General features: G+C 37.3%; 2 protein-coding genes across 8 annotated transcripts; both read right to left on the bottom strand.

Annotated features, from left to right (window-relative positions):
• Positions 1-29,117: 29,117 nt before the first annotated feature.
• cylda (cylindromatosis (turban tumor syndrome), a) lies at positions 29,118-52,917 on the bottom strand. 4 transcript variants are annotated; one of them, XM_051114492.1, is made up of 17 exons: positions 52,583-52,917; positions 48,021-48,651; positions 47,421-47,726; positions 44,317-44,422; positions 43,262-43,354; positions 40,884-41,000; positions 38,536-38,927; positions 38,093-38,258; positions 35,740-35,881; positions 35,409-35,531; positions 35,160-35,251; positions 33,792-33,858; positions 33,540-33,672; positions 32,897-33,005; positions 32,612-32,730; positions 30,938-31,154; positions 29,118-30,839 (listed from the first exon to the last, which is right to left on the bottom strand). In XM_051114492.1, exons 2-17 carry the CDS (start codon positions 48,510-48,512, stop codon positions 30,655-30,657), a joined length of 2,859 nt encoding a protein of 952 aa, XP_050970449.1. In that variant the 5' UTR covers positions 48,513-48,651; positions 52,583-52,917; the 3' UTR covers positions 29,118-30,654. The 4 variants fall into 4 exon arrangements, with proteins under 4 accessions (XP_050970449.1, XP_050970450.1, XP_050970451.1 ...); XM_051114493.1 differs by having other exon boundaries at positions 48,021-48,633; XM_051114494.1 differs by having other exon boundaries at positions 48,021-48,588.
• Positions 52,918-52,997: 80 nt separating this feature from the next.
• On the bottom strand, positions 52,998-62,912 carry nod2 (nucleotide-binding oligomerization domain containing 2). 4 transcript variants are annotated; one of them, XM_051114491.1, is made up of 12 exons: positions 62,403-62,912; positions 62,198-62,242; positions 61,358-61,903; positions 60,925-61,051; positions 57,405-59,169; positions 55,910-55,993; positions 55,732-55,815; positions 55,510-55,593; positions 55,336-55,419; positions 55,058-55,141; positions 54,872-54,955; positions 52,998-54,264 (listed from the first exon to the last, which is right to left on the bottom strand). In XM_051114491.1, the coding sequence occupies exons 3-12, from the start codon at positions 61,835-61,837 to the stop codon at positions 54,192-54,194; spliced, it is 2,949 nt and encodes a 982-aa protein (XP_050970448.1). In that variant the 5' UTR covers positions 61,838-61,903; positions 62,198-62,242; positions 62,403-62,912; the 3' UTR covers positions 52,998-54,191. The 4 variants fall into 4 exon arrangements, with proteins under 4 accessions (XP_050970448.1, XP_050970445.1, XP_050970446.1 ...); XM_051114488.1 differs by having other exon boundaries at positions 61,358-61,878; positions 62,403-62,911; XM_051114489.1 differs by lacking the exon at positions 62,198-62,242 and having other exon boundaries at positions 61,358-61,878.
• Between the last annotated feature and the right edge of the window lie 9,177 nt (positions 62,913-72,089).

Raw genomic sequence — 72,089 nt, 5'->3', positions numbered from 1 at the left:
CACAAATGGACTCTAGGGGTTTTGTACCCATCATGCCAGTCTTGCATAAACATGCATACACTTTGGGAGTCGTGTAAATTGCCCTAGAAGGGAGGTCAACTAAGTGTAATTGTGCTGAAATTGGCCATGTATCCGCCCTGCCATTCCTCTGCCATTACTCCATTCACTACCTCTAAAATAAAAAAAACTCCCACAAACCTGGGTTAAGGAACACAATAAGGAACCATTTTAAAAAGTCAATTATAAACTTGTATTATTTAAAAAAAAAAAGTATTAATTTTATTTTATTTAGCTATTTTTATTATTATTATTACAGAGAAATATTTCAATAATACAAACCAGTTTAGGCTATCAGATTTAAATGCCTACATTTCATTACGTGAAAGACATAACTGTTTTTATGTTGTTGTTGTTGTTGTTGTTGTTTGTTTGTTTTTGCAATTATAATTTCCTGTCCTATTAAATGTATTTTTTTTCAGTTACTGTAAGTGACTAAAAATCATTTTTAATCTTGTTTTGCTTAAATTAAAACACACTTAATCACTGTGATTCATGTGTTTTATTTAATAAACAAATAATCCTTCATTTTCCTAATTTTCATTTTCACCCACAAAACCGAAGATGAATAAAATCAGAAAGAAAATCAGCACAGGTGAACTGAATCACTTAATTTAGTGTCCTGTAGACAATCCCAGATATTTCACTGCGCAGAATAACCCTTTATTTGTTTTCAAGTGATATGTTATTTGTCTTTTCTCCAAGTTAAGCACATTCCCATCTGACAATGACATCTGTCTGCAGATTTAAATGACATTAGCTGTATCCGCTCAGCTATGTGAAACTAGACACACGGCAAATAGACTGTCTCATCAAAACCCGCTCCTGACAGTAATGCTTCAAAAATAATAATAAATTCAGCTAAAATAAAATTCTACGAATTCTACGTCTAAAGCTAGTCTCGTTCGACACTTGAGTGTTCATGCGTGTAAAACCCAAGAAAACACACCGTTCAATTCGTACTAAGTTATGCTGTGGACTGGAGTGCAACGCCTCCTAGTGGCTTCTCAGGGGAGCGCGACTTGTTTCTCCAGTCTTTAACTTCGCGTTCGTACAGACCGAGATCAAGAGCGAATTTCCATAAAAGCACTAGAGATTGCCGGTGCCGTTTATCTTTTGATCAGCTATGACTGATGCTCAGTTAATTCAAATCTAACGGTCTGCAGCGGCAGCTTCATTAATGTGCGTGTGTGTTTGTGTGAAGGAGAGATGCTGGAATGCAGATGTGAGAGGAATAGCAGGTAATTAGTAGATAAGAGTTCTCATTTGAGTGCAAACACACACATCATACATAATAAAACGACTCGTATTATTTTTTTTTTTTTTTTTTTTTTTTTAACATAGTATATCCAGCAGGATATAAATAGTAAGGCCAAAAGAAAACATTGTGTGTAAGGTAAATTGACATAAAACTCACTGTACGTAGACTGGAATGAGATGTGCAGGGTTTTATAAATGCTTGTTTGGCGAGACTTCGGCGTTAAGGAACAGAGCTGTAATGCGGATGAAGACAGCACAAAAGAGCAGATGAGCTACAGATAATGATACTGTGGTAGTATTTAAAATAAGAGCTGAGTATAGAGCTTTAAAGAAGTAGCCAGTATTGACACACACTGCCAAATCACATCCAGGGAATCTTATACTAGAGCAATAAATGACTAAAACTTTACTCTCTATACTCTTTACTACTCTTTATTAATCATTACTTCTAAGGAAGATTATAAATAAGATCATTTAAAGAAAGAAAGACGCATGAGGTGAGCAGGCTCTGTTCCTGGCTATTGACTACATTTTAACTACTCTATGTTTTAGTAGTCTCAAGTCTTATTTTTATTTAATTAAAAATTAAAAAATATATATATATATATATATATATATATATATATGAGTGTGTGTGTGTGTGTGCGCTGCAGCTATTTAGAATTTTTATTTAATATTATATTTAGAACTGCAATTCCAATTAATTTAGCTGATTTTGGATTTTGATGAATAATGATCGCTGAGGTTTAAAGATTTATCATACACTTTTGTATTAACCCTTTTAGTCCATATTATCAAATGTAGTTCTGACTCTGTGTAAATATAATGCAGCATCACAAATGCTTTACCACTGTATACATTTATGATTTATGACTTAAAAAAATAAAAACAATTTTTTTACTGATAAGTCCATGTTCTCATTAATTGTTTCATTCCTAATTTAATTGTTTATTTTCAGAATTACATATTTAAGACAATTTTATAACATTATTTCTACACGTGTAATTCCTTTGCAAATGCATTTACGATGCCTACCTCAGATACAGATACAACTTGACAAAAGGCTCGCTGTTGAGCTTTTATCGAGAATTAACAACCGCAAACACACATCACTCTGACTGCGTTCTGTATTTGTGTGAGACAGAACCAAAACATCTTCATGATAAAAACTCAACTAGGCTCTAATTATTAAACACAAAAATAAAAAACATTTCACTAAAGCTACAACTAAACAGAGTAAATTACATGCTGTCTGTCCCTGAATAGAGAATTAAAACTGTCAGAATACCTGGAAAGATCAAGAAAAGTCCTGACAATGTACAGAGTCAGCAAATGCTGCCTTGCCGTAGAGTAAGACAGACCTGGTTACTACCGGAAGACAGATCCTGCTTTTACTGCATACTCAACCGTACACGTCAAAACCATTTTCAGTTTATATCTAATGCTTTATATAAAAATTAATAAGTATTGAATTTATTATTAACATTTTTATTTTTTATTCCTGCTATGAAACCCCACGTTTATCATTCCCAAAAAAAGCTTATTTAAATCATAAAGTGAAACATAAAAAGGATGGCTCTTGTTATTGTCTAATGACACTGAATGTTAAAAAGAGGGACACATACTGTTTGCCGTTCCTCTTTATTACTTTTTCTTCCCCCCCCCCCCTTCCCCCCCTTCCCCCCCTCCGTCTTTCTCAGACACACTCACACTTTTAAGTCTTTCACACACACATAGTTACACATACATACACACGTATTCACACTGTCTGTTTCACACACTTGTTAGCTGGATAAGTTATTTGAACACTGTACTAGGACCTGTTGACTGGAAGTGTGTCACTTTAACCCCTACATGCTCAAAACACACACACACACACACACACTAAAGTGTCATCCCACTCACTCACACACACACACACACACACACAGCCTCTTTCTCTCTCTTGTAGCACAGTGGGTGTTAGCAAGGCTGTAAGAACATGAGAGTAATGGTAGTAGCAAAGACGATGTGTGTGTGAGTGTGTGTGTATGGATTAAAAGGATGTGGAGGGGAACTCAGTGAGTTGTGCATCATTATATAAGGAAAGGGGCAAATATAGTCTATGAGTGTGTTATTTTGGATTTGTGACAGCCGTGAGGAATAAACTTCATTAGTTCCAAAAGCAGCAGAGCGGTTCAGACCAGGAACACAGGGTGCTGGACAGTACAAAAGCACACATATGCACTTGGAAACAACAATTTTAACTCGTACGAATGTGCCAGTTATTTGTGAGTGCAATCCACTAAAAATACTAAATGTTCTTACTAAATGTGATCACAAAGGCAGAAAAAAGAAGTTACCTTTTTTATGCTGTTCGGTGTAATCTGAATGTCTTGTACTCCCTCGTAGACCTCAGGCTATCCGAGCAAATTTAGTCTTAATTGTTTTTGCTTGTTTTTTTTAGTCCAAGTACAATTGCACGCACTTTACAGGGTCGAGTTAAATTAAACTAAAGCAATAATTTGTCATGATTGAACTAACCTGTACGCAAAAATATTTGTCACTGGATTACAGGAATGCAGCATTGGAGTACAGCGTTCTGCAGAAACATGAGGGAAAAAAGTTAATAATAGGCAACAACACACACATATTTAGGTTTAACACAGTTAATCTTATATACAGACACCCAACTAGCCAACAAGGCTACTAACACGGGGGGTGGGGGATAGAGATTTATTAAGAGCACCAAATATGAGACCCAGGACCACAAAACCAGTCTAAAGGGTCAATTTTATTTTAGATTTATACATCATCGGAAAGCTGAATAAATAACCTTTCCATTGGTGTATGGTTTGGTAGAACACAGGACAATATTTGGCCGAGATACAACTTTTTAAAAATCTGGAATCTGAGGGTGCAAAATAAGCAAAATAAAATGAAAAAATGAAGTTCTTATCAATGCATATTACTAATCAAAAATGTTTGATAGATTTACAGTAGGAAATGTACAAAATATATTTATAGAACATGATTTTTGGCACAAAAGAAAAATTGATCATTTTGACCCATACAATGTATTTTTGGCTATCTTTGTTACAAATATACCTGTGCTACTTATGACTTGTTTTGTGGTCCAGGGTCACATATGTTATTTATAACTGAAAATATTATACACACATTTAAAAATCTTACACATTTTGGGACATAAGAGTTAGAGAATTCTCTTATGTCACCAAAGTTACATTTATTTGTTTAAAATGCAGCAAAAACAATCATATTGTAAAATATTACTTCAGTTTAAAATTTAAATATTTTAAAATGTAATTTATTCCTGTGATGGCAAAGCTGGATTTTCAGCATGCAGTCATCAGTGTCACATTATCTTTCAGATGATTTGTTATTTTTTATTTCTTCTTCTTATTTTTATTATTGTTGTTGTTGTTGGGAAAAAAGTATTTTTTTGGTTTAAATATTTTTGGGGAAAAAATTGATAAATGTTTACACACAAATAAATAATAAAAAGGAAAAAAAAAAAAATTTTTCTTTTTCAGGATTCAAATAGGAAGTTCCAAAGAACAGCATTTATTTGAAATAGAATTTTTTTTGTAACATTTTAAATGTCTTTACTGTCACTTTTGATCAATTTAATGTATCCTTGCTGAAAGTTGTCATTAACTCCAAATTTTAGTGTATATGCACGATACATAATTATTTATATAATTCAATGTTTTTTATTTATTTGTTTTTATTTATTTATTCATTCGTTCTTGTACATTGTTATTATAGGCATTATTCTAAAATACTGTCAGGCATTCAGAAGGCTCCCCATTCTCTGTCATTTGTGTCTATGTGTGCAAGTACATGTGTGTACCTTTCTGTCTAACAGAGAAGGCCTGTATCAGTTTGTGTATCAGTCTGTCAAAGAGTGTGTTCATCTGTCCATCGCTATGTTTGTTTGATGCTTTTTTCAGTTCCTTCTCTCTCTCTCGCTCTCTATCTCCCTGTCTTATTGAACGCATTACCATGGTTGTCTTCATTAAAATTCTAGCTCAAGTTTAGAGATGTTCTCCATATTAGTGGTAATAGGCAAATAGATAAGAGGAAAGCAGAAAGGGTAAAACAGAAAGAGACTGCAAGTGCGAGAGAGACAGAAGGTAGTCCTTAAATTTGTTCTTGAACAAAAAGACGTGAACTGACTCACTGTGGACAATAATTGGCCAAATTAGTGAGGAATGCCTTGAATGCAGAGTGGATTTCGTGGAAGCACTGAAGTATTCAGTTATTTAATATTATTGTTAAATGTACTACATTTATTAAATGTTTACTATTATCAAATATTAAAATGAAAAAAAAAAGTTAGATCACTGTGTGATAGCTGTTTTAAAGTAGCTTGCTGGGTCATTCATGCTGTGGATGTGGACATGCAGGTGCTCTTCTCCTCACCTCTGTGCTGCTGGGGTCTCAGATAGAGGCGAGGTAAAGCCGGTAGGGGTCACCAGGTAAAACAAGGCTAAAATCTAGTCAGGAGCCCTGTGGTTGTCATTTAACCCCAATCCAGTGTCTCACACACATACACTGTGTCCCCCGGTCTGAGGCCAGGAGAGACGGGCTATTGATTGTTAGCAATGAGAGAGCCAGCTGCCATTACACCATTACAGTCCTGACAGAAGAACTGCACTGCATTGATCTGCAGGCCAAGGCCCTCCTGCTGGTATTTATAGAGGTAGAGCAAGAAACATCCTTACCCCATCCTTCTTTATCTTTCTCCTGCTCTCTTGTCCTCCCTCTTTTTTCTCTCTCTCTCTCTGATGAGGTGTAATTGATTGTAAATGAGAATGTGTTTCCTACCTGACCCCAGTGCACTGTGGGTAAGATTGATTACATCTAGCGCAATTATGATTGATATGATTCAGTCGCTGAACACATCATGTGTTTACGTTTATAAGCGAGCTAAAACAGACCTTAATAACAGTGCCGTATTTCATTTTTTACAGGAATAAAAATGAGGTTGAGAGGGTAGAAGCAGTGCATTCAGTGGATTGTACTGTTTAACACACCAACTGTTCAGCTGATGAACATTCTGGGAAAAATAAATAAATACAATTAAATAATAATATTAATAAAAAAATGTTTTGAGTTGTGAAAACCACTGCCTGATCTCATGACGAAAACGTACCTATGGGAACTTTTTCTTTAGAGACGAAATATGTACCGCCATGTATGTTTCGTGACATATTCGATGTGACTGAGTGGCGCTAAAAGAGTATTTTTTCCGGAACAGATGGACGTATGATACGTTTTACGTCACGTTGGTTTTCTACGCGTCACCACAGTATGGACTTTAAATGTCTACTGAGTGGTGCTATAACACGCTATAATGCTCCGTGACGTTTTAAAATAACGTACCATCTGCCCTACACCTAAACCTACCCGATAGTATGAACAAAAGCAAATGTGACGTAAAAACGCAATCGCAAGCATGCTGTTTTAGCTTGTTTTTTGATGTCTCATCTTTCAGTTCTTTCATCGTGAGTCATGTTTTTCACAGAATTGGTACCGAAGGATTCTGCATCCTAAGTCCAATTCTTTGCCGGCTGAGCTACCAAGCAAGCTTGTTACATCCGGAAAGCAAAACATATGGAGCTGTAATCATAACTGTGTATGAAAATGATCACAAGTGCTCCCTGTTTTACCACCTCTAATGTTCATTTCTGTTGGAAACTGCAGTGGTATGTACTTTTTGGTATGTATTTCCTCTATTTCGTCATGAGGTCAGGTAGGTTTTAACATACTGATTGTTCAGCTGATGAAATGTCTTTCTGAAAAATAATAATAAGCGAAAGTTTGTGAGTTGTAAAAATGATGTGATCTAGGACCTTTATGCAGTGCATGTCCATCCTTGTTAAATTCAAAATGGCGTCTAACCTGACAAAGTGTATGGTTTTTCGTATTCAAACTACAGTTTTCTTATTACTGTCAAAGTATATGCATGATGTAATACATAATGAAATATTAAAAATTAAATACACACTGTTCTTTGGAGTATAAGTCTAGCATGTAAATATGCTAAATGAAGCCTAGCCACATTCACATTATCAGCACTGTTAGTTCTGGTATGATTTCCAGTGACGGGCGAGTGGAGGCTATAGCACCGTCAAAATTTTTGAATATTTTTGAATATCTGTCACACAGTAAACTTCACGTCATGTGAGCGCAGTTTCCTGCATTAGCGCATGGTGCTGTCCAGTTTTGAAGTCTTTCACCTTTGCATGTAAAAGGTTTTTTGTCATTGTCTTATGTAGAGCCCTGCATGGGCCTCAAATATAGGCCCTAGCCCAGCCCTTGCCCGACAGCTCATCAGAACTCTTGGTACGAGTCGAGTCTGACCCGAGCCCCTCTTTTTCCCCCTTCTCTTAAAACAGCTTATACTACTGTTTCAGCTATTAAAATAGTTCAGTTTTGTATGTAATGGCAGAGTGATTGTATTTTCTTTAGTTTTTTTATTAAGCTAATTTAGAAAAATGTTTGGAGCATTTTTTTGTTTCGTTAAACATAACTTTTTGATTTTTAAAGTAATGACCAAGCGGCCAGCGGCCAGCGGCAAACAGTGAGCTTGTTCAATTTAGCCTTATCAAATCATCACGACTTGCCTGAAATAAAATCTATAGATATTAAACAGTTCAAGCATATCACAATGTTTAAACATTTAACCTAGGCCCTATATAAATGTGCACTGTTAGACGCATATCCAGTCCTTTGTGCGGTGAGTGGAAGCTAAAGTGTGCTGTACAGGACATGGAGGCACCAGAGTGATCACTTGCATTGAAAACATTTTAAAATACACATTATTCAGAACTGTAAAGGGTCTGTGCTTATTTGTGTCCACTCACAATATCAACAAAACGTGGTTTTATAAAATAAAGAGCACTTTCTGCTGTCTTGGTCAGAAACAGGAGCTTCACAATGATGAACCAAAACTCAGCGAATAGCCTACTTGCTTTACAGACAAGATAAATATATCTATAGAATGCTTTGAATTACTACTTTAAAACAAAATAATTTCAATCAAAAAAAAACAAAAACTCTTTCATTATGTAATCCGTAAAGATGAATTTGTCTTCAGTGAGGAAATGGCGTGTCAGGATCGTCAACTTTATCTTTGTGACACTGATTTAGAAAACACAAGTTTATTATTAATTCAAACATCCTTATTTCATCTCTACACTTTCACGGTAATTGCTTTTGCCAGTGTTTTGTGGCAAGTTTGCGGATTTGTGGAACTCTTCAAACTGCGCTGAAGGCTCTTGCGCTCGCTGCTGCCCGTCAGGCTCGGGCTAAAATGCAGGGCTCTGGTCACTTGTATTAAGCTTGTGTTTTAAAGAATATGCCTATTATTTCGAAAATATCGTTTAAAACTATACTTCTGTTAAATGTGGTGTGTACCATAGCTGCTTTTATTAAAAAAATGACAATTTCTTCATGAAGTAACTTTGACACCATAAATATTGCCCCGGTAGAGAAAAAATTCTGGCACCGTGCCTGACGATTTCAGACTACAAAATATTTAAAACAACAACAAAACTAAATTATTGCTTTAGCCCACCTAAATCAAACTTTTAAAGTGTATGTAATTTGCATATTTGTGATCTATACTACATTTATCCAATGTATCCTGTTTCTCACACAATGTGGCATGAAAAGTTTACATGTTTAAAATCATGTTTAAATCCCACTTAATGAATTCCACCTCTCTCTCTTTCTTTTCCTTTTCACCCTGTGATATAGCACATAATCATCTCTTGGTTGCCAGTGTTGTGACAGCACACTGTGCCTTGGTGAATATTTCAGTATGTGTAAAAGTTGAAGCAATCAGCACCGGTCTATACTGCTTGCTTAGCAGGAGGTGTTAAAAAGTATTGGCAGCTGACATAGCCTGACTTAATATCCAGCTAAGTGATTTAATAGCTTCTGTTGGATGCTTAACTGCTGTTTTTTCTTGTATTGATTTATGAGCTCATAAACCGTACAGTGAATTTTCACCCACCACGGGATCTATTGAGCCTGCCATTTGATATTTCATATCAGCTCAATACAGTAATTACCCACAGTTTGGCAACCTTTCCATCAGAGAATATAAGCTAAAGGTGTGGAGATCTACATCACAACAACAGTGTGAATCAGATGTTTGTTCTGCTTTGCTTGCTTGAGAACATGTAAATGTGGGAATGTGTCTGGTTGCTTCTCCATCCATTTGATCTGAAAGTTATTTTGCTGAATGTAAATCCATCATAGTTACTCATGCGTGCCTTTCGCTGGCGCGCAAAATGGCGCCTACATGTTCAGCCTTAGGTGAATAACATCAGTGTGTCCAAGAATCCCAAGAACTACCATATCTGTCCCTGTCAATAACCAACATACTGCTCCCCATCAATACATCTCTCCATCTTTTTATCTATTGGCGTTTTGTCCTCCATAATTCAGTTATTGTGGGAAACCATAATGAAATTTCTGCATTGTTTGTTATTCTCTCACAGTCTGTAATTCATCCCATCATACAACTAAGTTGAAGTGTCCTTCTGCCTGTTAAATGCAGAGAAAGAGACTCTTTATGTGACCCGGTTATATTTCAGGCCTCTATGGGCAGTCTGTCTCTCTGAGGGGAATTAAGTTAAGCATGTGGTTGAAATGGTTGGTTATGAGTGGAAGCATTACAGCAACAGGCTTTTAAAATCCATTTTGCTCTCTCTGATTAGATTTGGTGTTATCATCACTGCAGTGCTGAAATGACTGTAGCTTGTTCATATTTCTGAAGAAAAGCATAAATCCAGCTAATTGGGACCTGTCTGCTCCAGTTAGGGCTGATGAAGAAATATTGCCACAAAAACCACAAGTCACTTTAAGACTTCCTTCCACCCTGTGCCTGGCATCTCTCAGTTTCTTTCCCTCATATATATATACAAAAAAAGCCTATATTTCAAAATATAACATTAAAAAGTGTATAAAACACTTGTTTTTCTAAAGATACATTGTCCAAGAGCAACAACAGCAGGTAAAATAACAGTGGGAGTCTGTGTTTCTCTCACCTCCCATGAGCCCACTGAGTTTTAAAAGACCCCTTAAAGCATGCAGTGAGTTTTGTGGGGGGTAATTGAGAATAAATGGGGGAAAGTCACCTGAGAGGGGGCAACACCTCCATTGCCATATGACTGGATATGACTGGTTATGATTGGCCGCGATTGGTTCATGCGATAAATCCCGCCTCTTGCGTGCGTGCATGTTTGCAAATCAGTCTGAAAGAACAATATAATGGGGTTAATGGGAACACTAAATTAATAAAGTAAGTAAACAACTAATACATAACATAACCACTTTGTTACATTAAAATAAGACTTGTGACTGATGATCCCAAAAAAAAAAAGTTACAAGTTAAAGTTAAAAGTTAAAAGTTAACTATTAAAATAAATAGCTGAACGTAAGTTCACAAATAAAATCTATTGTTTCTACCTTATATACTATATATTAGAATATTATCAAGTTTTCTAAAGGATCATGTGACACTGAAGAAGTAATGATGCTGAAAATTCTGCTTTGCCATCACAGGAATAAATTACATTTTAAACAAAGAGAAAACAGTTGTTTTAAATTGCAATAATATTTCACAACGTTACCGTTTTTACTATATATCAGATAAACACACTCTTAGACCAGTAGTGTACAGTATCTAAAAACAGCTTGACATTTTGGCAGTATTTTAGGGTTGGCAGTAGTTTCATAAGCATTCAGAGCCAAAATCCTGCAAGTGAAGTTAAACTAACACGTGAGACACACAACATTTACAAAGCTAAATCCTTTTCCTCAGGGTTACATTACCGTCATGGCAAAGTGTAAAGCAACCAGCAGTGTAAAACTACCCTAATCTGGCAACACTAATGCAGTGAACCAACACTACAAAACTGGCAATCACAAAGTCTGGGTTGCCATTCACCTCGAGTGTGAGCAAAGCTAAAACTCCCCTTTTTGCCAGGGTTCCTAGCACCTGCAGAGCGGTGGAGTGTGTTGTAATTGCAGTTGTATAATGGCCTGTTTAACACTATGAATAGGAACAGTGCACCTGATGAAAACAATGAGCAAACCCAAGAGATTGAGTGTCTGCCAACACTAAACCCAACCATTCAAACTGCACACAGATAAAGTTACAGTTCTCTCCTCTGGACTGCATTAAACTAATGGCGTTCATTGATATGGCTCAAAATGGAGTTGTTTTTCAAAATATTCTTTAGAATAAGGAACGGCTAGAGTGCTTAACATATGGCTCAGCAGATTACTAATTGAATATTCCGTCTCTCATTTTGTGTATCACCTTTCGTCAAGGCAGCATACAACCTCTCACATATTGCATATGTTATTCCGTCCATAAATTACATGTGGCGTCACATGATATTATCAGTTGTAATCATGAATAGGGAGGCAGTTGGCCATTAGTGTGGAAGGATGAAGATGACTAGATTAACTCATCGCATGTCACATTTTGTTAGAGAGCATGTGAAATCTATACAATACACACCATATTTAGATTGAAAACGATCTCTGTAATATATATGGAAATTTTGGTTAAAAAGTTCAGAGAGCATTCCTCATTATATGGGACATTATATACACTACTGTTCAAAATACTGTTCACTACTGTTTTTGAAAGAAATTAATACTTTTATATCAGCAAGGATGCATTAAATTGATCAAAAGTGACAGTAAAGACATTTATAGTGTTACAAAATATGTATATTTAAAATAAATGCTCTTCCTTTGAACAGCTGATTTATAAAATAATCCTGAAAAAAAAAAAATGTATCACCGTTAAAATTTTGACGCTTTTAAAAGGATAGTTCATCCAAAATTGAAAATTCTGTCATTAATTACTAACCCTCATGTCATTCCAAACCCATAAGACCCTCGTTCATTTTCAGAATACAAATGAAGATATTTTTGATTCAATCAGAGAGCTTTCCGAACCTGCATAGACAGCAACACAACTGACATGTTTAAGTCCCAAAAAGGTAGTAAGAACATTGTTAAAATAGTCCATGTGACATCACTGGTTCAGCCGTAATTTTATGAAGCTACGAAAATACCCTTTGTGCGCAAAGAAATGTCTTCAGACATGTTTACAAATATGTTTTATTTACAGCTTTCCTCTGCTTGTAAACAAAGTGCAGCGCATCTGGGTTCTAGGTCAGAACGCCAGATCCCACGTCAGCAGCACCACACTCGTCGTGTACTCTCATGAACACACGGCCGTTTTATTGATGTCCTTACTACCTTTATAGGCCTTAAACATGATGTTGCTGTCTTTGCAGGGTCTGAAATCTCTCAGATTTCATCAAAAATATCTTAATTTGTGTTCTGAAGATGAAAGAGGTCTTACGAGTTTGTGAGTAATTAACGACAGAATTTTCATTTTTGGGTGAACTAACCCTTTAAAATCTTACCAAGCATTAGCACGGTAGTGATAATGTTCAGAGTGTTTTTTTAAAAGTACAGCAGAAGCTGAGAGATTTCCATTTACCCCCCTTTTTAAAGAGATTCTGTTTGAATGGTTTGCTCAGATTAATATATGTTAAAAGAGGAAGCAATAAATGATTTTAGTTTGCTTTTAATGCCAGCAATGTAGCCTTAACCATAACTCTGACACAAGCCCACTGTCTAGGGCTGTTTTATGATTACATCACAATGGTAAAGTTATGGTATAGCTGTATTGTTTTGGATCAGTGGTATATTGCTTTTGATATCTGTGCTTTTATAATAAGTACAGGCTCCATTTGGATCATTATGTTCTCTCTTAAGCCTGTTCCTTTTGTCAAAACGTCCTACAATACATCTAGCGAGGCATGCTTTGTGTGAATAATTGAAGATATCAGAATTTTAGAAGTTAATAAGCTCAGCGTTCGGCCATGTTAGAGGCACAGTTTGACAAATGCATTATATTTCCTCCTCCCTGATGCACTTACTATCTGTTACAGCTAATATAAATATGCAAATCTGCCTGTTGAACTTTACTGGGGCTGCTGTGATTCGTCTCTTTAAGATATTCATTTGCATGACTGAAGCACCCATGCATCATGCCAGTGTCATTCTGAAAGCAAATATTAATCAATTTTGCTAGATGTATCCCTTCCCCCAGCAATCCCAGTTTCTTTGTTTGACTGTAACGTTCGCTTTTTTAGCGTTTACTTGCTTTACAATTTAAGAAAGGTCTTTGTGCGTGACCCAGCTATTGTTGTGTCTGGCCCTTGGACAATAGTGAACAGAGATGGTGACATGATGAAATTGATTCATCTGTGTGAATTACTTATAAATGTAATTAAACTGAGTTATGTCCAATATCATCACAAAGGCTGGCTTTGACCTTTTAACCAATATTCCAGGAGCCGGTGATGTTCTTGGGTTCTGTTTCACGGTGGTGTGGTTTACATGCGGTATGGTGGCCAAAAAGGAGGACACTTCACAGGATTTAATGAAGTCAGGATAAAAACTAAAACCCAAAGATTCAAACATTTTCTACTTTTATAAGGGCAACTTTTCTAACCTATTTAAATATACGCATCCCCTTTGACATAAATTTGAAAATCTATTCAATGAATGCAACTGGAATAAAAAAAAACATTATTATAACTATTATCTAGGGCTATTTCAATCAAAGTAAGTCGTTATTAACAATCTTTGCACTGCAGAGGTGCCACAGAAGCTGCATCTGAAATGGCATTTAGATTTAAAGAGGTCATCAGATGCAAAATTTGCTTTAACATGTTGTTTGAACAAAATGTGTGTTGGCACTGTGTACACAACCACTCTATAATTATAAAAATCTACCCAGTGGTATTTTTTAATCTCTATAAATAATATCCCCTTTTTCAAATCAGGCCATTCTCTGATTCTCAGCTGTGTGACGTCACACAGATCCAGGCCACTCCCACGACTGAGCTGATTGACACTGTTTTTTTTTACCTTAGACCCGCCCTGAGTAAGCTGTGGACAGACCGCCATTGTTTCGATGCTGGAGCAGCGACGTAGACAAAAATGTCTCCTAAGCAACTGAGGTGTTCTGTTGTTTGTATGTAATAATGAACATAGTAGTCGTCATTTACTCCTGACATCTGAGCCACTGAAGACACAGTGGATTACTTCTGCTTTTAAAGTGAAAAGCCCCCCGATGTAAATAAATGTGTCTATGTTCGTGCAAATCATTCATGATCCAGCTTCACCTACAGAGAAAGTGAGTATAAGGGGTTTTTTATGCATCTTTGCAAATCGCCTTTAACAATATGCTAGTTAGCAAGTTTCGTGGCTAAAGGCAGCTAAAGTTTACAGTCTCTCAAAGCATGGCTCGTCACCCCGCAGAAGAGAGGGGCAGGGTGAGCGGAGCTCATTAGCATTTAAAGAGACATGCAACAAAACGGGTTGCTTTGTGCAAAGCTGATTTTGACAAGGTAATGGTAGTTTTACACTAGGTGATTGTCTTTAGAAACATTTTTTGTTATGCTGGTTGAAAGCCTCTTCACATCCTGATAGCAATCACTAAGTTAAGTGGTCTATGTTTTTATATATTCTGTGGAAGGCGTAGGACAAAGAAATGTTCGTCCAATCAAAGCGCTAGGTTCAAGCGTTTTGATTGAATTTCCTACCTGCCTGTCAAATATGTATTTGCATACCTCAGACAGGATACGTCATCAGCACGTTCACATACGTTGTGTGAGAATAGCAGCCAAACATCAACAACCTGATCTTCCGTCCTGGTATTGTAATACTTTTACTAACTGTACTTTAAAGTGTTCTCACGGTTAAAGACATGATGTTGTAACGCTGCTAGAACGTTCTGGAAAGGTGAAGAGATGACTTGCACTACCGACATCTGGCTCTCTTCATTTTATTTATTTCCTTTCTGGTTGTGACCTGAGTTGGATGCATGCTTGTGTACATTTTCCTTGGTTGATCCCCATGTATGTGGACGAATGTGACGACACGTGAGGCGTTTCATTAAACTCGGGGAAAATACACCATCTTCTCGTCTCCCATGCATTATTAGCACCACACTGGGGTGTTGAGCATTTCATCTCGGTGTTACAATGTAGTGTAGTAATGTTGTCTCTGATCGTTCAGTCTATGTGCATTCATGCGTTTAGGGGGCATGGCTTTGGACGGCGATTTGCTGGGAGGGTGGGATGTTCGCTTTATTCAGCTTTCAGATGATGTATTAATTTTAAAAAAAATGACCCTGGTTATGACGGGTGTTGTGGTCCAGGGTCACAAATGTTCTGCTGTCAAACTGTTTTCACTGGTGGATTAGAGCAACAGTTAATATTTACAGCATTGTGTCTAAAATCTACATCACTTAATATGAACTTTAACAGCCTTTTTTAAAATAAATATATCATTGCATAAAGGAGAACAAATGAATATCTGGCTCAAGGCTGTGCCAGAAAGAGGGCATGGTATTTCAAACTTGCATAAAATCTGACTCTCCGACCTAAAACTGTACAGATGTACACCCTATAGGTAATCATTATATAATGTGTGTGTACTTTTCTGTATTAACGCATACACTTTTTTTTTTCTTCCTTTTTATTCCAAACTGCTCAGTAACCTTTAAAGGGGTCATCGGATGCAAACTTCACTTTTACATGTTGTTCGAACATTAATGTGTGTTGGCAGTGTATGTACGAATCTACCCTATTATGACAAAAATCCATGCAGTGGTTTTTAATTAATCTGTAAAAATAATATCCCCTTTTTCAAATCGAGCCATTCTTAGATGCCTGTCGGTGTGGCATCACACCCACAGAGGCCACTCCCACAATAGTTGATTGACATGAGCGTCTTACCTCAGATCAGCTGTAACAGTCCGACCTCCATTGTTTCGATGCCGGAGCAGGGATGTAAGTTAGACAAGAATATCTCCGATTGAGGGATTGAGGTGTTGTGTTGTTGGATGTAATAATGAACATAGTGGTCGTCATTTACTCCTGACATCTCATCCGCTGAAGATGTAGTGGATTACATTTTTTTGTGAAGGGATTGCGCCTCCTGATCTACATAAATGCATCTATGTTTGCACAAATCATTTGTGATCCAGCTTCACCTACAGCAGAAGTGAGTATAAGGGTTTTTATTATGAATCTCTGCAATCACCTTTCCTAATATCGTGCTAGTTAGCAAGTTTCGTGACTAAACGCGCTAAATGCGGCTAAAGTAAACAATCTCTCAGAGCAGCAGAGAGCAGAGAGGGACGGGGCGAGCAGAGCTCATTTGCATTTAAAGGAACAATCCCTCAGAATGGGATGATTTTTGCAAAGCTCACTTTGGCAAGGTAAAAAGGGTGTTGTTTTACACAACCATTGAGAAATTTTAACCAAAGTGTATTATTTCATTAAGACTCTAAAGAATCATATCAACTTGTAGAAAATGGGCATCCGATGACCCCTTTAAGGAAACACAGAGACGGGTATGACTCACTCTCTGGATTAAGTTTCCATCATGCTTCATTCATATCAGAATATCAGAATTCAGGGAATGTGATAAGAGCACAGGGTCAGTATGCTTTCATTCTTTCTGCCTTTCTTTTTTCTGTTTACTTGGTCGTTCAATTTTCTCACTCACCCTCTCCAACAGGGTTAAGAGCATTGAACTGCACACATTCATAACACAAATATGCTAGATGTTAAATAAATATCCAGTTTGTAGCATAGCCCAAAATAGAAAGCCCAAGACTATGGGCTAAAATACAAGCCCATACAGAGGGCCTGCTCTTTGTCTCTCTCGCTCGCTCTCTCTTTCTCTCTCACACACACACACACACTCAGCCCCTGTGGGATCCCCAGTCAGACAAACAATGATAAAGTAGTGCTCTTATGTCTTTGACACTCTGAGGAGATGCAGACCTCAAAACGCCTAACTAATAAACGCCGCCTGACTGCCACACACCCTGTGTACACAGATATCAAATATGTTAGTGACGCCTCAATGTGTTTCTCAAAGAATATTGTTTATTAAGGTATCACACGTTTTCCCCAGTGCCATTGTAAAAGGTCAGTGTAAGGTGAAATCGAGGCCATTTTTTGTCACTGAGATGAAAAGTGTCCAGAATTCACCCCTTCAAACATGGGCCATTATGTGAGCACTGAAAGACAACACATGATCCAGAATCTTTCTAACCTGAACATAATAAAATGACTGGGTTTCACCTGGGTCGAGGCCTCTGATGTAAAAGGGCAGGTGAGGAAAGAGCAAAAAGTTGATTGTGAGCGAGACCCGCGAAAGAAACAGAGGGAGAACGGATGAGTGGACGGGCGGGGGTGCGGTTGCCGAAAGGTCAAGCATGTAATATAAGAGCAGGATCTCGGCCGTCTCCGTCAGACAATAGCCTCCCGCAGCAGACACTCCGCTGTTCTCTCTCTTCTCTTAATTACAGTCATATCACCCCGCCGCCGCCGCCTGTCCTTAACATATTCCTCTTTATTTGGAGTCCTTTTTTCTCAGCTAATGGAATGTCAGCTCTCTGCTATTCCCTCTCCTCATCTCACGCCGATCAAAGTGACCTCTGCCTCTCCGCCGGCGCGCAAATCAATACGCGCACTGACAGAAAACCACACAACATATAATAAATGACAATCCGTGCACGCACGCACGCAGGCCGTCCCGTGGCATATCTGACAAAAGCCTTTCATAGCAGTCATTCTGGCACGATGGCAGTGAGTTATGTTTAAGGGAGGATTGGCGGAGCGCTCGGCTCTGCGCAGGTGTGGATATTACAGGGCAGGGTTGGTTTAAAGCATCTCTCCTCGGTGTGAGAGAACGCCCGTCCCGGCCCGGGGCTGACAGCACCAATGCCATTACAGTTGTAGCTGTTTATTGTGGTTGTCTTGCTGGGAGAGGTTCTATCCAAAGCAATTTTCCTCTTAAGGGGGCAAATTGCTGGCGGAAAATTGTATGTGCTGTCGCTCAGCCATGATTGGCAGGGAGGCCGAGTTTGGCAACAGCGAATAAAGGAGAATGAAAGGATTTCATACTCGCAGGCCGAGAGTAGTGAGCGAGGGAGGGATGGATGGAAGGAGGAACGAGAAAAAGCACAGTGCATATTAAAATGTGTTGTGAAAAACGAGTGTGAAATTTCACACAATTCTGAAAACGACTGCTGTTCTTCCAGGTGGAGAGAGAGAAGCCAGGTGTTTGTGAAGACCTCATAGAACTACTAAATCTCTCTCTCTATCTTTTTCCTCTCTCTCTTTTTTTTTTTCCATCGGTGTGCGCTAGCTTTGTAAAGGATCAGGAGGATTTGTAACAGCTGGCATTCTTCCAGTCACTTAAAACAAAGAGCGAGTGAGAGAGAGAAAGAAGAAAAATAGTGAATTGATGGAGAGAATGACAGACGCTTGCATTCTGCAAACTTTGATAGCAGTTATTAGCGGCAGCCCCGCTCTTAGTGAAATAAAGGGGCGAAGTGCTGTGAGCTTAAGTTGACTAAACTCTTTGGTTTTTGTTTCTATTGAAGCCTTTGTGATCTGTCTAGTTTGTTTTTTCTGCTCAAAAAACAAATATGAAACACTCTTTGTGCCTGCCTTCCATCTTGATCAATACTTTTCATTCTTTTCCTTCCTTTCCAGTCTATACCTTTTCTCTTACTCCCTTATTCATCTTCCTTGACACCTGACTTTCTTCCTCCTCCTATCCTTGCTTCTGTTTCCTTTCCGTCCTCCTGTACTGTCCATACTTCTTTCTTTCTTCTTTTCTGTCCATTTCTCTCCTGCTCTATCTCGCCCTCCCTCTGCAGATGGCGTTTCAGGCTCATCCATTAACTGTTATTGTTTTTCCTGAACATGACATTGATTCAATTTAACACCAATCAATTTCAAACGCTTCTGACATTCAGATCTGACCTTAAGGCAAACGACTCATGAACTATGATCAGAATTAAACTTTTGCTAACGAGGTGATCTCTCAGCCTTGCCCAACAGCAACGTTCGCTAAAAATTAGATCAATTATTATAAGGCAAACAGACCCTAAGTTGATTACCCTGCCCTCACTAATTTGTGTAATTAATAACCAGCCCTGGACCAGAATAGTAAGTTTATTAATCCATATCTACAAGCCGGTAATGAAATTGCGTGGGCAGGTCATCCATTTAGATGGTAATGTCATAATCAATGCTGCCACACCATACATGTTAATGAGCATTGTTATGAATTGTTACAGTTAGAGGTGTGTGTGTGTGGCGACGTCGGCCTCTTTGTGTTGTTATGTATGGCAATCAGACGCGTGAAAATGGCAAATCTAATTAGGAATTCCGACTGGAGCGGCTGGGAACACTGAGAGCAGTAGACGGTATCGGAGCTGACAGCTGCCAGCCGGAACGCCGAGTGTCGGAACAAAACCAGCATTCTGCGCCACAACGGGAATGACAGGAAAAAAGGATGTATCACAAACGAATAATTGCACTCTGCATGGCCTCTTGCCATATAGCACAATAGAACTGCCAGCACAGGAAGAAGATGCTATTGTGTGTGTACAAGCACTCTTTATGAGTTTTACCTCCGAGTCGAGGGGATAGACTCGTGTCATCTGCATGGCGATGAGGCTCCGGCTCTCGCATTCAGTCTTCCTCTGCAGGCCCTGTGTGGTCCTCTGCTTCAGCTTGCTCGATATTGGACTGCATTCATCTGCTAAATTAATAAATGTAAATTCACACGTACAGGTCTCATACAGGTCATACGGTTCATATATAGAGGTTTCACACTAATCCATCAGGAGGAATGAGTCTCTTAAAGGGAAAGTTCACCCAAAAATGAAAATTCTGTCATTAATTACTCACCCTCGTGTCGTTCCAAACCCGTAAGACCTTCATTCATCTTCATCACAACTGACACGTTCGAGGCCCAGAAAGATAGTAAGGACATTGTTAAAATAGTCCATGTGACATCCATGTGAGTGATATATTTTCATTTTTGGGTGAACTATCCCTTTAACCCTTCCTGCCCCCTCTGTGGGACACCTAAGTTTACTTCACCATATTACAAATAAATCAGTTAAAGGGTTAAGTTATGAGTTAGTCTATCTTAAAACTGTAGACAGGGCCTTGATGTTTTACCATGAGAGATGTCTGATTCATTGGGGCCTTTGGGTATTTTTGCAATTAAATTAAATGTAATATAAACATATACACAGTTGAGGTCAAAAGTTTACATCCCCCTTTTAGAATAATTAAAAATGTTTTTACCAAAATAAGAGGGATCACACAAAATGCATGGTATTGTTTATTTAGTACTGACCTGAATAAGATGTTTACGTTCCACAAGAGAAAATAATAGCTGAATTAAAAAAAAAAAATGGCCCTATTCAAAAGTTTACATTCCCTTGATTCCTACCTGAATGATCCACAGCTGTGTTTTTTTGTTTAGTGATAGTTGTTCATGAGTACCTTGTTTGTCCTGAACGGTTAAACAGCCCGCTGTTCTTCAGAAAACTTTTGCACAGATTGAAGATGTGTACATTTTCACAGAAGATAGTTATATGTTTCCCAGAAGACAAAATAAGTTAAATTTACCCTGATCATCAAATTCAAAAAGTTTTCACCCCCCGGCTCTTAATGCAGTGCATGCAGGAAAACCAAAGAATTTGTGGGACCTGAAGGATTTTTCTGAAAACAGTGGGCAGTTTAACAGGTCAGGACAAACAAGGGACTATGAACAACTATCATTAAACAAAAAACACAGCTGTGGATTATTCAGGTAAAAACACAGTATTAAGAATCAAGGGGATGTAAACTTTTGAACCAGTTCATTTTTATAAATTCAACTATTATTTTCTCTTGTGGACTATATGAAAACATTTTTATGTGAAATATCCTATTCAGGGCAGTACTACATGCATTTAGTTTGATCCCTCTTATTTTGGTAAAATAATTAACATTTTTAATTATTCTGAAGGGGGGGGGGGTGTAAACTTTTGATTTCAACTGTATATACTCTATTATTGAAAATTTTGATTCTGTATATTTTAAATGTTAATTTTAAAAGTCTCTTATGCTCACCCAAGGCTGCATTTATTTTACCACATGCAGTGAAAACTATAATATTTTGACATATTATTACAGTTTAAAATAACTGTTTTGAATTCAAATATATATTTATTTCTGTGATGCAAAGCTGATTTTTTCAGCCAATACTTCAGTATTTAGTGTCACATGACCCTGATATGCAATGATTCTAATATGCAAAATTGGTGCTTAGGAATCATTTCTTATCATTATCAATGTTGAACATTTTTTGTATCAGTGCTGCTTAATATTTGTGTGCAAACCACAATACTTTTTTTTGTAACATTAGATGGCTTTACAGTCACCTTTCATGAAGTTAATGTGTCTTTGCTAAATAAAAATGGTCTTTCAAAAAAAAAAACAAAAAAAAACATCTCACTGACCTCAATTTCGGCAGTATGAAATATATGCAAATAAAAAGCTAGCAGTTGGAACTTGTGGGGGGGAAGGAAAAAAAAATATCACATAAAACTTCCTTGTGTCCTAGTAAGCTCCTGTAAATAATGCAGTGTTAGAGACAGACGAAAGGAGAGAAGAGAGAATGAAGGGTGTGCAGGTGTGCAGTCAGACACACCAGTCCTGCCACAAGTCACACACCGATGCTAACTGCTTTTAGCACCTTACACATGCCACTGTGTGTGTATGTGTGTGTGCTGCCTGTTATGAGGCTAAATATTTTACACAGGCACGCTGCATACGTAGCTCTGCAACACCTGTTCTTCAGAGCCAATAGCAGCATCTGCTACACAGCTCATTAAAGACTACACAGATACACACCAAAATGTATTAAATGCAAAGCACACATTGTGTATTTTTCTCCTATCTCTCACACCTTTCGCTGTTCGCAAACCTTTATAAATTCCCCTTTGATTAGCGAAGACTGTGTTTTACAACTGAAATGACATACAGATAAAGTTTGATCTAAGTTTGATCACAGGCATCAGGAGGATCATTAAGAGCTCGAGATGAAACTTAATCAAAGAGATCGTTTAAAGAAGGGTGAATAAGAAGAGGTAATGCTATCATCAGTCATCATTCCAGCATTACCTGCTCCAGTTTTTGAGCTTTGAAGACGGCCAATAAAAGCTGCTGTTAGGATGAAGTTAAAGTGATTCTCTGGGTTTATATTGGGTTAGTACTGATTGGCTTTAAATTGCTCTGTCTTGAGATTCCCTTTCATCTTTACTGCTGGAAATCACTGTTTTCCTGTTGTCTGAGTAGGTTTAAACATTTACTCTCTCTCCCTCTCTCTCACCGAGGATGTTTTCCCTTGGGAACGTGAGAAGGAACAACTCAAGGAGTGAATTTCAACTAACTAGTCGTATAGATAAAAAATTAGACAGGTTGAATCAGAAAAAAATGGTCAAATTACAGCCAATGTCTGTATATTTCCATACTGAGTGCACAGATTATAGACATGTGCAACCACTATGGAAAATAAGATACAGGAAAAACTGAAGGCCTGACCTAATACCATGAGAGCTTCTGTCGACCTGTGAAAGATGTGTTATTACACACAGTGTTCTTGAGTCTCTTTTCATTCATTTTCAACAAACCTCTACTTTAGCTTTGTGTCAAGAAGTCAGGAGCTCAGAAGCTTCAAATCACTATTGCTATACACTCAAAAATATTTTTGGCTGAACTTACCCTTACGCAAAATTAACCATGGTTTTACTACAAATAAAACCAAAAAATCATTGTTACTAGACTTAAACCATGGTAACTACAAATTAACAATGGTTTTGGTATTCCAACCATAGTTTAACCATGGTCTCTGTAGTAAAACAGTGGTTTTACAAATGGTATTCAATATGCAAAAAAAAACAAGGTTACTACACTTTTACTCTAATAAAACCATGATTAATTTTCGTACGGGTAATTTAAATGTAGACATTAGTACCACATGTTAAAAATTAGATTTCTTCACATTGAATTGTGTCAACTCAACTCAAATAATTTGTATAACAAGCTGAATTGAGAACGAAGTGTCAAAGCAGCTCAAAAAATAGCAATAGCAATAAGCCACCAATAGCGCACACAAGCGAGCATGCTAAACTTCTTATTTATTTATTTATTTACTCACTGTATGTAACACATTGGGTTAGCAAAACGGTAGAGTATAGTGGGGAAAAACACCCCACTTAAGAAGGGTAATTTTTTCTGTGAAACAAAAGTTAAATGTGTTCAGAAAAGTTATCCTAGTTTTAAGTGACAAATGTCCAGAGTTCTAATGTTATTAAATTTTGTTAGCTGATGCTAACTGGCTAGCTAATTAGCTACCTGATACTAACTTGAGGTAATTTTATAATATAACATCCAAATATTTGTATTCAATCAACTAATTAATTTGATGGAAAAACAAAGAATTTGATGTTCAGAACAGAGTAACTACAGTAATTGCCTATTGCTCCCTGGGGGTGTTTTACCCCAACTGACTATGTTTGAGAAAAAAAAAAATTGTCATTCTGAAAATATAATTATATTTTTATTAAATACACATACTCCCTATTTACAGGCCCCACTGTTCTCATATCATATATAACTGTGATGTCTACAGAACAACAAGCTTTAAAACATTTTTATCTTACTGCTGAAAGTCCATAGTTACAATAAAAATGTGTCTTGATTTCACCTTGTGGTTATTTTGGGAAAAACAGTACCGGGGGGGGGGGGTGGTTGACCCCATGGGGGCGTTTTCCCCCACTTTACCCTAATATGTGCACAGTTCTTGACTTTATTCATGTCAACGTACTTTCACTAAAATTTCAAGTGTTATGTGAGCTTGCAGCATAGCATTCTCCCATTGCAAATTATGGTATTAGTAAACTCTTTCTTCATATTTCTATTAACTTAATTATATTTCATATTCTTCAAAGGTCCTTACAATGTACAATTGCAAAAGAACTGAAAACCACAAAAGACACTGACCGAGTTACCAGCTCTAAAACAATGTTTTCAAATGTTTTCCAAAGATTTTAAATACTTGCTTTGTCCTGTTGTGGGACACTTACTCAAGATCTGATTTTGTGCTCAATTTCCGTAGACTCAGCTGCCCCAAAAGCAGCAGTGGAAAGGTGGAAGTGGTCATGTATAAAGTCCAAGTGCCCATTGAGAAAAGCGATGTATACCACAGTCACAAGCTAGCATTCTCAACCTCAGCACAAGTGCCACTTTTCAGCATTATGGTAACCGCCAAAACTCAATATAAGCATTTCACCCTTTTTCATCTTACTTCAAAACACATAAAATAACACTTAATTTCAACGTTTACTCTGGCCATGAGGTGTCTTGCAAAGCATGCTGGGAACCAGAAATCCTCTAGCCATCCAAACATAAACAGATTATATAAACGTCTATTTTACAAATATAGGTGGATTGCACACAATGCAATTAAGTTGATAAAATGTTCAAGAACTGTGTTCCATCAGCTTAAGTAAATTGAACAAGCAGCAAAAATCATTTTTTAAGTGTTCAGTGCATGGACTATCCGTCCACACAGCTAAAGCGCACACAAAAACTAATCATTACATTCCTTAACTCTCGTCAGGAGACTCTGACGTAAACCTCTGACAACAGCAGATCTTCTGTTTATCAGAATCAAAGTCGACAGAGAAGGAATCCATATGCTTTGATTTTATTTGACATTCACCCCCTGAGGCTATACTCTAATGGTGAGAATGGCAATACTGTTCTCCATCTGGTCAGGTAGCGCCAATGTAGGCGAAATTAGCACGTGGCACACAGCAGGCATATGCCACAGCATAAAGCTACATGAGAGCATCGTGTGCCAGCTGTTGTGATGACAAATACTAGCATGACAGTTGTGCAGTTCAGAGGCTTGAAATGCACAAGACGACAAGGCTAAGAGGCAGTGGTGTGTTTTTAGTGCTTGAAAAATGTAGTGCCCTGATACATCACAGAGAAGTCTATTTGACTTCTGCTTTTACATCTGCAAAATGTATTGTTTAATGTTTGCTCATCTGCAAAACATCAGATGTCAAATAAACATTAGATGTCTTTAAGATGTTTATGATTTAGAATGTATGTAAAACTGACATCTTATAGACTTCTGTCAGATGTTTGTACACAGCAGATCAAGCGATCTTTAACAGACATTTGCAGACGTACATGTGCTATCTGGGTATATACATTTTTACTTGGGAGAAACATGATTTGGTAACACTTCTCAATAAGGTTTTATTTGTTAACATTAGTTAACACGCTGAAAAATTGGCGTAGAAACTAAAACTAACAAATAACTAGTAAAATTCACAAATAACTATAAAGACAAGGCAAAGTAACACATAAGTAAAATTTTTAAGTAGAAACACTGAAATAGTATTTTCATGCAAATGAAATGAACAATAATTAGTTTTAGGGCTGGGTTTCGACACAAATTTCACAATTCGATTTCTGATTAGATTCAGTCCGATAAGGATTATTTTGGATTTCAGGTGCAGTACACAAATTTTCTCATGGAAAATTTAAGAAATAAGAAATATCTCAACTCAGTTGAGAGTCAGTTGGTACTACATTAGATACACTATTATACTAAAGGTTAGAATTAACTGATTTGTATACAAATGCTCAGATTACACTCTATGAAGTTTTTATAATATCGTTAGAATTACATAACTATATTGGCGCCGATAGCCTTGTGGGCAGCGCACCGACATGTAGCGCCATTGCGCTCCAGGCGTCCCGAGTTCGAGTTCCGGCTCGTGGACCTTTCCTGAGCCCACCCACCTCTCTCTCTCCCACTTCGTTTCCTGTCACTGCTATGCTATCAAAAATAAAATGCCAAAAATAAATCTATATATATATATATATAAAACAAAAATCTATAACTATTTCTACTTTAATTTGTTTTTAAAATATAAACATTTGAATGGTGGCTGTCATAGAAACTTGGTGGATTTATTCTAACAAATTAAGTATTGAAGAACAGTAAAAATTATAGTTAATGTTAATAAACATTTGAATATGCTATATATGGTGCATATATTTAGCAAAATCCTCCTCTCTAGAATCTTCTAGCTGACTAAAGAGTTTATGGTCACCCATTATGTTTTCTCTGAGGTAACTGTGAGGTTATGTGACATTTTGTTTACAAGCTGTTATACTGAGGTCTTTGCCGGTTGAAACACCGATTGAAACACCGATTGAATGACTACATGAGACAGCATACAAATTTCCGTCATTTGTATTCTTTGTTTTAACATACCTTCGGATGTTCATTCATGTTTATTTCTTGCTGAAACCGGTATTAAAGCGGAGGAGACGATCAGTTCACGAGCATTCCGCACCGCCACTTCTGAGGCACCATTCCGATCCGTCACTCCACATTAAACAGCGCCAAAATGGCATTTGTTGTTTGAATACTGTAATGAAATGGACAGAATTTGAAATCTGAGACTTTGTTGAATATCAAAAGTAACAAAGCACAAACCTTACTGTGATTTATTGGATGGGAGATAAGCTACAATATTCTGTTCTTCAACTAAAAACAGGCTAGACTAATCGATATCATTTCATAAAATGTAAGCGATTAAATTGAGAAATCAGTTTTATTTAGAACTTAAAAAAAAAAAAAAATGTTTGTTTACAGTGCACGAACTAACAATTAACAATGCTTACACAACATTAGGTTTGGGTATGGAGAACCGGTTGCATTTTGAAACCGGTTCCAAATTTCCAAGAACCGGTATTCGATAAGACACGTGAATTTCGATTCCGTTTAACTATTCCTGCTTTCGCATTTCAATGTGATTTAAACGATTTAGGAGCAGGAAGGGAAAGAACTGCGAGCACTGTTTACGTGCATCGAGCTCACAGAACAGCGATCCCGGTGTGGGTTCTCCACCTAGCGTCCGTTCTCGAACCGTTCCGTGTATTTCCACTGCACAAGATTTGTTCCGAGCCTAAACGTGATTCTCTTTCATTTACTGACCAGTATGCACAAAAATACGTCAGTATATCACCATAAACACAGCCGTTTTTGTCTTAATTGAACGTAAACTGATGTGAAAGAAAACGCACGTGTAAAAATATTTTTTAGATCTGCCCGCGTGGGTTCGGTGTTAAAGAGACAGCAGCCTAATAAACTTTGGCCATTAATGTTACTCAAAAAACCAACACGTGCCATAAACGTGTCATTAATGTTACTCAAAGAACAAAAGAAAATCATTCCCTGATCTTGACTGAATATCGTTCCCAACTTTAATGACAATTAACGTATGTCTTTACGAAAAAAGCTGGTGTTTTTAAACTTTTGATTTCAATTTCTGTACCTAAAATTTGTTCAGTTGTATTTATTTTTACTATTTCTAATTGATTTTTTTATTCATATCTTATTACTGACTGTTTACTTGTCTTTAACTATTTATTTATTTATTTATTTATTTATTTATTTATTTTTGCTGTGGTATTTTTTTTGTTAAAACCGTAGGAGAATGTTCTTAAGTGTAAAAGGCCTAAGTGTTTTGTAAGCTGCTTGCTCATGTTATTCAGCTGCAAAAGAATACTTTGTAAAAAGAATAAGTATGTTTGACATATAAGTGTTTCACAAAATTTTTATCAGATTTTTTTTTTCTTATTGAAATTGAACTAGGAATCAATAAGAATCGGAACCGGATACCCAACCCTAAACAACATATTATTCTTAATTACTGTTAACCTCAACATTTACTAATATATTTTAAGATTTTTATTGACTAACAATAACAAAGGTTAATAAAAGTTGCAAGCTCTTCACCTCGTTGTTAGTTCATGGTAGTTAGCACATTAATTAATGCTCACAAATGAGACCTTATTGTAAAGTGATCCCCATAATTTATAAAACACCAACAGACCTGCTATGAGTATCCATACATACAATGAACAATCAGTGATTTTGGAAATTTGGTAGCACTTCATATGAATGTGTCCTTCTTAAACATTACTCGTATTTATTATAGTAATAAGAGTACATTATACTGACCATATGAGGTCATCAGGGGTGAAGATATGGTGTGTCTGTGTGTGTGTGTACTTGTTTTTGCTACATTGTCCCCACAAGGATAGTAAAACCTGAAATTGGCGGTCTCCACAATGTAAAAAAATGATTAAAAATAGTAAATGATGTTTATCTGAAAACGTAACAATGCAAACATGTTTTCTGTAAGGGGTAGGTTTAGGGTTAGGGTTGGGTTAGGGGATAGACAATATCGTTTGGTCAGTATAAAAACTATAGAAGTCTATGGAAAGTCCCCACAATTCACAAAAACAAACATTGTGTGTGTGTGTGTGTGTACGTCTGTGTCTCCAGCTGCTGAGCCTTCACTACAGATCAGCCCCATCTGTCCAGCGTTGGTGTGTTTGCGTCCGAGACCACATCATGCCCTGGTCGTGACACCATGTTAATGAGATCCACACAGGTGACAGGTGAAAGCAGCACCGCTGGCAGTTGACAAATCCCCACACAAACACTCACAGACTTATGACAACACTGAAGGCAACGGACATCCAAACACACCTCACCCGTCTGCCTGCTGAAGACCGTCTACAAATACACACACACTCATACACGTGGCAGATGAAAACACTGCTGGCATCAAAGCACAAATGCTGCACACATCTCAGTGACATGCGAAGACAGAGATTCTCACAGCTTGGTGGCACATCTGTCAACTTTTCAAGGTAAATATTCACTTCACACACACACACATACCACTCCTTCCTCTTGCTTGTCTTCACTTCTATTTAAAAAAAAAAAAAAAAAAAAAAAAAAAAAAAAAAAACACACACACACACATTTTAACAAACAATCCCAAATGAGCAAATCAAAAGCAGTGCAGCCATTACCACAAAAGCTGTTTTCAAAATGGCGTTTTAATTTAGTTAACATTTAAGAGAACAGCACAGAGATAATAAAGTCCACCTGGCTTCATTTTACACAAGTACACCAGTCGTCATCCTTTCTCCCATTACAGCCGCTTGCGGAGAATCTCTCCCATAGTGTACGGTTACATCAGCAGAGAATAAAAAACAATCCCAATGCATGTTTCTTTTCATAACTCTTCAATTTAAATCAGGCCATGTAAACAATCTAATAACCCATAGCAAAAATGCGCACAGTACACAGTACAAACCAGTATCTCGGTGAACAGTGTTACTGCAAATTAGCCAACAGCACTGCAGTATAGCGTGAAACAGCTCTTGCCCATTCAGCCTCAGCCGTGAACGCTCAAACCAGAGCACGTCATATACAAACAGGAACTGGAATCAGTTCTTTAAAACATGAACCTGTCCATGACTGCTAAAACTTTTGGAATATCATAATATTTTCATAGCATTTGCAAAAATCGATTTGTATCCATAAGAAGTAAATTTATCGCTAATTTGAATTTTGAGAGCATGGCCTGGGGAGCTGCTAGCATTTTGTGCAATATTTAAAATAATATCATTTCCACATTTATAAAAAGCAAATTATAGTAAAACAAATTTTTCCTATTTTAACAAAGCTCAATTATATTATTCTTATTCACTGTGTGCTTAATCATCTCATTCTTCGGTCTTGATCTGGGACCAGTGTATGGCAGTCAAGGGCTCTGCTGTACGTGAACACACCGGACAAAGACTTCACAGCAAAATATAAAGGCAAAAACAGGGACTACACACAGTGCGTCTGAACTATAATTAATGCTGGACGCTGCAGTGCATTAAGATGGGTTGGTGACGAGTGGAGCCATTCAGACAGAAGGGAAACATCCTGTTTTGGTCATTTATCCAAGGCTTCATTTACAGGGGTAGAATGTGTTGCCGTTTGGAGGGGTCAGTTCTGGCGGGAGGTGGCGAATGTGAAGCCGTCAGGTGAGTGAGCGTCTGCGAAACACCTGAGGGCTGGAAAGATTGCGAATTCTCTCCGTGCAAAACACCGCTCCGAACACGCAAGAGTTTGCGCTGAGCCAAAGACGGCACAAATCAGAGAAAACAACAACAACACTTCAACAAACACACACAAACACATATGCTCTCACACAGTGCAAATAGGCTTTTTCGTTCGCTCTCTTGATCTCGCCTTTGCTCTCATGACCGCATTTACCCTGTAGTATGTACAGAGAGACGCTGAAGAGAGGATGAGGCAACTGGATGTGGTATCTTCCTGGGCACTTTTCTTCTTCCTCATTCTCTCTTCACTACAGCTTCTTTCCTCTGTTCCCTCGTTCCCTCATCTCTCTCCTTCTCGGCCATTCCCTTTCCTACCTTTCCGTTCTTCTTTATTTCTCCCTCTCTATTTATAGAGGCTCATGGTGGGACTCTGGTACATGCACATATAGGCGTCACAGAGAAGTCTGCGTGCATAGCCCTGGATGTTCTTGGGGTCCAGTGCGTGGAGCTCCTCCGGGGTCATCTTTAGGTAGGCCCCTACTTCAGGGCATGGGGACACCTGTGGGATGTTAAAGCCGTTCTGACCACCTGCCAACGAAAAACAGAAAAAGTTTACAATTAAAGAATAGTGAGTCTATTTATTACTGTGACTCAAGAAGTGAGAGTTTCATTAAAGTCCTCTTTACCGTCACGGTCGGCCATACTATCGAAGAACAGCCAGGCTGAGTCTGCGGATCCGTATTTGACAAAGGCGACATAGTGGCTCGTCTCAATGCAGAGCACGGCAAACAGCTCCATCTGCTGGTGAGGGTAAGAACCCTGTCTCCAAACGGACTCCTGCAGCTCTTTAGGGACTGATAACTTAACATATCGATGAGACTTACGCCGTGGGTGCAGATGTACCTAAAGGCCCAGAAAGTGAACACATATGCAGTAAATTTAACCACTGAATTTAACCACTGAAAGGAACTACTATAGATGTCTACTCTTAGTTAAATGCATTTGAGCATTATTTATTTGGAAAAGTCTCCATCTAGTGGATATGAAAGGTACTGCAGACAAGATAATTGAATGCTCATAAAGCTAGAAGAGCACTTTGTGATTTGTGACCCTGGATTACAAAACCAGTCATAAGGGTCAATTTTTTGATATTGAGATTTATACATGACCAGAAAGATTAATAAATAAGCCTTCTATTGATGTATGGTTCGTTAGGATAGGATAATATTTGTCCAAGATGCAACTATTTGAAAATCGTGGCTCTGAGGGTGCAAAAGAAAAACAAAATTGAAATACTGAGAAAATGACTTTAAAACGCCTTCATCTAAATGAAGTTCTTAGCAATGCATATCACTAATCAAAAATTAGGTTTTGATATATTTATGGCAGGAAATTTACAGAATATCTTCATGGAACATGATCTTTACTTAAAGGGGTCATCGGATGCTAAGCTCACTTTTACATGCTGTTTGAACATTAATGTAGTGTATGTACAAATCTACCCTATAATGATAAAAATCCATGCAGTGGTTTTTAATTAATCTGTAAAAATAATATCCCCTTTTTCAAATCGAGTCATTCTCAGATGCCTGTCGTTGTTGCGTCACACCCACAGAGGCCGCTCCCACGATAGTTGATTGACTCTTACCTAAAATCAGTTGTAACAGTCCAACTGTTACAACTGATGAAAGTCAGACAAGAATTGGGGGATTGAGGTGTTGTGTTGCTGGATGTAATAATGAACGTAGTGGTCGTCATTTACTCCCGACATCTGAGCCGCTGAAGATGCAGTAGATTACGTTTGTTTGTGAAGGGAATGCGCCTCCCGAATCTACATATATCCGTCTATGTTTGTGTGAATCATTTGTGATCCAGCTTCACTTACAGCAGAAGTGAGAATAAGGGGTTTTTTATGAATCTCTCTGCTATTCCTAACAATGTGCTAGTTAGCAAGTTAAGTGGCTAAACACGGCTAAATGCAGCTAAAGTAAACAGGCTCGTCACTCCACAGAAAGAAGAGAGGGGCGGGGCAAGCAGAGCTTATTTGCATTTAAAGCAGCCTCGACCAGAATAGGATGATTTTTGCAGAGCTGATTTTGGCAAGGTAAAAAGGGTATTGTTTTCCACTACCAGTTTTTACCCAAAGTATATTATAGACTTTTCATTAAGACCCTAAAGAATCATATCAACTTGGAAAATGGGCATCCGATGACCCCTTTAATATCCTAATGATTTTTTGGCTTAAAAGAAAAATCAATAATTTTGACCCACACAATGTGTTTTTGCCTATTGCTACAATATACTTGTGCTACTTAAGACTAGTTTTGTGTTCCAGGGTCACATTTGTGTCTGTGTCCTACCTGTGTATTGCACTTTTCGCAGAATTGCTTGATCTTTCCTGGTGTGATGTCACAATCTTCATAGCACTCCCTGCACTCGTAAAGCGCTAAGCCACCACAGATTCGACATTCTCTAGGAGCTGACAAAAACATTTGTTATAGCATTTTTCTTTGAACACAGAAACAAAAAAGCACAACAATGCATATAACACAATAATATTAGTTCTTCACCTCAAACAAGGATACATCACTTCGGTATGTGTTATGTTATTATAAATAATTAAATAAGTTATTGAACTGACTTACTGTCATCTAATAGATCTGTGATGTCAAGCTCCAGAGAAGGGAAGATCTTATTAAACATCTTAAAGTCCTTCCCAAACCGAGGCATCTGAATTATAAGGCAAGAAGGGGCCTGAATAGAAACAAACAGACATGATGATGACAGTTCCCTTCATTTGTCCTTATACCACACTAATCAACGTATTTGGATGTGTAAATTCTCCTCTAAATGGATCTTTTAATTCTATTTTGTGTGTGTGTTTTTAATGTGCTTATTTGGGAAAAATTCAACATTTCACTTCAGCAAGGATGCATTGCTCAGACGTGACAGTAAAGACATTTAAGATGTTACAAAAGGTTTCTATTTTGAATAAATGATATTCTTTTAAACTTGTGGTTCATAGAATCTAAATGACAATTTCACAATATTACTGTTTTTATTGTATTTTGGATTTATGAAAAAATGCAACCTTGGTGAGCATAAGAGACTTCTTCCAAAAAGACTAAACAAATCGTACCAACCCCAAATACATACAAATTAAAAAAATAAATAAATAAAAAAAAAAAAATTCATAGAAAAATAAAATGTTGTAAAGAGCAATAAAACAGACGTGAAAGTGGCCTCTCCACTAATTATGTTTTAATAGAGCATGTCTTGTATACATACCTCTGCAAATTTGAGATCACTGTTGATGAAAGACCACTCCAGAAGTTGCTGGCTGGTTGGCACCAGCACTTTATCTTTCTTGTCCATGAAGATTTGATAGAAGTAACAGTCCTGAACCTTCTGTCCTGCAGACCTGCAAATGATACAATCATGTTTTTACAAAGACAAAAACACCACTGTTTAAATAACAGCCTTGTGGAGTTAACGAGAATGCTGAGCCTAGCGTGGATTTGAAGGGTGTGAGAGGCTCACCGAAGTTTAAGAAGAGGGTCGACTCTCAGGATGTGATGAAACAGGATGTTGAGGAACTCCTCAGGATCTAAAGAGAAGAGAATGCCTTACTATGTCACTCAACACAGAAGCTTTGATATACTGCAACGCATTTTGAACAAACCTAATTATGAGGTCCCACTTTATAATAGGCGTCTTTAACTACTATATACTTATATGTTAAAAAAATAATGTTTTTGTACCATGCATTTTTGATACATGAAAGGTTAGGTACAGGTTTCATGGCATGGGTTAAGGGTGGGTTAACAGTGTAATTAAAGATATATTTACAGAAATGATTTAGAGATTTTTTTTTTAAATAAAAATTGCAGCTTATCAAATTATTAATTTAAATTTTAGTACGCAGTACTTAAAGACACATAAATAATAGCATATATAAAGTATATATAGACATAAATAAAGTACAATACAATAAAAAGTGTATCCATATTATTCTAACTTTGACTACTGTAATATAAAGAGTAAAATAAATATTTTCCCTTTAATGTATTTTTTTGCTGTTGCAGATCAATGTTGAGAGTTTTTTGAACAATTATTTTTGAGTGCAATAAATTAGCATCCTTATAAAAGCTTATAACTTTACTCTTCTTTCGTTAAGAATGGAATGTTCTCTGTGTCATATCAGGGTAGTGTGAGATAACTTTATAAAAGCACAAAGTGGACATAATAGGTGCCACCTGTGTTTCAGTATGGTTGCACAATGTTCCCTAAAACAGCAGGATGTACTCAAGATAAAAGATCCTTAAAAGGTGAAGTAAGTGAAAGAAAAAAAAAAAAAAACACTTTCTGAGGGAATAACATGTTCTCAAAAATATAAGAGCAGATGATCACATAATAACATTACAAAAGGTCTGGCATAATTATATTACAGTCATACTGTGTAGCTGAAAATATTATTTCTTAATATTTTGAAAGGGAAGTAGTGTTTTCCAACCTATCCACCTTTTTCTTCCCGTAAGAGTGGCCCACGATGGCCATTTGTACATTTTATGGGTGTGGCTTCCGGTCTCATCCCCGTCCAGCTATTTTTAGCTGTACAAAACAGCTTGTTCTGCTTCTTGATATTGCAAAATGGTGTGTCACCATATTATTTTAATGTATTATCTTACTTAAGAGCACACTGGTTTGTAGCGCAAACTGTTTTACCGTGTACTGCACGTTGTTATTCTTCTCGTTATTTCCCTATAACGGAAATGTTCCTCAATATTACAGACACTTAACATGAAAACACCTCAAAACCATGTGATTTTCAGCTTCTGTTTGCACCACTAGAGGGTAGCATTTCTTCATCAATACATTTCTTTTGCAATACACTGAGACTTTTCTGACCTTTCTCTTCTGAAGTGAATCCAGACGCTGCCTCCACTTTCTCCAATATCCTCCTAAGTTTCATGATTTTAGTGGCGCACACATAGCCATGTCTAACAAATTCACAGACACACTAATTAATAAAAGATTTCAACCAGGTCTGTCACAGAAAATAAGTAAAAGAGAATATTTGAATGAATACTTAAATATAGAGTATTTACAAGTTTTAAGAGCCAAATAATTTGCAGTAATAAACTATGTGTCACTCACATTCGTAGTGGGTTGACTATTTCTGTGCGCAGTAAGTCTTGTGTCTCTTTGTAATATTCTACATCAGTCTTAGATCTTGGCCTCAGGAGCACCGTATCCAACACAGAACTAAAGGAGAAAAGACTGACATACAAAAAGAAACGAATATATATTTACAAATTTAACATTAAGAAATAATCTTTTAAGCAAATCCATGCATTGCAGTAGTGTCAAACAAATGTAATGTGTAATGCATAAAGTAATTCCTACTTTTAACTCTCTGTGTAGATATGATCGAGATACAGTGTGTGTGTGTGTGTGTGTGTGTGTGTGTGTGTGTGTGTGTGCTCACCAGAAGAGAGTAGAGTCCAGATAGCAGGAGTTGTAATGTCCTTGTATTCCTTTCTTTTTCCCCACCATCACCTCTAAACCATCATTTTCTGTTCGAGGAGGAGTGTTCTCATTAACTACTTCGCTTAGGTAACCACCAAAAGCTGCAGAAAAAAAAAAAAAAAAAAACATATTGATCAGTCACACTGATTAAATACAATGTGCGCTTCAGTGCTCAAAGATTTAAAAAAAATACATACATAAAAAAAGTGATCTGACATCAACACGTTAAGATCTACTAACAGTGCAAATGTTAATTACCACACAAAATAAACTTTCAGTTCATAAAAATATATACTATGAAAACACATGCTGTTTTCAACATTTAGCCACAAGATTTATTTATTGTACATGTTAACATAACACTAGTATGGCTTCCTGTTCTCATCTGTGCAAAGTTTAATCTGCTTTGTCATGGCCACAATAAGCTTATGCATGACTAACAAAAAGATACCAGAAAAAGACATGACACATCAGTAAAGCAGTTCACATGGAGCTAACTAGACCCACACGACTGTAATGCAAACCAGTTTATCAACTTCGAAAAGTATACATACAAAGTAACTTCGAAAAATGTACAGATCAAAAAGTAAACATTTCTTTTACAAAAACAAACACTGGAATGCTGGTTTATCCCAAAAGTCTTTTTTCCTTGACCGTGTTTCAATCAAGTTCACGGACAGTCTGTATAACGTTGTATACGTTGTCAATGTATATCCCGATTTTTTTGTATTTAGTTCAAATTAAATCATCTGTATGTACTAGTGATCTGAGCACTCAAATACAAAATGCACACTTTGCACAAGCAGAAAGTGTCTATCCACGTGCAGGGTCAACAAAGTATACTTTTACGGGCTTGTGCTCATCAAAGGAATAGTTCACGCAAAAATGAAAGTGTCATTAATTACTCACCCTCATATTGCTCCAAACCTGCAAGACCTTTGTTCATCTTAGGAACACAAATTAAGATATTTTTGATGAAATCTGAGACTTTCTGACCCTCTACAGACAGTAATACAACTGACACATTCTAAGCCAAGAAAGGTAGTAAGGACATCAAAAAAAAAAAAAATAGCCCATGTGACATCAGTGGTTCAACCGTAATGTTATAAAGCTAAGTTACGCAAATACGTTCTGTGCCAAATAAGTAAGGAACAATTAACGACGATGCACAACCGAGGTGGTGATGCAACCATTACACCTCAGGTGTGCATTATTTTCTAAGAATTCAACGGACCAAGTCAATTATTCCACTTCAAATGATATATTTCAATGCATTCATCTGTTTTTTTCCTTAAAACGTGATCGGCAGCAGTGTCTCTACTAATTGTGAAACTTAAAGTTTATTCAGCAACAATGCTGCTGTTACCCCGCTTGTAAGAAAAGCCATGTTGTTTTAAAAATAAAATGTAATTTTGTAGCAAAGACTGAAATAATTTGTCGTTTTTATCCTATCGTTTAGTGTAGACACTTGTTTGAAATAACTGAAATCATGTGGCGAAGTGATATAGACGTAATACGGTCAAGAGCTGCATGGAATTCGCCCATGCGTTTTCCTAAAAAGTAATGCATACCTTCAGAATGTTCGTCAGCCAATCAGATTCAAGCCTTCAACGGCCCCATAGTATAAAATAAAAATAATGACCTCATTCAACAATTTCTACTCGTCCCCATCAGTCACATTTAACGCAAGTTCACAAGTGTACAACACATGCGTGTGGTGCATGTGCGAGTGCTGACATAAAACTCGGATGCGCTACAAGCAGAGGAAGATGCACACTGTAAATGAAAGTCTTCGTAAACATGCCTGAAGATTTCCACAGAGAAGGTGACTTGCAATTTTTGCCCAGCCTTACTTATCTAAACCAGGATATACTGACGATGAACTATGAGAGATGGACATGGTACAACAGAACGCCTGCTCCTGCACATGCGTCATGGGACATTCATGAACGCGCAGAGACTGACATGGAGGAAAAGAAATGGTTAAATAAAGCTGTTGTCACATGAACCACTGATGTCACATGAACTATTTTAACAATGTCCTTAATACCTTTCTGGGACTTTAACGTGTCAGTTGCATTGCTGTCTACACAAGGTCAGAAAGCTCTCGGATTTAATCAAAAATATCTTCATTTGTGTTCTGAAGATGAACAAAAGTCAAAGGTTTGGAATGACATGAGTAATTAATGACAGGCTTTTCATTTTTTTTGGTGAACCTCCCCTTAAACATTACATATCCCTGAATCTGGTTTACTGTAGGTCTATCATAATCATAGGAACATGGATTTTGACAATGAAAGTACACTTCTTACCTATGGAGTTGCACCGCTCTATGGGGTTGGGTGAATGATGTAAGGATGGGAATCGTGAGTCAGGCCTGCAGCACTTCAGTTTGACAAACAGAGCTTTCTTTGGTGGACATGTAAAATAACGAATGCCTTTAAACGTTCCATCAGTGCAACCCACACACTCCTCTTCCTAAACAAAAACAAAAGAAACACATAACAGAGTTATAACAGAACAAGATTTTTTTAAATGTTCAGATGTATTTATTTGATCAAAAATATAGTAGAAATATATCTTTTTAATATATTTTAAAATGTTATTTATTTCCGTGATGGCAAAGCTAAATTTTCAGGCATTACTCCAGTTTTTTTAAATCACATGATCCTTTAGAAGTCATTCTAATATGCTGATTTGTTGTACTAGTGTATAATATAGTTACAGTACACCAAACACACATAAACCTACTGACCAGTTCTAGCCCGGCTAGTGGCTCTTGTAGTCCTGGAGGTAGGCCAACCCAGCGTATGACCCCACACAGTGGTGGGTTCTCTTTAACCTCAACCAATGACCCGACCTCTAACCCTGGCTGGCCCTGTGGTGGCGATGGAGGCCTCTGGACAGGAGTTGTAGCAGGTGGCAGGATCTCTTGCTGCTCCCCCATCACTGAGCCAGCGGACAGGGAGAGAGGGCCATGGCTCATGCTCCCGCTGGGGCCAACTTTGTGACTCAAGCTAAAGGGCAGGGAGTGGAACTTGTTGTCATTGGACAGCGAGGAGGTTGTGGGCGGCGCTCGAGAAGGGGATGAGCTTGGGTTGAAGTCTGGGGGCGTGTCCGTCAAGGATTTGGCCGGGTCCTCGCCGACTATCAAGAAACAAAGCCAAAGAAATAAGAGGCTGGTACCAAGAGGTGATGATAACTAGATGATGCATCAGTGTGGAGGACCAGGAATTTGTTCAATCAATATAAACTGATCAGATGACATCATAATAAATGGATTTAATGGATGCACACATAATAAAAGATTCAAAATAGCATCTTGATTTAAACAGTCATATGTTATTAAGATTTACAATTATATACTGCTGTTCAAAAGTTTGGGGTTCTTTTGCTTAGAAGTCTCTTATACTTAACAAGGCTGCATTCATTTTATCAAAAATACAGTAAAACTGTAATACTGTCAAATATTTCAATTTAAAATAACAGTTTTCTATTTGAGTATATTTTAAAATCTTCTCCAGTTTTCATTGTCACAGATCCTTCTAATGCTCAAGTAATGTCTTACTATCAACTTTTTTTTAATATTATTTGAAAAATAGAAAGTTCAAAAGAATAGAAATTATTTGAAATATAAATCTTATATAAAAGTACTGTCACTTCTGATCAATTTAATGCATCCTTGCTGAGAAAAAAACAAAAAAAAACAAAAAACAACTTTTTACGTTTTTGCTAACCCAAACTTTTGAACAGTAGCTGAAATATAACGTCCTTTCAAAGCTGACAAGTGCTGGCTGTTTTCTCCTCACTGAAGCACACACCAACACATGAAATATGAAGTTACTAGAGAAACACTAGGCTACAGAAAAAAGTCACTACTGGAAGAATGACACCCTGGTGAATGAGAATGATAGCAGCACAGGCCACAAACACAATATAAACCCCTTAACCAATCACAGACCGCCCCTGAAATATTCTTCAATAGCGCACATTAGTAAAAAGTGACATGAAATATGAAATAATTACACAGATGAAAGCAATGGTATAAGGAATACAGTCTCCCAATGTGCTCAATGCCAAATACAAACATTTACACAATGGATGAGTGGAGATAAACCAAATACGCCTGATACCAAGTATTAAAGGCTTTTACAAATTATACATAAAACTGGTCATAAATATTAAACATTCAATGTGTGGTGCAATTAATACATTAAAGCAGTTTTCTAAAAAAGATAAATAAAATCAAAAATAGAAAATAAATAAATGTGACCATGGACCACAAAACCAGTCATAAGGGTCAATTTTTCAAAATTGAGATTTATACATCATATGAAAGCTGAATAAATAAGCTTTCTATTGATGTATGGTTTGTTAGGAAAGGGTAATATTTGGCCAAGATATAACTAATTGAATATCTAGAATCTGAGGGTGCAAAAGAATCAAAATATTGAGAAAATCACCTTGTCCAAATGAACTTCTTAGTAATGAATATTACTAATCAAAAATTAAGTTGATATATTTACAGTAGGAATTTTACAAAATATCTTCATGGAACATGATCTTTAATTAATGTCCTAATGATTTTTAGTATAAAAGAAAAATCCAAAATTTTGACCCATACAATGTATTTTTGGCTATTGCTACAAATATACCTCAGCGACTTAAGACTGGTTTTGTGGTCCAGGGTCACAAATACTGACTTTAACAACTCATTTCTTATTGCCTTATAACTACATTTAGTTGAAAACTGAATATGAAATGCAAACACAAATGACTGCAGTACAAAACATTCAGAATGACACCTGAGATGTTTGTTTTCTGATCAGTGATGCCATGCTATGAGGTCACGTGCCACTCATGTCACAGTGAACCGGACTCCCAATAAAAGATCTCAGCAGCAAGTTGCCTTTTCAAATCACTGCTGATGCATTCAAAGGCATTGATTAACATGTGATTACTTATTCATGCCAAGACTATTAAAGGGAACTAAAGTTGAGTGTGGTCTAATTTCAGGCTAGATATTAGCAGGAAGGCACCTTGCTGTTAAGATGTTTATTATTAGAGTTTCCCAGTCTTCCATCTGTATTGATTATTGTTTACCTTCATCTATGTACCATGTGCTTTTGGCTTTGGACTGAGCAGGGTGATCAACCGAGCTGCCGTTTAGCGTATAATAAAATTCAGACTTGCTCCTGCTGCCAGGCTGCAGGCCTAACCCTGAATAACAGTCACGATAGGAAGACAGGAACACAGTAAACAGTGTGTAGGTGTGTGTGAGTGTAAATGTGTGAGAGAGAGAGGGGAGAGAGAGAGAGGGAATGAGAGAGAGGAATAGAAAGAGGGAATACATGTGGGATTACATGTTCACCAACTTTGTGTGTATTCTCGCCGAAATCACATGCTTAGCGAGGATTTCACATGATCCATCAGGATGGAATTTAGGACAAATTGACAAATTTCAGCAAATTACATTAGAGCTAGTGAGAGTAAGAGACAGAGTGCGAGAGAGTGCTTCCTCTTTAAAGGATGTACATACGTACTTAATGTCTTTTTTTTTTTTTCATTTTTAACAAAAACAATTCCTTCAAACTAGCAGTTTTCAAAACCACATACTTTCATTATATGAAGTAAATATAGATTCAATATTTTTAACAAATATATTTAATCTTCATGTCAGGCATCCCTAATAACACTGTCAAGAATAGTGCAACAGAAATATTTTTGTGGAACTGCAGCACAGTCATGTACAGTTTTTTATATAGTATATAACTGGACATTAACAAATATGGTCAGTAACAAATTATGTCTAATATTACCTAAATTAATTAAGCATAGTAAATGTTTAATATAACATCAGCAATATATAATGAAGACAGTTTATCTTCACAGTAGACGTGGAAGGTGGCAAAATGTGGGTGGTGTTGCTGGCAGCGTGCAACTGTTGGTTGTGCACCCAAAATCCTGACGAAGTTCACTTCCAGAATTAAAATTTCCTGATAATTCACTCACCCCAAGTCATCCATATTACCTTTTTCAGTAATAAAGAAATTTAGTTTTTTGAGGAAAACATTCCAGGTTTTTTCTCCATATACTGGACTTTAATGGGAGCAAACAGATCTTTAGAGGACTCCGGACTTTAAAGCAGGTCCAAACTGCAGTTTCAATGCAGCTTCAAAAGGCTCTACATGATCCCAGCCGAGGATTAAAGGTCTTAGCTAGTAAAAGAATCAGTAATTTTCTTAAAAAAAAAAAAAAAATATATATATATATATATATATATATATATATATATATATATACACATATATATATACATATACTTTTTAACCACAAATGCTCATCTTGCACTAGCTCTGCGATGTGCATTACGTTGGTAAAGTCACTTTAGTTCTTCATCTGAGTACTCCAGTTCAAAAAGGTATGGTAGGGTGAAAAACTCCATCTTATTTTCTCCTCCAACTTCAAAATTGTCCAATATTGTTATTTTACCTTTTTTTGTAAAGGGCGTTTGATTTTGTTTGCACGTTCGCTTTGTAAACACTGGGTCTGTACTTCTGCCTACCTCACTTTTGCATGATTGTGCAATGTGTGAGGTCAAGCTAGTGCAAGACGAGCATTTGTGGTTAAAAAGTATACAAGTTCGTATTTTTCTTAGTTTCACTAGACAAGACCCCTTGTCTGGGATCATGTAGAGCTCTTTGAAGTTGTACTAATTTCTTTTCAAATTAAGACAGACAGACATGAACTTGGATGACATTGGGGTGAGTAAATCATCAAAATAGTATCAAGGATATTTTCATTCTGGCAGTGAACTTTTCTACAAAGTGAACGTAAAAAGTAAAACATTGCATGTGTATCAATAATATATTGAATCTGTGTATTAGGTCTGAAAGCGACATCAGCCTAACATACCTGCTGCTGTCTATGCTGTTAGTATTAATCAAATAACAAAACAAAAGAAAAATCATTGACTGAATACCATTTGTCATTGACCATTTCCTTTTTTCAACAATTACTTGAGATCTTTTTACTTGTATTAGTTAGACTAGTCTTTGCATTTATATTGCAATAGTGAAATATCACTAGTATCTTAATTTACTTCCAGCAAAAAATTAACTGGTCAAACTTTATGTTAAGGTACAAATCTCATTATTAACAAACAATTAACTGCGACTTCTGCCTCAATAAACTCCTAATTTGCTGCTTATTAATAGTTAGTAAGGTAGTTGTTGAGTTTAGGTGTTGGGTAGGATTAGGGATATACAATATGGTCATGCAGAATATGTGCTTTAGAAGTACTAATAAACAGCCAATTTGTTAATAATGGGCATGCTAATAAGCAACTAGTTAATAGTGAGAACTGGTCCCTATACTAAAGTGTTACCAAATAACTATATAATGAATAAAATGACTCATATGAGAGTTTGCTTTTATCACCCACCACTATATACTGTATATAGATATAACAGGATGATTACCTTTGCTCTTTGGTTTGGTCTGGCTGCCAGGTTTGTCACTGCTGCCCCTGCAGGCAAAGACTTTGGGCAGCCTCTGTTCCTGCATGGAGTATTCTACAAACAAATAAAGACACACAGCTTTAAATACAGGCATACAGCTGACCAAAAAAAATAATAATAATAATTTACTCATGTTGTTCAAAATCCACAACATTCTCTTTCTTAAATGGGCCAAATCAGAGGGTTTTTTTTCAAGGTTTTTCAAGGAAGTTTCAAGGTCATTGTATCATATGGATTTGTCCAATAACATTAACAATTTAATAATCAGATTTCATTTACTGTGATACAAAATACTAATACTGTAATATAGGATTTTGTTAATATCACATTCAGCACTGCACATAAAGCAAGGTTATACCCTGATCACTGACTGCATTTACAGATTCCTTTAGTTTCACAGATAAACTAAGGCAAAGTGGTAGCTTTAAGACATTAACCAAGACAAGACATTTTGCCCACACACATACACATGCACACAAACAAACAAATCAATAAATAGAGGGAACAAAGAGAGCTCCACACACTCCACTCACAAAAACAAGGCCTTTAGACAAAAGAGCTTCTGTTTCCTGTGTGTTAACATGACGCACACACACACACTAGAGCCCTTTTCTTTCTGACAACAAATACTTAGCCTACACCCTGACTTGAAATCTAAAACACACTAAGAAAAATCTACAATCTATGAACAGTAACTCAATAGAAAAGCAATTTATTTATATATTTTTTTAAAAATAAACTGTATATACATTTTAAATAAATGCAAAGAATGTTATTTAATTTTTAAAATCTGAATTAATCTCTAAAAATATTTCTATTTTATAAAACCTCACATATCCTATGATTTAGTAACAAACAAGTTACTTGTCGTACTTTGAATCTGAGGAGCTCAAACTCAATCTAGAAACAAACAGTGCCACTAACGGCAGGTTTCTAGCAGTAATCACACTCAAAGCCAGAATAAATTCCAATACCCAGGTCTAACAAATACAAACGTATGAAGCGAGAGCCCTTACCTGGCATCACATCACAGATGGGGACGAGACGGGTGTGTTCAAGACTAGCAAAATTACACAGCTGCTTGCCGTCGATGATCCCATCCCAGTCTCCAATGGGATTGTCCTGAGGGCGAGAGGTACAGCACCCTATTACTGCACCTGACCTAGATCATCTCATAAGTGTTTGCATCTACAACACTGTAATTTCCATCTCAAAATAAACACGTCCAAAACAAAGGTTGGCCTGTCTCTATCTCCTAATGGAAATCTTCATCTGCGTTCTTGTTCTGACCCAGACAGGACCCATCTCACTAACTGAGAGCTGTAATTCTCTAATGGCTACGCTACACAACCTACACTATCATCAGAACGACCGATGTCTCTGGACTCGGCACACCCTTTACATGCCAGATCTATATTTCTAATGTATAGGCTTTTCCTAGATATTATTTTATGTATCTGTTCAAACAAATAAAACTGATCAAATCTCCTTAGAGTATCTGCAAATACAGTTCTAATAATAATAGATGCATTAACTTACTAAATAGACCTGAATATATTTTAAAACTAATCTACACAATCTATTAACATAATGTACAGTCCTGAAAAACAAGTAAAACTCTTCAAAAATCGAAAAACCTATTCACATCTATGCTATAGATGTCAATGACGGCAAGTCCAGCTGAGCTCTGCTGAGAGAAACAAAGGGTGAAAAGAGGAGAACAGTGGAATGGCGTGTGTTGGTTGTGTCTTGTGTGAGCATTTGGCAGCTTGCCATTATGGTGGTCACACAGAGCAAACTGAGCTGTCTCTACATCTCTCCTTCAATCTATTCCTCCACGCTGACATCTGTCTGAATGGAGGTGAACATCCAATCTATTCTGACGTACACTACCATTCAAACATTTAGGGTATGAAAGATTTTTTTTTAAATGTTTTTAATGTTCTAGAGTTATGCTCAGTGTTGGGGGTAACGCATTACAAGTAACTTGAGTTACGTAATCAGATTACTTTTCAAAGTAACTAGTAATGCATTACTTTTAAATTTACGAGAAAATATCTGAGCTACTTTTTCAAAACTTTGTTTTCCATTTACTGACCCACAGCTCTCCTGTCCCCATGTTGCGAGAAATCGGGAGTAAATGTAGAGGTGTTGTGTGTGCTGTGCAAACATGATGCTTACTGTAGATCTAGACTAAATGTAGATCTAGACATGCATTTACTCATCTCACTCGCACAAAAAGATTCATTATTCATTATCCCTCACAATGAATAAAAACAGTGAAATGCAAACTCAAAATATGACTCAACCCACAAAACCAGTCATAAAGGTACATTTTTTGAAACAGATTTATACATCACCTGAAAGCTGATACGTAAGTTTCCACTATTTGAAGTCTGGAATCAATATACTGAGAAAATCGCTTTTAAAGTTGTCCAAATGAAGTTCTTAGCAATGCATATTACTAATCAAAAATTAGTTTTGATATATTTACGTTAGGAAATTTACAAAATATCAATAATTTTGACCCATACAATGTATTGTTGGCTGTTGCTACAAATACACCGTGCTACTTATGACAATGTTTTATTTATGATGGTTTTGTGGTCCAGGGTCACAAATATGTTATATAACACAAATATCCTTTATGCATTTAATCCCATTTATTTAGCCAGTGTCCCTGCTGCTAACCTTTAATGATTCAATTCAACCATCACATTTGTGTTTCATTTTAATAATTACTGAAGAATGTTGAATTTTCTTGTTCTGCGTTGTATTCTTAATGCAATCCAGAATGGCAGCAAAACTGAAAGGTCTGTTTCTGCACCCTTTACCCTTTTCACTTTTTATGTGAAAGCGCTTTTACATTAACTAAAAAAAAACTTTTTATATTAATAACACAAGTATTATATAAGTAATTATGTAAGTAACGCAATAATTTTTTAAAGTAGTAACGCAATATTGTAATGCATAACTTTTAAAAGTAACTTTCCCCAACACTGCTCACAAAGTCTGCAACAGTAATACTGTTAAATATTACTACACTTTAAAATAACTGTACTTTAAAAAATGCGGTGTTATTTTTTATTTTTTATTTACTAAAATGCTGGGTTCAGCTTGCTGGGTCATTTTATTGGTTTATTTATATATTTTTTACCCAGGTGCTGCATAGTTTTTCTGTAACTAAGCTGCTGGGTCATTTTTAATAGGTTATTAAATATTGGGTTATTTTTCTACCCAAACGCTGGGTTGAGCCTGTCTCCGATGAAACAGCCCAGCTCCTGAGTTAGTGCGCAGGTTTTTTGCGTCTTCTACAGGAGTGAGCGCGTTCTCAGTGCCACCGATTTAGTGCACTTCTTCAGCAAAATAAAGGTTTGTATACATTTTATTTCATTTATAAAGTCTAGGCTGTGCTGCAAACTATATTCTTTTATGTAACACAACATAGAAGGACGAGATGTCAGTCAGCTGCCTCAGCAGTGGTAGTTTTTCGCATGATGGAAATGCCTTTTGCCTACCATAAATTGATTTTATTCACTATAATACCAAATTTTATTTAATTTGATGTTAAAATATATTCTCTAATATAAGAATGAAACGTGAGGCGGCGGTCTGAGGTTCGCAGTTCCCCTGGCGAATAGCAGCCCATCACTGAGGACTAGCACTACTAAAAGTGTAAAAGGTAAAAAGTGATTTCAGAGAACAGTTGAATACACTTAAATAAAATGTTACTTTTAAATGTTACATTTTCTATTTCAAAAATGCTTGTTAAACGAGTTTACATATATGTAATATTGTAAACTATGTTGTATTCACCCAAATAAATTCAATTTATCTTGTATTTTTGTCCATGGGTGTTCTTGCTTAATAATAAATGTTCATCTTTATTATGGCTGTTGTCTCTATAATTCTGTGTGATTTTTAATTTAATTTCCTGCCTATTTTAAGCCAGGAATATAATAATTTTTAAAGAATAGTTGACTTAAATAAAACAACCCAGCATGTTGGGTAAACACATTTAACCCAACCAGCTGGGTCAAAATAACCCAATAATAAAAAAAAAAAACTGTAACTTTGCTAAGAACAGTTATTTACCATCTGAACAGTCTAATTACTTTACCATATCAACACCAACGTAGTATCCAAGACTCTCGTTGCCAGGCAGTAAGTCACAGAAAATAACAGTGCCTCGTTCCGGGCCTTCTCGTGTCTGCACCAACACTCGAGAGTTGATTTCCAGTGGCGGTGCCTCGCCTTCTACTTCCGGGTCATTATCTTCTAGCGTCACACGATCCACCTCCAGCTCATCATCTTCCCAGAGCTCAAGTTTATCCAGTGCAACAAAGACACCGCATTCATCTTCACATCGGAATAGCTGCTGACCCTGATAAGAACCCTCTGTAAAACCTTGACCTCGGCCCTCCTCCTGAAAGACAGAAGAGAAAAGAACATTACATACACCAACACAGACATCAGAACTCACATAAATAACATCACATATGTGCCATATAAACAAAAGACATTGTTGACATATGATGGTAGGTTTGAGACTGGCCTTTACCCACACAAACATCCTACAGGCTTAAGTTATGCTCGTCCAAATCTCCCAGCTAAGCCTGGTTGACAAATGCAGCTTTGTTCTGAAAGATCACATGTTCAAGAACCAGGTGAACCCAAAACCAGACAAACAACATCAAATAAGACAAACAGTGTTACTCACCAGTAATTCAACACCAAACCAGATACCGCTTAGCGCTCGATCAGGCAGCAAAGCTCCTTTAAACCGGACCACGCCTGGAAGAGGCTCATCGCCGGACCTCAGCTGCACTCGAACCTTTGATCCACAGTTGATGTCACGGGCCCTGTCTAAACGTGTTCTGTTGCACAGCAGGCTGTAGCGCTCTTCGCAGTTGGTGATGGGGAACAGCAGCTCGGCCAGCTTCTCCTCAAGCTCCATAACGTCCCGTTCATCCACGCTCACCACTACATTGGTCTGGTCCAGGATGCGTAGGCTGCGCTTACCCTTGCTGGCCGGGATTGTGCGGCCCAGGCTGTTGCGTTCTTGGCAGGCCTGGCCGAGGCTGCCGCGTGGGATTCGCAGGGTCTTCTGGCCCGGTTTTTCCACGGTACACTCCTTCACCACAATGTAGAAGCGCCAGTCGTCCCGGAAACTGCCTGCTGGCTTCTCCTGGCTCCATAGCGCAGAGCTCATGGCTGCATAGCAGGAAAAGGTTGAAGATGCCAGGAACACACGTCAGAGGTCAGTGGGTCGTCAGGGATCAGTGGGACTAGGAAGAGGGAGATTTCATGACCTTTTCAATAGGATGGATGGACTAAATGGACATAAAGAGCTGAAAAAAAGAGAAAGAGAATATTTATAGAGGTATCAAGTTATTACTACATATTGTAATTAATCCAGTGCCAGCAACTGCATGCAAATGCCATCACATCTGTTTAACACTGCACATAAATTCTGATTGACCAACCCAGGCTCATGAAAATACATGACTCTATATACATTTCTGCGACACCATGATTACGTATCTCATTGGATGTTTTGCGGCAGTTTCAAAGTGAAATGTCCAGAGAGTGGCGCTAAAACACACGTCCAATACATGACCGTGGCACATTTTTATTACGATGGGACAGGCATGTATTGCTGCACTTTTTTTACACTGCTTGAGGTAAAAAAAATTCAGTGTTGCCAGTGTGGGAGATTCAGAAAAAAAAAGAAAAAAGACGTTTGTCAAATTCCCATTATACTTCAAGCGAAATCAAACAACTAACTGGTGTGATGTCATTTCTTACAAAATCAGACCAAAACAAAGTTCTTTTGGAGTTTTGTTCGGGTACTTGAAAAACTTTCTAAAAAGTTTGCTCCAGCTGATATACATCTTCAAACAACCACTGGTCTGTGGTGATTATGTAATAGGTAGGTGTGCTTTGGGGCTCTGCCTTCTTTGACATAGAAATCTTCTCCATTTCTTCTGTTCAGTCTGTCCAGGCCAGAAGCTGGTAAAAACATGAACACACTGAAAAGCTGCTTTATAGTAGAAACTGATGTTCTAACTGAAGGCTACACTGAGACTGTTTTTTCACACTTAATACTGTAAAGCTGCTTGCTTTAAAACAACCTATTGTATAAAGTGCTTCCAGCAGCATTTTTCAAACTTACTTTTACCACTAAGTGAAGAACAAAAAAAAAAAAGAAATTCACAGTAATTCACGGCCCCTTTAGACATCCCAGTCTGCAGGATGTGCCGATCATCAGTAAGTTGTTTGTGCGCTTTTATATAGTTATGGTCACAAACTCTTTGTCTCCTTATGCTCATATTCAATGGCCAAAAAAACTCAATAAACAAAGTTAAAGATGAATTTCACGGGAACTTTTTTTTTTTTTTTTTTTTTTTTTTTTTTTCACATTTCTATAGATATCATGATAATATGAATTCTTTTGATAATCGTGTAGTGAAAATCTGATATTGCCTTAGGGGAAATCAAACTTTGAATAGGAAGTCCCACTTTACAGAGCCAGTCATCTGTTTGGGTCTATTTTCCCTTACCCATTTGGATGGGTATTTACACCTGGCCTTTTACGATAAGAGAAAATGAGAATAGGCCCTAGGACATGCACGTACACTAGCTTGATTTTTTATTTATTTTTTTCTTTTTGAGATTTGATAAAGAATCACAATTTATATATTATTGTTGTCAGATTGTATTCCTGATTTATTTTTTTTATTGAGATACAATATCAACAAACAGTGTGGAGGTGTTACAATTATGGCTGCCGGGTAAACTGACTAGCCTTAAAGGGACCAAAGTACCCTTTGCGTTGCCACCAAAATTACCAGCTCTGACCAACCCTTCCTTATCTCCTCCAAGGAACTAGCTGTGACCCAGTAGCATTTGCCATATTATTACCATAATTAGCAACTGCAGGGCCATGGCTGGGAACATTGTGCAAGGATGCATGCAGACTCGCATACTGCAGATATGCCTAGGTTTAAATTAAGGCACTTAACATGAGGTTAATGAATATGAGAATAGCTCAGTATAAAAAATGCTGTCAACACCTATCAGAAACATACTGTTATATACTGTCATCAGTTTTATTTTAATAATCTTTATATGATTTTAAGCAAATAAAAACAGACTATGACTTATGACATGTACTTTCAATATAATTTATGCAAATGAATGAAGTGAACTGTGTAAAATGTAACACACCCATTCAGAGCACTTTGAAGGTGGTTCTATTCTTAACTAACACAATGCTGTCCTAAACAGCAATGTACATGTGAAATGATCTGAATGGAAATACCATGGCGTCAGACAATCAGACTGCTCCAGGACACCGAGAGCTGCCTGTTTCAAACTCTTATACACCACAAGACTATAGCATTAACATTCTGCTTATACTAATTTCATTTTCTGTGAATAAAAACTTCCAGTGTTTACAAAGTGAATGCACAAAGAAGATCAAACCAAAAAAAAAAAGTTAAAACAGTGATGTAGGACGATTTTGAAGAAAAAAATGAGATGGGAGTTTTTCAACATACCCTAACTGTCTTGAACCGGAATACAGAGTACACGCAGAGCTAGACAAGACAAGCATTTGAGGTTAAAAAGTATATAAATTGTAAAAAAATCTAAATAAAAGGCAAAAAATAAAGAAATAATTATTAAAAAAAAAAAAAAAAAAAAAGCACACTTCTTCTACTGTTTGTGCATTAACAAAAATATTATATATATATTTACAAGGTATCTTACAAGGTAAAAGGGTTTGCAGTATGACATTAAAATTAATACATTGATTTTGTTTGGTTTTAAGAACCATTTTGTTAACTTTTTGCAGTATAAACAATGGGTTACAACTTACAACTTGATGTTCAATTTAAGATATTGGTCTTCAAAGGGATAGTTTACCCACAAAAATTAATTCTGTCATTATTTATTTACCCTCAAATCATTCTAAACATTTCTGTGAAATACAAAAAATATCTTTAAGATGTCTCAGTGTTTTTGTGTATACAGTGAAAGGTATAATAAAGTACAATTTTTTAAAAAGTATATTTTGTATTTTACAGTAGAAAGTAAATGAAGTTCTGGAACAACATGGGGGTTAGTAAATGATGACACAACTAAATTTGTGGGTGAACTATTCCTTTAAGCAACATCACATGACAACCACTGACTTGGTTAAATGGCATACTTCATCAATGACTATGATATTACAATAACCACCCGAACACACTTGTATCAACACACAGACTGTGTGACTGTCTGGTTTTTCCCCAGCAGCAGGGGAATTCACACAGCGAATTAAATCTCACTCAGAGCTTCCTGTATGTACAATAATGGTGCACACATACCACTACAGCATACTGACTGAAATCAAGAATATAAGATGAGACAGAGAATGCTTTACTGCATGCTCTTTTACTGATATTGCCCGTCATCTCCTGTCCGACAAGTAAGAAATATCCAGCAGTTTAGGACGTCTGGCAGTGATTTGAGCCATCCTAAAAAGGCCAACACGATTCTGATAAACATTAATTCGTCAGATGCATGATGCATTGGTTGCCATGCTGGTAAATATGAGAAAATCTGGGCTAACATGTCAAATCTACCTGATTTCAAGCCGAAAGGATCAAAGAGGTCAATAATACCTGGACAAAGCAATCTGTTAAGAGTTCCCATTCATCTGAATAGCATTATTTTGAGTCAGTCATCTGAGCTGTGAAGTGCTTGACATGTAAAACAGGGACCCACAGCTCTAAAAAAAAAATGCCATTGTTTATGTTGCCTATCATTCCTTCTACATCATCCATCATTTAATATTAAACAGACAGAGATCTGAGAAGTTGGTGCCTTGTCAACACACACACAAAAAAAACATGCTGAGAACAGCCACCTGTAATACCAATACATTAGCAATATGAACAGGCTTTGAATTCATTACGTAATACAGCAATGTCAGTGTTATGCACTTTCTCCAGACAGTGATTGTGGCTGCTGGATGAAACCGATGCAGCTAAGATGGACAGGCCTTACATTAAATGGCAATGATCAGGTACAGGACGCAAACTAACAGCTTCTCTTTTAACCGTTATGTCTAGTCCTAGAGCTCGGTTTAGATATAATGTCATCGCTGGATAACGCTGTGTTGTCATGAATAGTCAGTGAATGCAGTTACAGATCTAAAGCAGATCATGTATCAGAGTCGGACTCTAGAGGTAAACAGGTGACATCAACACGAGCTGATAAGACTCCTCTTACCTGACGTTTAAATATCCCGGTGATTACCCGTCCGTCTTCGATGGCATTTGGGAAAGAGATTATTCCAGTGAAACTCTCGTGCCGCTGCTAGTGATGATGGTGTTTATGTGACATTGTCGGATGGGCTTAGCTGAAGCCAGCGCTGGCTACACTCCGCATTACTACCGGTTAATGGAGCGACAGCCGCCTTCTCCGTGCGCTTTTAACCCGCTGGGAAAAATCTCGGCGAGACGTTGAGGCAAACAAGAAAAAATCCGGTAATATTGGTAGAGCCGAGACCGTTGTTTCATTTGAAATCAGCGTGAGTATTATTTACAGTGTGTGATTGTGTATCTGACGGTTCAACCAAACATGCTGCATTAGTGGAAAGAAACTTGCTCTCCTATTGGCCAGTGAGTGACAGCGACAGCTCTGATTGGTCAATTCGGGTGTCTTTTATTTCGCCCCACCTCTTGGGGTTTTCCAGTAGTTTGGATGAGGAGTTTAAGGAACTGGCAATGTGACAGGTTGTACATCAGTTTATTTCCTTTCAGTTCTCTCAAGCATTATGTCTAAATGCGTACTGCAACTATAGATGCATATTTAATTCAAATTTGACCAAGAGGTTTATTATTATTATTGTTATTCATGTTGTACTTTTTACAGCATGCTTTACACAGATTGAGGATGGAAGCTCCTGTATCAGTAAACACATTTCATTTTGTGTGAAAACGAATAAACAAATAAATCTTTGGCTATTATGCAGCTTAATATAAGTCACAGAAGGTGTATTCAAAACCATCATAACTCTGGTATTCTGTGATGCAAGTAACAGAGCTTCAATAGATTATGTATATACAAAAACACACATATTATTAAAATAAACTAGTATCCTAACAAATGTAAACTGATAATGAGTGCAAGGGATAGCACTAGGAAAATCCTGTGTATTACTTGTCTCTCCTTTATAAGTTCAGTTTGTGTACTGGCTTGACTGTTTGAATGTTACTTATTTGTGAGGTTTCTCCATCATTGTCATAGCTTTTAAGCTATATCTAAACTCCATATGTGACCCTAGACCACAAAACCAGTCATAAGTAACACGGATAGCCTATATTTGTAGCAACAGCCAACAGCCTTTGTATGGGTCAAAATTATCGATTTTTCTTTTATGCCAAAAATTATTAGGAAATTAAGTAAAGATCATGTTCCATGAAAATATTTTGTAAATTTACTGCCGTAAATATATCAAAACTTATTTTTTGATTAGTAATATGCATTGCTAAGATTTTTTTTTAAACAACTTTAAAGGTGATTCTCAATTTTTTATTTTTTTATTTTTTTATTGCACCCTCAGATTCCAGATTTTCAGATAGTTGTATCTCAGCCAAACATTGTCCTATCTATGTCAAACAAACACTACATCAATAGAAAGATTATTTATCAGCTTTCAGATTATGCATAAATCTCAATTTAAAAAAACAAATGACTCTTATGACTGGTTTTGTGGTCCAGGGTCACATGTAAGCAATTTACAAAGGCTTCCTGCTTTTGGGTATGTGTGCCTCAGCTAGGTCCAGTCTTTTTTTTTTTTCAGTTTGGTGGTAGGCATTACAAAGCCGTCTTGCCCTCAAAAGGTCAATCTGCTTTCCTGCTTGCTCAGCTCCTCCTCTTCCTCTGGGCGCAGATTATTTCCTTTCAGCCTTTAAGAGCACAAAGCAAAAACCTTTGTATTAAGGTATTAAAACCTTTTTATTCACAGCACAAACTATTCATCGAGCATGTGTATTAATGTAATAAAGCATTTAATTTCTATTGAAATTGAATGGGGTAGGTTGTTACAAAGGAACCTGCTGTTAAAAACCAGGCTATAGTCCTTTTAGCAAAATTTGAACAGTTAAACAACTATGAATAATAACAGCAAAAAAATATATATATTAAAAAAAAACAAAGATGTCTATTGTTTTGGTCAGAAATATTGTAATGAATAAATATTATGTAAAAGTATAACTTTCACATGTGACAACTTGAGTACACAGTTTAAATAGTCTTAACACTTCTGTTAAGTCTTGACTGAATGTATGCTATTGTGGTTTTATTGTGTTAAAATGTTTATACAATGATGAGAAAAAAAATATGATACTGGAAATTTATAATTTTGGCCGATATAATTTATAAACATTATTATAACTCATAAGGGTGTGAACTAGGTTTTTAAAAAACAACATAAAAATACCACTGTTAGAGTAAAAACAAGCACAAAAAGTCAGCTGAAGTACTAAAAAAGAAAAAAAAAAAAAAAAACCTTACCAGACTTCCTTAATACTAGTGTTCATTTTTAGTGCCTCTATTAGACATTCAACCCCCTCTCTGGTGATACAGTTTTTGTTTAGCCTTAGTGAAAGAGAGAGAGGGCATGTAAATCTCAGGCATATACAGGCATGTAAATCTCAATTACACAATTTCTTTTTAAAGTGGATTAAATAAGTCACTCACCACAGTTCCTGCATAGTTTTGCTCTGACTGATGAGTTCAGCAAGAGCGCATGCACCTGCACTGCCCACACCATTATCCACCAGACTGAAACAAACCAACATTATCACTACCTACACAAATTAGCACATGGTGCATGACGCGGAAATTTAGTTTTATCTGAATAGGCAACTTTTTTTACTGTTTAGTATAAACTAGCTGAAAGTTGCACAGGACTTTTTTTTTTTCATATTTATGTATGGAATGCAGAATTATGGTAATATAGGACTATACAAGATTACCTTAGCCATATCAGCGATGTGCTGTTTTTCAGAGCAGATGCCAATGCCTCAGCTCCCCTGTCCCCAATTTTATTACCCCATAATCTAGAAATAAAAAGTCAGAATGGAAATACTGTTTATATAGGCCCAGTATTAGAACATACAAAAATGAATTCCTCTCATTATTGACCTCACCCAAGAAACTGCAAAGACTGGTTGTAGCTTAGGCCTTCTGCCAGTTGCTCTGCTCCCTGCGACGTGATGTTATTATTTCCAAGCCTACAATGCAATTATATATTTTGTATGAGAAACAGCTTTCTACAAGTGCAGTACAAATAAATAAAACGTTATACAAATGATCAGCATCCAACGGGCCAGAAAAAGCACATTATAACCTGACCTGAAATAAACACTGACCTCAAAGCTAGGAAGTTCTGCTTTGATTTTAACAGCAAAGCAAAGTGTTGGGTGCAAGCATCTGTGAGGTTGTTGTTGAAAAGCCTGCAGAAATATTGAGGTATAATGAAACTTGTTTTTTCTAAGTATAACCATAAAATATAAGTTATCATTATTCATAAAATGCTGATATTCTCACGCTATTTTTTGGAAGCTTTCACACGTCATTCCCTTTTCCAGAAGTTTCCGGATTCCTTCATCAGATATGTTATTGTTCCTTAAACTGTAGGAAGCAATGATTCTTATAAATTCATTTGCAAAACAGTTTTCAGAAACAAAAAAATCCCATAAATGAAAAATCCGTCACCATGTAAATCTGTCAAACCTGTATCACCTTGTTTCTTCTGCAGAACATAAGATATTTTAAAGGCTTTTTTTGGGTCCAAACAACATTGTACTTCATTCATTAGAATTATATGGACAAAAAAATTTAATTTAAAAATATCTTCTTTTGTGTTCCACCCTTGTTGAAAAAAAAAACAGCATATGCTGGTTAGGTATGTTTTGAAGCATGGCAGCTGGTTTGAGCTGGTTTAAAGGAGAAGTCCACTTCCAGAACAACAATTTACAGATAATGTACTCACCCCCTTGTCATCCAAGATGTTCATGTCTTCCTTTCTTCAGTCGTAAAGAAATTATGTTTTCTGAGGAAAACATTTCAGGATTTTTCTCCATATAATAGACTGCTATGGTGCCCCGAGTTTGAACTTCCAAAATGCAGTTTAAATGCGGCTTCAAACGATCTCAAATGCATTGTAAATGATCCAAGCTGAGGAAGAAGGGTCTTCTCTAGTGAAATGATCAGTTATTTTCATTAAAAAAATACAACTTAAACATTAATAATTTAAACTGTATTATTTTTATGAAAATAACCGTCTGTTTCGCTAGATAAGACCGTTTTCATCTGTTTACAACTGCATTTGGGATTGTTTGAAGCTGCATTTAAACTGCATTTTGGAAGTTCAAACTCAGGGCACCATATCAGTCCATTATATGGAGGAAAATCCTGAAATGTTTTCCTCAAAAAACATAATTTCTTTACAACTGAAGAAAGAAAGAACATCTTGGATGACAAGGGGGTGAGTACATTATCTGTAAATTGTTGTTCTGGAAGTGGACTTCTCTTCCCTTTAGGATGGTCCTTAGTTAGTCATGAGATGGCTTAAGCTGGTCCTGAGCTGGTTATAAGATGGTTATTAGCTGGTTTAAGCTGGTCATGTGCTGGTCCTAAGTTGGTCCTAAGCAACTAGCTCCTGCTCAGGACCAGCTTAAAGGGATAGTTCACCCAAAATGAAATTTCTGTCATTAATTACTCACACTTTGGAACAACTTGAGGGTCAGTGATTTTTGGGTGAACTAACCCTTTAAGACTAGCTTAAACCAGCTCTAGACCAACTAAGGACCATCTTAAACCAGCTCAAACCAGCTGCCATGCTGCAAAACATTCCAAACCAGCACATGCTGGTTTTTTCAACAGGGACAGAATAAAGAAATGCATACAGGTTTGGAATGACAAGTGGTTGAGTAATTTAAAGAACATGTAATGATAATTAAATTCAAATTTTTGAGTCAACTATTCCTTTAAACAACAATTCAAACAAAACTGCAATCAGTTGTGAAACCTCTCATCTTACTAGAGGGAGTGACAAATGTGTAGACATGGGAGAAGCTGCTCCACGCCCACATCTCCCACTGAATTGTTGTCCAACTGGAGCCCAACAGGATTCCGCAGGTATTTTAGCACATATGCCAGCGCAGTACATTCCACAGGTCCAATGTTACAGTAGGTGAGCTTCAGATGCTCAACGTCCAGCTTAGCCATGGTATCTTGAGCAATACTGTTGTCTTGCATTTCATAGATACACTTAATTAGCCAAACAAAACTTGGCATGGCATGCATGCTCTTCTTTTCACCCTCTACAGGACGAGGAATTGACTTGAAATGTCTCTGCATACCTTTAGACAACAACTTCACTACCTGCTTGACCTTGCGTTCCCACACAGCAGCAGGACAGCATTCTAGCAAGAGATAATGGTGCCGCCGGGATAAAAGTCCTGACACAAACTGAGCTGTAATCTGGAGGTTCGGTGTCTCTGTCACATGGGACTCCACCTCCTCTACAGAACTGTCAATACAGTGTCCTAGACATCTTTGAGATCTGCCCGACAGCTGCCTGTACTGAGGCTGAAAGAGTCTGGAGATTGCGGAGCGATCGCCATTACGATTCAGAACGACATAAAGAGCGGCGAAGAAACATTGTAAGGTGACGTGGATAAATTCATAGCGTTTACAATCTGTAACAGATAGGTCATTGCAGTAAATGAGGAAACCCATGCTGACATCCTGTTCTGTGAGCCCATTTCTTTGTAGCTCATATCCTGAGAACACGTAACAAGAGGCTTCCAGACCTTCCAATGCAAGCTGTCCGAGTTTTAACACTGTGTCCAGATGTTCCTCCAACCAGGCTTTTCCCAGGACTCCTTGAGACTGAGATGACTTTCGCTGGAAGAAATGCTGTAAGACCAGGAGGTAAACATCAGTGATAGTCTGGGGAACACTATCTTGACCAGCCAGAAGCTCCTGGTGGCACTTGGTCACAATCCAGCAGAAGACTGGAATGTGGCAAAGACTTAGCAACACCATGTTAGCCTGGAGGGACTCTATGACACGTCTAGCCATAGCCGGGTCGCTGTGATGTTTCTTAACAAAGCAGTCAATACCTCCAGGAGAAAAACCCTTCAAGAGCACTTCTTTGCGGAGATAGCGCTTCAGCGATGGGCCCACAGCCTGTGGCCTGCTAGTGACCACCTTCATAACACCCTTCATTAGAGTACCCTGCAACAGATTGAAAAGCAAAACAGGTATAGGCACTTGCTTTGTAGGACAGCAGTGGCGTTCTTCATCTGTGAAACCCTGTTTAAACTCATCGAGTCCATCAAAGGTAAAGAGGACCAAATTAGGATGGTCTAGGACGAACTGGAAAACCTCATCCTGACCTCGATCGGGCCAGCAGCAGTGCAGAAAGAGGAGCTCTTTCAGAGATAGCTCTCTGTGCTCTGCATTTAGCTTGCGGCAACTGAAGGGGAATAACAGGAAAGTGTTTGTGAGCAAAGCTTCTCTTGCCCAGAGCAAGTGCAGTCGCTGAAGCAGTGTGCTTTTGCCACTTCCTGCCTCCCCAGAAACAAGAACGGTGTCAGCATCTTCATTAAGAGTCCCCAAGGGACCCACCACATCCTCCAGCCCTAGCGTAGTAGTTTCACCAGAGCCATTCATCACTTCAAGAAGTCCGTCGGTGTAAATGTCATCCAAGGAGAAACGTCCTGTCCCGCCATAGGTGCTAAGGGAGTGGGACTGGGCAGCAACAGAGCTTCGCAGCTTCTTCTGGTACAGCAATACATCTGAAGAAACAATGCAAAGAAAAGACAATTTGTATTGACAGCTTGTATTCAGTACATTTACCTTCATGTATTTAACAGCTCTTATAAGTGATAAAATCTAACATAAAGTGTCTTGCAAAAGTATTCATACCCCTTTATCTTTTTTCACATTTTATGTTGCTACCTTATATTAAACTGTTTTAAATAACTTTTTTTCCACATAAATCGACACTCCATGCACTATAATGACAAATCAAAAACAGGACTGTCACAACTTCATTAATTTTTAAAAATAAAAACTGAAATAAGTACATTGCATAAGTATTCATACCCTCCTAATGCACCTTTACAGCCTCAAATCTTTTTGGGTATGATGCAACAAGATTTGCACATCAACATGTGGCAATTATCTGCCATTCTTGGCCTCACCTCTTCACCTCTCAAGCTCTGTCAGCTTGAATGGGGTCTGGCAAACATTTTAAGGTTTCTCCAGAAATGTTTGATTGAGTTCAAACTCAGGCTCTGGCTGGGCCACTCAAGGGCATTTACAGAGTTGTCTATAAGCCACTCTTGCTGTGTGCTTAGGGTCATTTTCCTGTTGGAAGGTGAACCTTCTGCCCAGTCTGAGGTTCTGAATGCTCTGGACTGGATTTTCATTAAGGCTATCTCAGTATTTTGGAGCACTGAGCTTTCGTTCTACTCCGACGAGTCCCTCAGTCCCTGCCACTGAAAAACAGCCCCAGAGCATGAGGCTGCTACGAGCACACTTTACTTTTGGGATGGTACTCTGCAGGTGAAGAGCAGTGCCTGGTTTCCTTCAAACATGATGCTTGGAATTGAGGTTCATCAGACCACAGAATCTTGTTTCTCACAGTCTGAAGGTCCTTTAGGGGTTTTTTTGCAAAGTGTGTTTTCATGTGTCTTCACTTAGGAGAGGATTGAGTCTTGCCACACCACTATATAACACAGATCTGTGGAGTGTTGCAGTGGTGTTTGTCCTTCTGTACATTTCTCCCATCTGCATATATGATCATGGAGCTCAACTAGAGTGACCATCAGGTTCTTGGTCACCACTCTAGCCAAGGTCCTTCTCCATCAATTGCTCAGTTTGGCCAGGAGGCCAGCTCTAGGCAGAATCGTGGATGTTTCAATCTTCTTCCATTAAGGGTAACGGAGATGACAAGCTTCTGTGAACCTTCAATGCAGCAGAATTTTTTTCTGAACTCTTCCCCAGATGTGTGGCTTGATGCAGTCCTGTCTCTGAGGTTTCTATACAGTTTTTTTTTTTCTTTTTCTTTTTTACCTCAGGGCTTGGTTTTTGCTCTGATAAGCACTTTCAGCTGCCTTTCCAAACCATACCCATTCAACTGAATTTGCCACAGGTTAACTTCACTTCACGAAGTGTAGTAATATCTACAAGCAATATGAATGCTCCAGAGCTAAACTTTAACTGACCCAAATAAGGGTATGAATACTTATGCAATGGAATCAAATTTTTTTTTTATTTTTAATAAATTTGCAAAGATGTTAAAAACCTGTTTTTTGCTTTGCCATTGTGGTGTATGGAGTGTAAATTGATGTGGGGAAAAAAGTAATTTAAAGCAGTTTAACATAAAGCAGCAACATAACAAAATGCGGGAAAAAAAATGAAGGGGTATGAATACTTTCGCACAGGCACCATAATTATGCCCATCTTTGTGCAGTTCACAGACAGTGACACCAAAGACAAAGACATGCACAGATACCCCGTCCACACAACTGAAAAATGTCTCATACTGGCAGAAAGGTGATTTTCTTTATCTTCAGGGTTTGGTCTGGTTGGCTCTGTTTGTTCTAGATATTGTAGTATGGTCTTTGCAGCAGTTTCTCCTTTAAACCTCACTTGGTCTAACAGCCTCCGGACCTGCAATAATCCAACAAGATCACTGTCTATCCACAAGTAATGGACATTTACTGTTAACAAGCTTGATAGAAAGAAATATTTACATGGCAAACTGAATTGCATTTAACAAGTACTGTAGGAAAATTGCTACATTTTCAGATTACGTATAAGATATATATTACAATGTGACAAATTTCATTTGGCAATAATCTGAAAATTAGTCATAGTCTAAAACAGTCATGGGGCACACTAAATTTCAGGAATTTCATAACAAAGTCAAAAATAGACTAATTAATATTAGTCTAAAGTAGTATTCAAACAAATTACCTGTTGTGAGGGTGTGTATACAGGTAGTTGCACCGCATCACAATCTTTAATGGTGAAGCACCCAGTTGTCAGTAAGGCATTTAATGCTCCGTCAATATTATCTCTGAGCTTTCCCACTAACACTGGCCTGTCAGCCAATAACATTGAAGCTGCAGTGTCTGGTCTGTTCTTGTCCACCACAGCACATTCTTTCCCAAAAGACAGCCCAGCCTTTTGCTCCTCAGGTAAGACCTGGTTCATCGCAGCCAAGAGAAGGCTGCATGCATCTTCTCCTTTATCATACACCACATCTAAAAGTTGCCTGACATTGGAACATAGAGATTTCTCCGCCACTCGTATGCTTAGGTAATCCTCCCAAACAAGAATCTCCCAAGCCAGAAGCAGGTCCAGAACACAGTCCAGAGGTTCGGCGCTCCCTCCGCCACACAGGACTGACAGAAGCTCTGCTCGCTGTTTTAGGACCAACTGGTGAGCACTCATAGTGCTACTCAGCCTTGACTTAAAGATGGTCACAATCACAACTAAAGGGATGAGACAGGGAGGAAACTTTCAAAAGAAACTTTCATAAATATATATATAGCATTTATTAGATATCAAAGAGATGTCATACATTATATTGTAATACTCTGAACAGCTAGTATAAATTTAGGCACTGATTTCCTCTTTTTTCCCCGAAAGCGGACTAACCGTGTTCCCGTTGTTTATTTTTTTCTAAACTTACTTCTAGATTAGGGTGTGATTCTTTTAGTTAAATAAGGAACTTTATCAAAATGACTATGAATAAATATACCCCGCAGACATGAGGAAACGTAATTAAAAAACAACAGCAACAACACTTACCAATCAAGATCTAAAATATCTCCTGAACGTCATTGCTCCCCCACACTATGAAGGTAAATTAATATTTCATTCATGATCATACCTGTACGCATATCATTTAAAAACAAATGTGCCTCATTTGACATTTTTTGACACGAAAGTATATCGCAACACGATTACAAAAGTCTATTTACTAGGCTAGATATTCCGTAGCTGTGATACATACCCTGGATTATGAAAACATCACGAACACATGCTTATCTGTCTTTAGAGTCCGTCTAGCCACTTTATGGTAATAATCGTCCGAACCGAAAGTGAAAGAGGAGGTGCTGCTGTCCGAATCTCCAGGAAGTCCCTACTGTCAAGTTGGTTACACATAAAGCAGTCTTTGTCTAAACTTGTTGCAGAGAAGACCGGAGGTGTTGTGACACTTGGTTTACAAGTCAGTAATTGATTGTTGTTTTGCACATTGTGTCAAAAACTTTGATTTAATGTTCACATATCTGCTTAACGTTTAAAAATAAAGGCTTCTTCACGCGTACTGCGTAAAGTTAGTGTCAAGTCCAGAGTGTCGTTACTAATTACTAAACTCTAATTTTACACAATATAAAGCCAAACAACTTCTGCTGCAGCAGGAAGGTGGTGCTCATGTGGTCCGACGGGGATTTTCCCTACACTAGTCATGCAAGGCAAAGTTTCGAGAGTGACAACCGCGTTTAAATGCGGAAGTGAGATAGTTAAACGAGTTACTCGCTCAGCAAATGACAAAATAGTAAACGTAATGACGCTTTGGCGTCTCGCGGCTGTGCACAAACATGGACCCCACTTTTACAGTTAGAAAGAAGCATGCAGAACCACACTTCAAACACAAGAGGGTAGTCTAGCATCATGTAAAACGTTGGGGAAGATGGGGGGGGTGCCCCCTGAAGAACAATGTGCGACATATTTAGATATACGTTTAGAATGTGCATATGATGATGCAATCCAGTCAAAAGATTTTTAATGTTTTTAAAGAAGTCTCTTCTTTAAAGCCTGCGTTTGATCCAAAGTACAGCAAAAACAGTAAAATGTTGCATATTTTTGCTTTTTAAATTAACTTTTTAATATATTTAATATATTTTAAAGTGTAATTTATTCCTGTGATTTCAAAACTGAATTTTAGCATCATTACTCCAGTCACATAATCCTTCCGAAATCATTTTAATATTCTGATGTCTGAACATCAATCTGAGTAGATTTTTTTCAGGCTTCTTTGATGAATAGAAAGTTCAGAAGAACAGCATTTTCTGAAATAGAAATGTTTTGTAACATTATAAATGTCTGTCATCACTTTTGATCAATTTAAAGCATCCTTGCTGAATAAAAGTATTAATTTTATTAATACCCCCCAAAAAAGAAAAAAAAATGATACTGACTCCAAGCTTGTGAATGGTAGTGTATAATGTTACAAAAGCTTTTTATTTCAGATAAATGCTGATCTTTGGATCTTTCTATTCATCAGAGAAGCCTGAAAAAATATACTTAACTGTTTAAAATATAGATGATAATAACAATAATAAATATTTCTTGAACAGCAGATCAGCATATTAGAATGATTTCTGAAGGATCATGTGACACTGAAGACTGGAGTAATGATGCTGAAAATTTAACTTTAATCACAGAAATAAATTACATTTTAAAATATATTCAAATAGAAAGTTGTTGTAAATAGTAAAAATATTTTACAATATTACTGCTTTTGCTGTACGTTGGATCAAATAAATGCAGGCTTGTGAGCAGAAGAGACTTCTTTAAAGGCATTAAAAATCTTACAAAAACTTTTGACTTGTAGTGTAATGAATATATAAATATTTAAATTCCCGTTTTACCAGAAGATATAAATCAGAAAATTGAATGCTTTCACTTAATTTATAGGTTTTAATGTATAGAGATTATGTCTGGAATGTAACTCTTGGAATTGTTAACTGTATAATAACCAAATGAATTAAAGTATTAAATTTAATTGAATTAAATTAAAAACACTAATAGTAACACTAGTAATTTATGGAAGCATACCGTAATGAGATTACATAAATGTTTAATATCATAGTCTTGTGTTCAGCCTGTTTTTTTGTTTTGTTTTGTTTTTGTTTTTTTTTTTGCTTGTTTGTTTGTTTTTTTGCACATTTTCTATAATTTCTCAACAGTGTGCAAGAACCATTTTCAGACAATTTCAAATTAAAATTAAAAGCAAATTATTTACATATTTTTGATTGCTTAATGGTCTCAACTGCCTTAAACCACTCAAGGAAATTTTTCTGCTCTGTAGGCCTATAGAGCAAACTCATACCACAAGTAAATACTGAGCAGTTACTGTGTTTATTTAATCCTAAAGTTCAGTCAGTTCTGCCATTTTAATTGCTCAAGTAATGATCTGATGATGGGAGCCAGAATATATGGCATTTATGGCGGTCTGGGCAGTGGAAGGTGCTGTGAGGGTTTGGTGTTGATCCTGTGTGGGAGTTGTCTGGCTTTGATGAGACCAGAGCTGATCAGCATGATGTCTCCATCCCCTCTGTAGCTCTGGCATCCACAGTGTAAAAGACAGAGCCTATTTGGCCAATCGAGACAAACTTTGTTTTTCTATTTAAAAGAAATACAGTTACATGAATTTCTTTGAATCGCAGCGTATCTCCATACGATCAAATCTGAATTGCAAATTTACATCCTGTTTGCTTTCTCACTTTATATGCTTTCTCAGTTAAAACTGAAAGTCAGAAACTTAATTTCAATTTAAAAGGCATTCTCAGTTTAATTCTGAATGGTGCACAACCCTGGTTGGCAAATGGAGACCACAATAAACAATTCTGCACAACAGTAATGGCCATTTTCTTCCATTAAAGAGAGACAGACAAATTAACTCAACTGACTTACTCTCTAGTATCTCTCAATGAACTTGTCTATCATCCTGAATGTGGTGCATTTCTGGCATTGGACACAGAAGGACAGTCATGCAGTGGCCAGCTGACATGTGCTGACAGTGACAACACAATTAGCCAATGACTCAGCCGAGGAACAGAGCAGTAGTGTGCCGACAGACGTCGTAAACAGATTACCTGCAATGTGCTACAGCTTTCTTAATCTAGTTTTTTATCTCAGAGTTTTTAGATGCACTGTTACACGCTCTAAAACTCATGTCAAAAAAAAAAAAAAAAAAAAAAAAAGCTTCAGAACTAAGAAAAATATGCAGGATTTTAGGCCTGGTCAAATCAGGCTTATTGGCATAATACTCAAACAGTTGAAAGAAATGGAAAAACGTTCTTTATACCTAAAGTGTGTGTGTCAGAGATATGTGGCTTCTTCAGTCTGTCTTTGTCTTTGATCTGCATAATAAAAACATGGGAAATAGAGTTGTTTTGTTCCTTTATTGCCTGTTGTTTTGTCATGATCACTTTATCTCATATTTCCTCATGTGCCATGATTAGTTTGTCATCTTTCTCATCGGTGTAGAATATAAAGCTCTGATGAGTCCGACAGTGACAGATATAATGACAAATAGTGAGGTGTGGGTTGTCATGATGATTTTCCACAAGGACTGTTGGGGTACAGAGAGGAGAGTTCTGACAGAAATGCTAATATTCTAATCAGAGAAGTACTATCAGTTAAACTCCCTTAGCATAATTGTTTTTGTCATTTCTTGTCATTTCACATTTTGTAAGACTGTGACTTGTACACTAATTGTAAATATTGGAGGACAGGAAGAGATGCAGGATTTTAGCTGTCCCCTCAGCATGATGGGGTGACCATATGACAGGCTAACGTTTGTAGACTATACAAGAGGAATGGGCGCAGACATGTGTATCACACAGAAGTTTTTTTTAAACAAATAAACATAGTCACCAAGAATAATTGTCCTTCATTTATATTGTAGGACTTCCTCTCTTGTGTGGAATGTAAAACAAGATGTTTTGACGAATGTTGGTAGCCAAACAGTTCTGCTTCTATTGGCAACCACTGTATGGGCAAAAAATAACATGGAAGTTAATGGGAACTGAAACTTCAAAATATCTTCCTTTATGTTCCACAGAAGAGAGAAACGCATACAGGTTTAGAATGACATAAGAGTGATTTTCTCATCTCAAATTTGTCTTTTTGAATCAGCTCATAACAGTAATTTGTTTGGAAATCAGAATACACTGGTCGCACTCAATGTTTTTGATTCAGTAAAAAGAAACAGTTTGTGATAGGGTTCTGCCGATAGACTATAGTATTGTGTATCGTCAATAGTCAGAGATATCGCCTGTTACTGATGCCTTTGATGATAGCAAGAGATTATTTTTATTATCCATCCAAAATAGACTAGGCGCCTAATTTTAGTGATGCAGTGTAGAGAGCTGCTTCTGGGGCGCTTCAGAAACTTGCCATGACGTGGCTGGTATAAACACAAGCATTGACTAGAGTAGCTGCAATCAGCTCCAGTGGCTGCGTCGCAGAGCCGGCTCCAGGGCACCTCCATCGGGAGGCATTTAAATTTCTAGGGGGTGCACAAATTACATTAAGCAGGAGGGGTGTTTCGGGTGGGAAGCGTGCAGTCTGTGATTATGTCCAGTTGCTGACACTTGCAAAAACCTGCAATCACTTTATGTGCGCTGTTTTTTCGGTTTCACTTTCACTTTCGAAATCGATCACCTTTAGCAAGGAGGGGAGAGGATGGAAAAGGGGGGCACAGTTCATGAATGCCCTTCCTTCGCGCTGCAGACGTGTGCAGTGTAAATAAAGGGTAAGAGATTTATTTATCATAGAGTGATGTAACTGTATTGTGTTCACTTATGGTACTGGGAGTGTTTTTTAAAGTGCATGAACTCACGCTAGACTATGCTAGGCTAGTCAGTGATGATGTTCTTTGATAATGTAAATGTTGTTTTCTTTTGTCTGTGAATCAGACTACACCACCACGTTGTTTATGTGTGCACTCTGCAAGCACAACTCAATATAAAGACGTCACCATTGTTACACGGTACACAATATTTTTATTGCATTGCAATCAATACAGGAAAGTCACATTCACAACTAGTAAAATATAATAGGTCCCACTATATATATTAGGTACTTAAATGTACAAACTTAGATCAAAAAATAAGTACAGTGTACGTATTGTGTTGATATTGTATTGTAAAACGCTTTTGTTTCTATTGAGGTGAGATACGGGTATGGTTAGGGACAGGTTTGGTGGTATGGGTAGGTTTAAGGTTGGGTTAAGGTGTAAGGGATGATTCAACAGTGTAACTATAATTACAGAAATTAATTACAGATGTAATTACATACAGATATTTTTTTTTAAAAAATAAGTACTATGTAAAAACATGTATGTACTCAAATGAAAAATTTAAATATAAGTAAATGGTTATAAGGCCACCTATAAACTACCACCAATTTCTTTTGCCAAGACACTAAAGATTCAGCAGCGGGGGAGCGTCACTAAAAAGTGGTACAGAACACACTAGGCTACACACGCAGTGCCTGTGACAGGTTTAGTACTCCAATTACAAAGGACTGAATTAATAACTTCATTTAAGGTTCTGTATTCCAGCTTAATTTTCATTAAGGGTCTCATTTTACCACAGGCAGGCATGTTGGTGAGCTACACTTGTCACAGAGTGGCTAAGGCTGCTTGAAAGGGCAGCACACCAGGGAATTTTGGGTAAGGGGGGTTCATACCACATTTACCCCAGAGAACATGAAATGAATATCCACTTTTCACAAGTCTAAAATAGCACACATATTTTCTATATAGCTGATCTTTAAAGCTGGAGCCTCGTCTGCAGTCAAAGTGTTGGACCCGCTTGAAATATTTATATAAAGAAGAGGTCTGCTCTTCTCTCTTTCATCACTTGAAAACTACGTAACAGCCATAAATTCGTACTTCTGTCCGGCATACCTTCATGACAATACGATTTTTATAACATCTGGCTTCATAAAAACCATTAGTCAGGATGCACTGTCTAATTCGAACAAGTTTGTTCTTCCATTTGATCAGGCTTCAGTTGCGTTCAGCCTAACAACACTTCATCACACGTGCATTGCAGGACATTGTCAGTTCGCACTGTTTTTCTGAAATAGCACATCAAAGAAATAGGTGAGTTGACACTGTTTGAGAGTCTGATGTAAAACTCTGTCAGCACAGCGGTGGACAATGGCTTCAAACAGACCGGGGAGGCAAGCTGGTAAGCGATGTCCTAATTGAGTCGAGTCTTGGTGAAATTGGAAGCCAATTAGTGCGGAGCTTAGAGAGACATGCTCCGTCAAGAAGAAAGAGATCAAATGTCTTTCAGAAAGAGAGAATGGAACAGAAGAAGTGCCAGCGCGTGTTGCGGCGCATCTGCGACCGCAGTTGCAGGCACGCGCCTTTATCTGTGTGTTTGTGCGGTTGCTTTTGTATTGAGTTTTAATTGACGAGAAGATTAAAGCTCACTTCTCGGGAGTTTTCGGCGGACGGCTAAAAAGAGCGAGCGAGGGAGGGAGCGAGCGATAGTAGTTAGAGGAGGAGTGTGGGGCGTTGTGCGCGTCGTTGAAGGTTAGCTCTGGCTCCCGCTGCGTGAGCACTGCCTGAGATGGGCTACTTGTTGGACATTCATTATCAAACCCTGTTTGGTCCTTTCATCTGCTGCTCTGCAGAGCCCTCCTCGCAAACTACAGAGGCACCTTGCAGCTTGACATCTTTCCATTCACTCTGTACCTTAAACAGCATGCTGCCACATCAAAGCAGACACAAGCCCTTTGATGTTGCAAAAATAAAGAGCCCCAATGATCTACTCAAAACCAATGGAACTTTTTGGTGCCTCTCTCTCCCATACGCACTCGCACCCTCTCTCTCTCTCTTTCTCATTTCGTTGGCCTCTGATAGACTTCATCAGAGTTCGAGGAAGATAACCAGGGCTAACTATGATAACAACAGCCCGTTTACACCTTTGAAAAAGACATGAACAGCGTGTATGCATGGAATTAACATATCAAGGGCTATATGTAATGTCAGATGCAGATGAGCAGAATAATTAGAATGTAATTCAATTAGACTCACACTGTGAAAATGCCATGCGCCCGTCCCACCTATGAGTTGTATCATGGTACAATGCCAAGAAATCCCACAATGTTTGTATGGCAGATATAAAGGCCTTCCGTATCCACCTTAAGAAGCTGTTTTCTGTGAATGTGTGGGAATTTCATTTTGATAGCCTATTTCTTCCCATAAGAGTGGGCACGGCCATTTGTAAATATTATGAGTGTAGCTTCCAGTCTCATCCACGTCCAGTTCTTTTTAGCTCTACAAAACAGCTCCTTTTGCTGCTTAATATTGCAAATTGGTGAGTCTTACCATATGATTTTAATGTGTTATCTTATTTATGAACACACTGGTTTGCAGTGCAAACAGTTCTACTGTTGTTATTCTACTTGTTATTTTCCTATAGTGGATAATGAACCGAAAGTTTCACCCATAGGCTTATTTCCGTGTTGAGGAAAAAGGTGGATGGGGAGTACGCACTGACGTCACTTTCCTGCCAAAACACGACCCCTCAGCCGAATTGAGTGCAGTATTGCCAAGTACACAGTTTTTCCTACTTTTCCTATACTTTAACACAGTTGCCACAGTTTGCTTTTTTTAAGTGACCTCAATAACGTGATATTTAGCTCCTGGAATGTGCATTTTACCAGGGGAACCCTGCCAAAATGTGTAGGGGCGAGTGGGGTAAGATGAGCCATTTTTTACTTGTGGTGCTCAAGATAAGGGAAAATGAGGCAGAAGTACAATGAAATGATCTAAAGTAATTTCAGGATGTTTTATATTTTATGATCAGAATGTATCTATGACAAAGAATCTAAAAATATGGCTTCTTAAAAAAATGTGTTCCTGTGGCTCAATTTGCCCCAGGTTAGGGGTAAGTCAGTGGGTAAGATGAACCATCTGGGTGATAACTGACCATCTGACTGAATCTGATTCAAACCCATGTGAAATTTTTAAGATAATTTACCTCTTTAAAAAACTAACTTAATCATCAAATTTCATTTTATAAACAGTCATATTTTTTTCTTAAAGTTAACTTAAACAAAATAAAACCAATCAAATGAAGTTTAATATTCAGTCTTTAATTGTTTGAATTTTTGAAACAATGTCGAACACCAAAGTTTTAAAGGGGTCATCGGATGCAAACTTCACTTTTACGTGTTGTTTGAACATTAATGTGTGTTGGCAGTGTATGTACAAATCTACCCTATAATGATAAAAATCCATGGAGTGGTTTTTAATAAATCTGTAAAAATAATATCCATCGTTTCGATGCTGGAGCAGGGATGTAAGTTAGATAAGAATATCTCAGATTGAGGTGTTGTGTTTCTGGATGTAATAATGAACATAGAGGTCGTCACTTACTCCCGAAATCTGAGCCGCTGAAGACGCAGTGGATTACATTTGTTTGTGAAGGGAATGTCAGAAAAAAAAGGTACAGTTCTGTCGTTGGGGTGGTACCCTAAGGTACAAAGTGAAAAGGTACAAATATGTACTTTTAAAGTACTAATACGTACCACCTTTAAGGTAACAACATGTACCTTTAAGGTACCAATATGTACTTTCAAAGTACTAAAATGTACCTTTAATGTACTAATACGTACTGTTTAGGGGTAGGTAAGGTACAAAGGTGTACCTTTTCACTTTTGTACCTTAGGGTACCACACCAGCGACAGAACTGTACCTTTTTTCTGAGAGTGAATGTGTTTCTCCTTTTCGCAGTGTGGCAGAAATGATGTGTGATATATGGTCACATGACAGTAAAAGTGTACAGTTGCCAAGTTACAGGGGGTGGGTCAACTTACTCACTGGCTCAACTTACCCCACCCTCCCCTTTTTTACCCGCTGGACCAAGATTTTTACAAGGAGACTCCACACTGAAATGCAGTTGGGTTAATTTTGGGCTAGTTTTGAGTAGCAATTGGGCAGTTTTTTTTTTGTGAAAACCTGACAGCTCTGACTGAGTGGCAAAAGAGTTGACTGGATTTAATAAGGAAGCTGAGAAAAACGTGAGTAAAGCAAAAGATAATCAGTTTATACTAAAGGTTGCTGAACTCGATTTAATGTTCCTTACAACTTACCAAAGATCCAGTGGTCTATGCATATTGATATGCAGCCAGGAATCGTGTTTCCTGACATTTATATGTGTCGTGTCTGATAGTCCTGTAAAAATATAGCTCAGATTTCTTGTAAAATCTATTTGTTTTAGATGTGTTTTGTGTGTTCTGTATTCATGTGCATTTATGCTGAAAACCAATGTTGCCATTCAGTCTTTTTGCCACTCAGTGGGCAGTCACTCCAGCTGTTGGTGACGTCACGTGCATATCCTGTCCAGAACAGGAATAGAAGGACAAAATACTGTAAATGGTAAAACTATTCATGTTTTTTTGATTGCGTTAATAGATTAAAATAATATGACAAATACCAGTTTGCAACCGTTTTTGTACAGCTAAAATAATTGGACGCAGCTGACATCGGAAGCCTTGCACATTCAAGTTAAAAATGGCTGTGCCTGCTCTTACTTTATAAATAACGTGGATACATTTCTCATATATGATCTCTGAAAAGCCTTTGCACCTCAAAATAAGAAAATACACACTAACATTTTTGGAATGTCTCCCCTGCACAGGGCAGCATGAGCATTTTAATGCCCCAATACTCCAAAGAGGAGATCTACTCAACCGCAGCATATTTAAATAAATAAATCATTGGTTTGTGGAGAGTCAAGGTTGTTCAAAACATTCATGACATGCATTCAAAATGTCCAACAGAAAATGCCTGAATGCCAGTGCTTATTTAGGCCTACTTCTCTAGAACCTGACCACAGAAATTCAACACACTTTTGAAAGTATAAAAAATTAATTTCTTTTGTTC

The sequence above is a fragment of the Labeo rohita genome, chromosome 7 (genome assembly GCF_022985175.1).
Source record: "Labeo rohita strain BAU-BD-2019 chromosome 7, IGBB_LRoh.1.0, whole genome shotgun sequence".
Taxonomy (NCBI): domain Eukaryota; kingdom Metazoa; phylum Chordata; class Actinopteri; order Cypriniformes; family Cyprinidae; genus Labeo; species Labeo rohita.
This window is presented reverse-complemented; position numbering and strand designations above follow the sequence as displayed.

Bases quoted from the DNA above. Each gene is read 5' to 3' on its own strand.
- cylda (XM_051114492.1), bottom strand. From the start codon at position 48,512: ATGAGCTCTGCGCTATGGAGCCAGGAGAAGCCAGCAGGCAGTTTCCGG. The intron at 33,859-35,159 runs GTCAGAAAAGTC...TCTTCTCTTTAG, and splicing joins ATTCACTTCAGAAGAGAAAG to ATCCTGAGGAGTTCCTCAAC. The intron at 30,840-30,937 runs GTAAAGAGGACT...TTTCGTTGGCAG, and splicing joins TAGTATGGCCGACCGTGACG to GTGGTCAGAACGGCTTTAAC.
- nod2 (XM_051114491.1), bottom strand. From the start codon at position 61,837: ATGAGTGCTCACCAGTTGGTCCTAAAACAGCGAGCAGAGCTTCTGTCA. The intron at 59,170-60,924 runs GTATGAGACATT...TTGTTTCTTCAG, and splicing joins AGAAAATCACCTTTCTGCCA to ATGTATTGCTGTACCAGAAG. The intron at 55,420-55,509 runs GTGAGGTCAATA...TTTTATTTCTAG, and splicing joins CAGTCTTTGCAGTTTCTTGG to ATTATGGGGTAATAAAATTG.